Raw genomic sequence first — 69,472 nt, 5'->3', positions numbered from 1 at the left:
TGAACTAAGTGGGTATATGACGAGTGAAAGGAACATGACACGACTTACTGTAGATGCTAAAAGGTTTGGAAGTGGTTCCGAGATCAACCTATGATTTTTCAATTAATTGGAGATCATGATGTACTACTAGATGTCATTCATGATCGTTCCATAATTAATGGCTAATTATAGATGGCCAATATAATTGGGAACCTATAAGGTTACACGTACTACGAGTTTATCTAAGAGACATAAAACGAGTTTGAGAATTGGATACTCAAATCGAGAGAAATTGAGTCTGGTTGGACCAGACAAATGGCAAATATAGAATTAAAGTAACGCAACGGGAGTGCGGATGAACCACGTCTTTTGAAGACGAGTTGAACTCTCTTTGGTTTAATCATAAATCAAACTGGTTTGGTTTAATTAAAAAGGGGTTTTTGGTTTTGAACCAAATATGGTTTGGTCTTGAACCAAACTTAAGGTTATTGGTATGGATATATATATATATATATATACATGGTTGTTGTCCATCTCGTTTGGTATCGCCTAGTTGCTTCAAGCCGTCAAATACCAAGTCGAGATGTGATCCCTCTCTCGAATCGAACCGTCTCCCACCTTCGGCTAGTACTGAAGCGGAGACATGACTTGGACTTATCGAAGTCATCTTGAAGATAGTTGGGCGTGGATACAAGTAGAGGCGAGGCTCGTGCGTTCTTGGTCGATCTCCTTCCCACTCTAGAGCATCCGATAGAATCTTCTACGCATCATCCGTCAGATATACCTACCGTAAATTTACTTTCCGTAAAATTTTAATTATGTGATCATGTCTAGCATATTGTATCCTTGTATGTGTGTGGTGTGTGTGATGTAATAATTAGGAATTATTTTTATTTTTTGCTATGCATATTTATGAAACGTGTTCTAACATATATTTGCGTCGGGTTACCCAACAGTATCAACATGGTGCTAGTTTGTGCAAACCAGCACCAACGTGGTATTGGGTTGCATACGTTAGTGCTAGTTTGCACAAACCAGCACCAACGCACACAAACCAACCCCACTTTAGTGTTGCTTTGCGCAAAACCAGTACCAACACTAATTTACATCAACCAGTACCACTGTTAGTGTTGATTTTATGCAAATCAGCACCAATATGGTGTTGATTAGAATTATTTTTGGTACTAGTCTTTCAAGACCAGCACCAACGTTGTAAATACTAGCATCAATGTTAGTGTTGGCTTGAAACCAGCACTAGTTGGCGCTGGTCTTTAAATACTAGCGCCAACGTGATACTGGCTAGTGTTGGTTTCAAACCAGTTCTAGTGTTAGTTTCAAACCAGCGCTGGTACTGGTCTTTAAAAATCAGCACCAACGATGGTACTGGTTTCAAACCAACACTGGTGCTAGCCTTTAAAGACCAATACCAATGATGGTGCTTGTTTGTAGAAATCAACACCACCCTAATGTTGGTTTGTATAAATTAGCACTACATTGCATGTAGGAGAGAGAAAATAGTTGCTTGTATGTAGGAGAGAGAAAAGAATTGCATGTAAATGAGAGAGAAATTAAAAAAAAATAAAAAATAATTTTGGTCATGTAAGAACATCCATGTTAGATATCGCCTATTGTTATACATGGTAAGTTGTATAGAATATCATTCTTATATATATAGAGAGAGAGAGGTGTGCTCTACTATGGACAAAATGTCATGCACTTATACTTGCTACAGTGATCTTGTCATGCGCTTATACTTGTTACAGTGATCCAAGCACCTATATTCAAATTTTTTTTTAAAATCAACATTTCCTTAAAGATGGATATTATATCGCGTGAGTAAATAATTTTTTATCCTGAATACTATAATTCTAAAAGGAAATATGAATCCTAAAGAAAAAATTTTATTAACTTAAATTCGTTATAACTTAATCTTAAATACTATAATTCAAAGGTAAAAAATTTTATTAGCTAAAATATAATACGACTCAATTTCTAAACGATAAAATTTTTATTCTTAAATACATATAATATACGTAAAATAAAATTTTTAAAAAAATGAATGAATCTTGCTGTCTCGACCAGTGTCATGCACGGACGTACAGTATATATATATATATATATATATATATATATATATATATATATATATATATATATATATATATATATATATATATTTTGTCATCAGTCATAATTCATTCGCCTAAAAAATATATATATACTTGTTATAGATTAGAACATAATTTCTTTTCGTTTTTAGATCTTAAATAAATTAATTATTCAAGTACGTAAAAGATCTGAATTTGCTGAACTGAACCACTATCCAGCTCCCACGTGTTAATTGCGATACTAACCCAATTAAACTTTAATAAAAAAGTAAGATCGTCCCACAAAAGTTTATCATCAATTGTCAAGATAAATTTAAAAACGCTTGCGACAATAAAAACTCAATATTCCATAATTACATATTTTATTTAGAGAATTTTTTTTTATAAATATGTTATAATTAGCATCAAACTATAAATATTTAGATATAATTTAGACGTCCTTCCGCTGTATTTTAACTCTGGAATCCAATTAAACTCATAATAGATTAAAGCCGATGAATTGTTTAAGTCAATAATTATTTATATAATTAACATGTTGCTGATTGGCACAATCTATGATACAAAAAAGGCGGAATCCGCCGTCCCGACGGCCCCCTACGCCTGCCCCACGGTGATGTAGGAGGAGGCTTAATTAGGGTGAATGCTAGGTTGACAAGTGGCTGGGGTTCGAGGCTTTAAGCCGGCAGACGGGGATATTATCCCACATTGCAACCGTCGACACTCGAACCGCTGCGTCATGATACAACATCCCAGCCACTTACCAACTGATTGGCACAATCTATGCTTACATACGTTGTTGTTACCATCTTCATTTATGTCCTTTCCTATGGGGTCAGTTAGAAGGCCCGCTACGTGTGTTTAGGGATGGCAATTTTCCTTATAGGTTTGAAGTCTCGTGGAGAAAATTTGAAATACGAATAGGGATCCCCGATTTTTCGGAGATGGTGCGGATTTGGGACGGATTTGGGGTGGGTATGGGAATACTATCCTCATCCCTGAACCCGCCCCGAATATTATTATTATTAATTTTAATAAATAATAATATGATTTAAAAAAATATATTAATAATAGTGTTAATATTAATATTAAAATTTTTGAAAATATTATTAATAATAATATTATTGATATTGATATTAATATTAATATTATCATTAATAATTATTATTAAATAATAATAATAATATAAATTAAATTTAGAAATGGGACGGGGATGGGGAATCCTCGAATCCGTGGGTTCGGGTTTGGGGAATTTCCGAACCCGAAAAAATGAGAACGGGACGGGGATGAGAATGACAAATCCACCCCGTCCCGCTCCGTTGCCATCCCTACATGTGTTTACGATGGTTCCATTTTTTTAGTATGTATCTTTGGGCAAAATAATAATAATAATTTATGCTAATATTTAAGTCTTTAAGAACCTTGAGATCGTCTTTAAGTGAGTTATTAAAATCCTACCCGTCAACGATTGCACCGATTCTAAAATTTTGGAGTTACACTTATCAAGAGTTGACATCTTCTCTTCAATGATATCCAGAGCACGTGTCTCCATTCCCGCTCCAAATAATAAACCCCAAGACTCGGTCCCGTAGACTGTTTCCTCTGAATTTAAATTCCTCCTCGTTTCACTCTCTCATTCACAACGCTTCACTTTGATCTCATTTCTTCATCATACGTAAAATCTTTGGGAGAGAACAAGAAGAAGAAGACGATCGTCGTCTCTCTTTCTTGTCGCTTGCAGTATCGAGTACTTATACGCAGAATATAATGGACAATGAAGCCGCCGGTAGCGTGTCGTTGGAGGACGTCAAGAACGAGATCGTCGATCTTGTTAGATTCTGTCACCTTCATTAATTAGCTACCAGCGTTATTGATTTGATATTTTTTTCCCTCCTTTTTTCTTGATTGTTTTGATTCATTAGGAGAAATTTCCGGTGGAAGAGGTCTTCCAACAGCTGAAATGCAGCAAGGAGGGCCTCACCACCGCCGACGGTGAGCAACGGCTGAGGCTCTTCGGCCCCAACAAGCTTGAGGAAAAGAAGGTCCATTTAGATCTCTTCAATTCTTTCATTTTTAACAAAACATTCTAATTGACACAAGTTGTTCAGTTTGTAACTCTGTTTTTAAATAATAAAAACAGGAGAGCAAGCTCCTCAAGTTCCTGGGGTTCATGTGGAATCCGCTGTCGTGGGTCATGGAGATAGCCGCCATCATGGCCATTGCGTTGGCCAATGGAGGGGTAATTATATCGATCCTTCAGCACTCTGGAGATCGAGTATAAAATTGCATGCATTGGACAAGGTGGATAAATGCGTTGCTTCATGGTCTGTAAACAGGGCAAGCCACCAGATTGGCAGGACTTCATTGGAATCATCGTTCTCCTCGTCATCAACTCAACCATCAGCTTCATCGAGGAGAACAACGCCGGAAATGCTGCCGCCGCCCTCATGGCTGGCCTCGCTCCCAAGACTAAGGTGCCTAGCTATCATCTTTAACTGCCCCATTCTTTAAAAGTCAATTGAAATCCGGTGGATAAATAATGTGGGCTAGGTATTGAGGGACGGGAGATGGTCGGAGCAGGACGCTGCGATCCTTGTTCCAGGCGACATCATCAGCATCAAGCTCGGCGACATCATTCCAGCTGACGCCCGCCTCCTTGAGGGCGACCCGCTCAAGATCGACCAGTCCGCCCTCACCGGAGAGTCCCTCCCCGTAACCAAGTACCCCGGTGACGGGATCTTCTCGGGCTCGACGTGCAAGCAAGGAGAGATCGAGGCCGTCGTCATTGCCACGGGCGTCCACACCTTCTTCGGCAAAGCCGCGCACCTGGTCGACAGCACCAACAACATCGGCCACTTCCAGAAGGTGCTCACCGCAATCGGCAACTTCTGCATCTGCTCGATCGCGGTAGGCATGCTCGTAGAAGTCATCGTCATGTACCCCGTCCAGCACCGCAGATACAGGGACGGCATCGACAACCTCCTCGTGCTGCTTATCGGTGGAATTCCGATCGCAATGCCCACCGTGCTGTCCGTCACGATGGCGATCGGGTCCCACCGGCTGTCAGAGCAGGGGGCCATCACCAAGAGGATGACAGCCATCGAGGAGATGGCCGGAATGGACGTGCTTTGTAGCGACAAAACCGGCACACTGACACTCAACAAGCTCACTGTAGACAAAAACTTGATCGAGGTGAGATTCAATTGTCGTTGTCATTTTCTAATTATTATTTTTATTGTACTTACTATTTCATTTGTTTGCCATAGGTGTTCGTGAAGGACGTGGACAAGGACATGGTTGTTATTTATGCAGCAAGGGCTTCCCGAGTAGAGAACCAAGATGCCATTGATACTTGCATTGTGGGAATGTTAGCTGATCCCAAGGAGGTGAGACGTCGTTAATATTTTATCACAGAGATTAAGTGACTACAATATTCTCATGATCTCAATAGGCAAGGGAAGGGATTGAGGAACTTCATTTCCTGCCTTTCAATCCAGTGGATAAGCGCACGGCGATCACCTACATCGATTCAAAGGGCAAATGGCATCGCGCTAGCAAGGGAGCTCCTGAGCAGGTGCACGTATGGAGCTATAGATTTTCTTTATCTTTCTGAGTAGTTTTCTTTAATCGCTCTTGCACACCAGATCATTGACCTCTGCAACTTGCGAGAAGGTGCTAGGAAAAAGGTCCATGCGATGATCAGCAAGTTCGCCGAACGTGGCCTCCGTGCACTTGGTGTGGCAAGGCAGGAGGTGCCAGAGGCAAGCAAGGAGAGCACCGGCGGTCCATGGCAATTCCTGGGTTTATTGCCACTCTTCGATCCTCCGAGGCATGACAGCGCTGAGACCATCCGCCGTGCCCTCAACCTCGGGGTTAATGTAAAGATGATCACCGGAGACCAGCTCGCCATTGCCAAAGAGACTGGGCGCAGGCTCGGGATGGGCACCAACATGTACCCTTCCTCCACCCTCCTCAACGGGGAGAGCGATGAAACCAAACACCTGCCCATTGACGAGCTCATCGAGAAGGCCGACGGCTTTGCTGGAGTATTCCCCGGTAGCAATTTGGTCCTTCGATTTGTTAGATCTGTCTTTCTCTCTTTATATGTACTTGCCGATCGATTCCAGAGCACAAGTATGAAATCGTAAGGAGGCTTCAGGAGAAGAAGCACATCTGCGGCATGACCGGCGACGGCGTCAACGACGCGCCGGCTCTGAAGAAAGCCGACATCGGCATCGCGGTGGCGGATGCGACGGACGCGGCGCGGAGCGCTTCGGACATCGTCCTCACGGAGCCGGGTCTGAGCGTGATCGTGAGCGCGGTGCTGACTAGCCGCGCCATCTTCCAGCGTATGAAGAATTACACCATCTACGCTGTCTCCATCACCATCCGCATAGTGCTCGGCTTCCTGCTCATCGCTCTCATCTGGCGCTTCGACTTCTCGCCCTTCATGGTCCTCGTCATCGCCATTCTAAACGATGGCACCATCATGACCATCTCCAAGGACCGCGTCAAGCCCTCCCCGCAGCCGGACTCATGGAAGCTTCGAGAAATCTTCTCCACCGGGATCGTTCTCGGTGCTTATCTCGCCATTATGACCGTCGTCTTCTTCCGCATCGTTCGCGACACTGATTTCTTCCCTGTCAGTGCCTCTGCTTGCCCTGCAGTCAATTAATTGAATTCGAGATATATACAGCTGCGACCGATTATTTGACCAAAATCGTCATGCTCGACGCAGAAAATCTTTGGGGTGAAATCAATCAGGTACAATGATCAAGAGATAACGGCGGCCTTGTATCTCCAAGTCAGCATCATCAGTCAGGCACTCATCTTCGTAACTAGATCCATGAGTTGGTCCTTCATCGAGCGCCCCGGTCTCTTGCTGGTCTTTGCCTTCATTACTGCGCAACTTGTAAAGCTCTATCTCATCTCGATCCTAACATACGACTTAAACCATATAAAAAAATACAGAGTTTTGTAAGAATTGAACATTGTAGGTGGCCACATGCATCGCTGTGTATGCCAGATGGGGCTTTGCAAGGATCCATGGCATCGGATGGGGGTGGGCAGCTATCATTTGGCTCTACAGCTTCATTACCTACTTCCCTCTCGACATTCTCAAGTTCGTCATCCGCTATGGTCTTAGTGGTAGGGCGTGGGACAACCTTATCCAGAACAAGGTATATCATCCCTGATCATTACTGGAATTGCAATCCAAATAAAATTAAAAAGGGATTTGACTCTTGTTCCCGTATCCATAACGAAGACGGCCTTCACCTCCAAGAAGGATTACGGCAAAGGTGAGAGAGAGGCGCAATGGGCGATGGCTCAGAGGTCCTTGCATGGACTGCAACCGGAGTCCTCAGGCATCTTCGACGACAGTTACAGCTACAGGGAGATGTCGGAGATCGCCGAGCAGGCGATGAAGCGAGCCGAGGTCGCCAGGTAACTAACTGCTAATATCTAATTGAATAGGTAACAGAGATGATGCCGATGCAGAGGCTGGAAGAAGTTAATGTGTTTTGCTGTAGGCTGAGGGAGCTGCACACTCTCAAAGGTCACGTCGAGACGGTAGTGAAGCTGAAAGGGATCGATATCGAGAATATACAACAGCATTACACTGTCTGAAGAACAAGAGACAAAGGATTGGCCTCAGTAGATTGAGAGAAATGTTTTTTTTCTCTCTCTCGTTTGAATTGAAATAGCTGGAGAAAGTAGCTTAAATAAATTAAAGAGAAGTGTTTTTTTTTCTTCTCTTTTAAATTGAAATAGTCAAAAGAGAGATTAGTAGCTAAATTGAAATAGCCCGTGAAAGTAGCTCGAATAAATTAAAGAGAAGTGTTTTTTTTTCATTCTTTGTTTCTTTTAAATTGGCAGAGCTAGAGAAAGTGGCTTAAATAAATCAGAGAAGGCATGATGATAACTGTGTTGTAGAAACTTGTGATCGAATGCCCGGGCAACTATGATTCAAATTTCAACGGATATCAATACTGTTTTGGATTATCTAGTATTTCTTGCCTAAGAAGGCTGATCAGCTAATGCTGAATAAATCATCGTGATTTATTCTCTTCGTATGTGGACCATTCTAAAGGAACAGTTTAAGTAACAATTTTATCCCTCGCAGCAGATTTAGTAGCAACTATTTAACTAAATTTTTTATCTGAAATATTTTTCTCTTTCTATATTTGAAGGTTTGTAGGGTTCATACTAACTGTGTTAAAAAAAAGTTTGATGCTCTTAGCTAACAATATTGGTGTCAAATGAATATATTTAGGGGTGTTAATTTGGATAGGTTAGATAGATTTAGGTTGGATTAAAAATTAGTTATCCAAAAAAAAAACTTTCAATATGAATCTGACTCAAACCCTAATCAACCCAAAACCTTTAAACCTAAACCCGAATCTGATCCGAAAAAACCCCCTAATTTTGACTCGAACCTGAACTCGACTCAAATCCGACTTGATCAGCCCAACCCCAAAAAAACTTTTTTAATTATTTTCTTATACTTTTCACTTTTATCTAAATATTTCATCATTGTATATCTTAATTTTTAAAATAAAATTTAATTTAATTCCTAAAACCTAAATTTATGCCAACCTGGGTTAACCCAAACCCTATTCAAACCCGACCCAAAACTAAACCAACCCAAAAGCTCCAACCCAAATCCGATCAAAACTGGAACCCGAAAATCTCCCATCTGAATTTGTTTTTTAGATCCATTTGGGTTAGATTGACAGATCATGTTCATTTTTTACATCTCTGCACCTATATATCTATATACAACTTAAAACTTTATCCCTTTATAGCTTTCAAAACAAGTCGTGCAAAACCCTCAATAAATACAAAAATCAACCGTGTATCTCAAAATATGTTCAATTAGCAATCAGTAAAATAAATTTTTGTTTGAACATCAGAATCAACAGTGTGAATAAATACCTAAAGACTCGAATGTACACCCATCCACATTAATAAATCTACGACATCACAATTATACCATCATATCATCGACTCCGAAAAGAAAACTCAATAACCTAACGCGGATAATAACAAAAACTAAAAAAGAAGAATAAAAAAAACAAGGTCATCGGGTGTGCACTATCTGGTACAAGTTAGCTCATCCATCAAGACCCTCTATATCCTCATTAGCTGCACCATATGGATCTAGTCAGTCAAGATACTTAGCAAGTTCAAATATTTTATAGTAAGAAATAAACATACATTTACAAGTTTTTCAATATGTATATTTTTAAGAAAATACCTTGAACATTTAAAATTTAAACCTTACTGACATTTAGTCTCATGAACCTTCAAACTTTAATAAAAAGAACATCAAACATTAACTTTCAACATTAAAATATTTAAATAAGTTCATATCATTGCATATGACTCATGTTTCCTCAACCTCTATTCGTTTGGCCAAACTTTTATCCTACTACTAGGTTAGTAAGGTTCATCGAACCATTCTTAAGTCGGATTCCCAAATCCCTCTGCTTCAATAAGGTTCACCGGACCCTTCTTAAGCCGGATTCTCAAACCTCTTTTATTTTGGTAACGTTCACCGGACTCTTCTTAAGCTGGATTCCCAAACCCCTTTTATTTTGATAAGGTTCACCGGACCCTTCTTAAGCTGGATTCCCAAACCTTTTTTGTTTTGGTAAGATTCACCGTACTCTTCTTAAGTCAGATTCTCCTATCCATCACATTGTCATATACAATTTTCATTATTAAAACAAAACATTATTACTTTTTATGCATAGAAAGATATTGTTAAAAAAATAGAATGATTTGTTTACATGCTAAAACAAACAGTTAATTTGTGTGCATCATCATCCTACTAACAATTATGAGATTAGAATTTGAGGTGTTAATAGATGGGAAGTAAATAAAAATAGAAATGTCATAATTAGGATCCTGCCCCCGTGCCCTCCCATCGCCTTCTATGTCTTTAAGGCAGTGACAATCCCTGCCTATTTCCCACAACAAACTTAAATCCAAACATCGATAAATCTACATAAAAAACCTCACTCCCACACCTCTAAGGCAGCAGCAATTTCACAAAAATTCCAACCATAAATTATTATTAGATCAGATCATTGAGTCATTTATTTCTCCTAAAATCCTTTTTTATTATTTCTACACACGTCCTTTTTTAGGAGGTCGACATCCATTATGTGGCATAGGTGTTACATCACCTACGAAACTTAGTCGTATACCACTTCTACAAATGGCTCATAATGTTGCGTCTCTTCCAAGTCCAGGACCCTTTTTCATAACTCCTGCTCGTTGCATACCCTGATCAACTAAGTACGAATAGCATTTATTGTTGCTGCTTGAGCAGCATAGGGTGTCCCTCTTCTTGGGCCTTTTAATCTAGAAGTACCAGCAGTAGAAGTACTAGCTCGATAAATCTTCATCAAAAACCTCACCCCCACAATTCTGAGGCGGTAACAATTTTATAGGCATTTTAGAAAGCGGCAGAGCGGATGATGCCACCCAGCCAGACTCATAGTCCAGCCAGTCGGACTTAGCGCCTCCTTCAACTAGATTTGAGGAGAAGGCATGTGATCCGGTGGTAAGGACGGAGCGCCCACATCGACGGCAGTCAACGACACGTGGATGTCAAAGATCAACAGAGTCGGCCCCAAGGGCCTATCGAGCAGACAGAACATCTGACCGGTCGGCCGGATGTCCTCCTGGCCGATCGGAATATAGATTGACCACAGGTCGAGCTTCCGACGCTTAAGGTAAAGGAGCTTATGGGCCGAGCGGATAGGTCGCTCGGTCGAAGCACAGATCATTGAGGTGCGATCCCAGCCGAGCACAGGACCGAGGATCTTCTCGCTCGGTCCAATACATACACGTACCCGAGGGATAGGAGCGCCGAGCGGCAAGACTGCCTGGCCCTGGAACAGACAAGAGACGCAAAAGGACGAAAGGGACAGCTGGTAAACATCATCCTCGAGACGCCTGCCGCCGACAAGCAGCATGGTCGACTGCCGGATCGGACAGAGTATCGTACGGTGGAAGTTTCCACTATCACGTCAGGGATATGCTCGGACGATTGCGGAAGTGTGTCAGACATGTTTTTTTGACACACTCATTTGGAGGTATGTTTGGGGAAACGTGCACACATCGAGAAGCGTGTCCGTGCCTCCCCGGGGTCCTATATAAGGACCCCAAACTTCGACGGTGGTATGCATAATTCTCATCACTGTAGCCACAGTTACTCTGCCTCCTTTATTCTTCGTTGTCTGACTTAAGCATCGGAGGGTCGTTGTCGGGAACCCCTTCCCGGCTCGGCTTCTTTGCAGGTTCATTGGAGATCCACATCACCAGTCGGAGACAGCAGAGAGCGCCACACCCCCAGCATCTGTCGACTCAGCGCTCGGACAGGATCAATAGTTATCTTCACAAATTGCCTTAAAAATAGGGAACTTGGCTAAGTTCGACGTATTAGCCTTTCACAATAAAAAAAAAAAAAAAAAAAAAAAAACTAAGGCTCATATCCTTAGACAACATTCTTGGTCATTCTACCATTTGAGGAAAATGTAGAAATTAGAGGTATCCTAAGATAAGAAGGGCATACTATTACATTTTTTAGCAAGATATTCAATGTAAGTCAGCAATGTTACTCTAATAAGTTTTACATTATTATCGAATCTTTAAGGCATTATATTCATAATGCTATTACCAGATAAATTCATATTGTACCTTGACCATAAGACACTTATGTACATCTAATTACGATTGAAGTCATAAACTAAACACTCTCATTGAGTCAAATTCCTCCCGAAGTATAATATTGTTAAATAATACCAGCCGAGAAAGTATAACAAACTTGTAAACAAATTGAGTTAAAATCGTAGCTATCCTATGTAGAATGGAAACCATGGTAATAAGAATTTATGCCTTAAGAATGAGATTTAGGATAGTTTTCTAAGACATCTAAGAGATGATTATCATAATTATCGATTTGTCAATTTTGTGACTAAATGTGATTACCTAGTTAAGAGCACACATCTATATATCTCCAAACATCACTAAGAGAACACCCAGAATTTGGGATGAATTCTTGGAATTGTCCCAAAATTTGGGACGAATCCAGGATTCATCCCAGATTTAAAAAAAAATAAAAAAAAACATTCAGAAGCCTCAAATATGGACCTAGAGATGTCGGAATTTCATGAAACAAGTTTCTATGGGTTCCTAATTTTCTCATGATCTTAAAAACATCTTCATCCATAATTTTAACCTAATATATTGAGTGTGATGATTTTTTTAACATGATTATGACCTAATTCATGTTAAAAAATCACCACACTCAATATAAGGTTAAAATTCTAGATTATGGTATTTTCATGATGAGGAGAAAATTAGGAACTCATAGAAACTTGTTTCATAAAATTCCGACATCTCTAGGTCCAAATTTTAGGCTTCCGAATGTTTTTTCTATTTTTCTATTTTTTTAAAATCTGGGACGAATCTAAGATTCATCCTAGAATTTGGGACGAATTCCTGGATTCGTCCCAGATTTAAAAAAAAAAAGAAAAAAAAAAGAAAAATCATTCGGAAGCCCCAAATATAGACCTAGAGATCTCAGAATTTCATGAAATAAGTTTCTATGAGTTCCTAATTTTGTACTGATCATTAATATATCCTCATTCATAATTTTAACCTAATATATTTTGTGTGGTGATTTTTTAATCCGAATTTGACTTAATTCAGATTAAAAAATCATCACGCTCAAAATATTAGGTCAAAATTATAGTTAAGGACATTTTTACGATCAGGAGAATGATACGAATACATAGAAACTTTTATCATAAAAGTTTGATGTCTCTAGATCCATATTTAAAGCTTCCGATTATTTTTTCATTTTTTAAAAAATATTTTGAATCTGGGACGAGTCCTACATTCGTCCCAGAATTGGGGACGAATCCTAGATTCGTCCCAGAATTGGGGACGAATCCTGGATTCTTCCTAGAATTGGAGACGAATCCATGATTCGTTCCCAAAATGAGGGACGAATCCAGGATTCGTCCCTGAATTGGGACGAATCCAAGATTCGTCCCTGAATTGGGGATGAATCCATGGATTCGTCCCTTATAATTTTTCTTAATATTTTTTTAAAAATTTCAATCTAGGACGAATTCTGGATTTGTCTCAGATTTTGGGACGAATCCTAGATTCATTCCAGAATCTGGGACGAATCCAAAATTCATCCTAGAATCTGGGATAATTCTTTGACGAAAATAGTTTTCGTTGGAATTTGCGACTAAAATATTTTGTTGATTCGTCTCAGATTTTGGGACGAATCCTGGATTCATTCCAGAATCTGGGACGAATCCAGAATTCACCCAGAATCTGGGACGAATTTTGTGACAAAAATAGTTTTCATTGGAATTTGCGACTAAAATATTTTGTTGCAGATTGCGTTGCTAAAATTGGGTTGAAATTTATTTTTGTCCCCAAACTTGTTGTGATTTTGGGACGAAAAATATTTATCCCAAATTTTCGTCCCTAAATCATTATTTTTTTTGTTATGGTCGCTACCAATCTAATCTTGTCGGTCGTCGAGTTATCCCTTAGATATCGACGCAACCCCTTTAGGTAAACTCATCCCTAAGGATAAGAGTATTAAGGTCGAGGTGAAGGCTAGACCTTCTTTCCTTAAGACAATATTGTCTTGCCTAGGTGCTTACGATTTATTGGCAATCGTCTCCCAAGATATAACGACTGGCGTCTCTAAATAAGAGCACTCTAAATTTCGTGTACTGTCGAACTTTCGAAGCCTTAAAACTCTTAAGAGAGGAGAGAGAGAATAGAACTCAAGAGGAAAATTCACAACTTGAGAATTGAGTTAGAATTGAGTGGAAGGAATGAGATTTGTTTTATAGGGATGAAGGGTTACTCTCAAGAGGTGAAAAGTTTCTTCCAAGAGATGAAAGGACATGAGATGTATCTTTTCCCTTAAACCTTTTCACTTAAACCTCTTCATTAAACTTTTTCATTATAATTAATTTAATTGATTAATATGATTAATTATTTACTTAATCTATTATAAATATTAATTAATCAATTAATTAATATCATAATGATTAATCTTTTAATCAATCAATAAATTAATCAATAAAATTAATTATAATTTCGTACTCCTCAATAGTTCAACATACTTGAATTAGCGTTAATCCATGAATCCAACTCGTTTGCGAATCAAATTTCCGTCCAATCATACTGGAGCAACACTTTATTAAATATTAATTTCTCATTCATTCGAGAAATTGGTTTATGAGAGTCTACTCGTGAAATAGCCGTCTTATCCCTAATGATTACCAAATCAATTTTTCAACAAATAATAATTACAAATTAATTTTTATTTATGATATTTAATAGTATATATTACATTTGATTTTATTAATTATATAGTATAATTAGATTTTAAAAAAACTCAAAAACAAGAGGGCCCTTCCCGCACCAAAGATGATGCGGGAACACCAAAGATGGTGTTGCACTATTCCCGTACCATCTTTGGTGTGGGAGTTTAGTGTATGCGTTGAAACAATTTGATGTTATTCTTATACTATATTTGATGTATTGATGTATTGTTTGGAGTTGCTCTTAGTCGACAATATTGGTGCCAAATAAACATTTGTGACATTTGCGACTCTCACAAGTTGAGGTGTCTAAATTAATTTCAGATGTCATCATTTTCAGCATGAGAGGTCCATAATTGATAGCAAAAGATGAATATGTTTGTTTAAGCGCCCCTGTCAATCCGTCTCAGGGCCAACACGGAGGATATAAATCACGGACGGCTATTAGCCTTTGGAATAGTGACTAGCACATAAGGGAGATATTTATCTTGATTTTACCGAAATTCGAACCCCATACCTTATTGATGATAACACCTCATGTGCTAGCCACTAGACCCATCCGAGGAAACATGAGAGGTCCATAATGGATCATGGGTGGGTAGAGTATCTTTTTGACGTTATATATATAAATATATTAATATTTTAAAATTATTTTAAGTCAATCGAAGAAGTTTAATCAACAAATTTAATATTTTTTACGTGTTTAAATTTTATTTTAAATTTAAGTCATATTTTATATGAATGAATTTAGGAAAGTATTTGAAATAATTAGATTTTAATTTTTTTTCTTACCGATGGAAGGAAAATAAATAAGGAAAATATTTACTCTATTTACTTTATCAAAAAGTTAGGATGGAAAGGAAAGTTCGTCTTAGGTTTTGTTTACTTGTATGGGTAGATGAGAATGAAAAGAAATTAACTGAGGAAAGATATTCCTATAGCGGAGGAAAAAGAAAAGGAAAAGGAAAGATAGGAAATGAGAAAAAAAAATGATCTAAAGAAAATTGACCTCCTTGTGCGGTGTTGACTGGGGCGAGATGGCGCTTAGCGTGGTATTGTTCGGTAGGAAGCTCTATAGCTTCGTGCAGTGCCATTCAACGTGACGCTCGGCCTCCTCATGCGGTGCCAACCAGCACGAGCTCCGACATCCTCGCGTGGTGCTATCCGGCGTGAGGCCTGTGCTGCCGTGAGGTGCCGTCCAGCGTGACACACGGTACAGATCGATACGCCCCCCAATCGCTTCAGTTACATTTCTGTCCAATTGGGCCGATGAAAAACACCTCAAAAATTAATCCACGGATGAATTTAGTAAACCATCCGTCGAACAAATAAATAGTATGGAGGATAGTTAATCCTTCCTTCCTTACAAAATACACACTCGAAAATTCCTCGGGTTTTTTACATCCGTCCTTTTAAGTAAACAAAACATTAAAGAAAATTTCAGCTCCTACGTATTCGAGCGGAAAGCCTGGGAAGGAAATAAAAAAAGAGTATAATTACATAATCATCCTTCTATCATAATAAAATTACCATCATAATCTCTTATCTCTTTTTTTTTCTCCTCTTTTCCTCATTAGATCATCCATATCAATTTCTCTATCCAAAATACATAATTTAAGGTAAAAAAATTATTTTATTAAATTTGGATATCCACTTTTTATTACATAATATATCAACTTCTCTATTTCTTCTCTCTCCTATATAATATTTAGGGAATGAAATTCATCCCCTAAATTTAGAGAAGTACTATTCATAAATATATAATTTAGGAATCGATAGGGTAACTGATGCAAAGATTTTTTAGCTACTTTATCCAAAATTTAAAGTAAAATCTTTAAATAAGATATCTGATGTGCATACTGGGTCAGATTCGTGTCGGATTCTATATCTTCCATTCCCATACCCATCGGGTATAGGATCTCCGATCGGTATACCTATATCCATTAAATGATCGAATATCTTCTATAATTATAATTTTTCTTCTTTCTATCCAACTATTATCATTCAATAAAAATATCTTAAAATTAATAACCCCTCTCTCTCTCTATATATATATATTTATAAAATTAAAAAAATAGATTAAACATATATATAGTCTCCTCTTAATATCAAAAAAATAAAAGTAAGTTGATTTTGGAAAAAGAAAATTCTTTAATATATGTATATATATTATTTAATCGGATATTCAGATCGGGTATCGTATATTGATAGTTCCTCCATACCCTCTTTTATTCGGGTCGGATGTCGGATCCTCCATCAGGTTCAGATGAAATTACCATCCCTACTCCTCATTCTCCATCCACGTTGCATAGCCGGACCATCAGCGCAGCCGCGCCTCCTCTTTCTTCGTCAACGCTGCACAGCCGTCCCTCCAGCCCAACACAATCGCGCCTTCAGCATTCTCCAGTCCTCCAAGTTGCACAGCCGCCCCTTCATCCCTGCACAACCGCGCCTTCAGCATGGCACAACCGCGCCTGCACTCTGGACAGCCGCGCCTAAGCAGCCGCCTCAGCCATCGACCTCCTCAGCATCTTTCGACAGCCTGGTCATCATTCCTTGGAACAGGGTATTCTTCCTTTATTTTAGATAAACAATTTAATGAATTGATCTTGAACTCCTTCCTCAATTAAGGTAAATAAGTATATTAGGGAAAGGATTTCTTTCTTTTACTCTGAGGTTTCTTTTCTACTTAGATTATTTTCCTTATCCCCACCTCTAAATATTTATCAGAGAACGTTCGGTGCGGTTCAAGTAAAAAAAAAATGAGTTCAACAATTTAATTTGGGTTTATGGTGAGCAGAGGGACATTTTAGAGAATTATAACAATTAGGTATACCAAAGTAGTTAAGTAAATCAAACGTGTGGCGTTTTTTTATTTTGTAAGTATAAAAGAATAAACAGAAAACAAAAAGAAAAAGAGCACACAAAATCGACGCCTCCTCTCGTCCCGTTATCAGCAACGGTTGCCGATCGAACCTTGATTTGGGGTACTCACCAACGAGCGGCGGCGGCGGCGGCAAATGAATTAGCCAGGGAGCCAGACTACAGCGATCCGCTCAATCCCTTTCCTCCTGTAGCCCTAAACGGAGAGCAAGCAATGTCGTAGCAGAGGAATTTCATTAGGTATCATCAGCCCACCCTCTTTTTTATTTTCTGATTTCAGTTTTACTGCCTATCTTCGGGGTTTCACTTAATCTCTTGTGAAAGAAGAATCTGTGTGATTAATTTCACGGTCACAAGAGTTCTTGCTTTGTGGGTTAGTGTTATCTGCTTTCTTATATAACATCCGCTGAAATTCCTTTCCATCCGCTGAAATTCCTTCGGTTAGTGTTATATGCTTTCTTATATTTAGAGGAGGCCAAAATATTGTGGGGTTAATTTAATGAGCGTGTTGATTAGTGGAGAATTATTAGAAAATAAAGATAGATAAATCACAGGGAATATTTTACCAGATCTAGGTCACACAGTGAGAATTGTTAATCTGGTACTCATGCTAACAAAGCAACAATTCTATTATAATATAACTAGATGTTGTTGGCTTGTTGCTTATTTTTTTCTGCTTAGGTTAGCTTTTCAACATTTAAAATTTCAAGCAGTTTTAATTTTTGACCAGAACAAAATGATACGATACTATATCATCTATTTCGCTATGGTTTTTGATACTTATCTAATTATATTATTAGTAATAATAATCAACTTTTACTTTAATTAATTATCTATCTAATTATTGATTGTTAATGTATATGCATTCTTACATTTAGATTTTAAATTTTATAATTTAATTTATTTAATTGTATGGATATAAAAAATTTTAAAAGTAAAAAAATAGAATTGAATTCAAATTTGAAAATTTGAATCCAAATTTTTAAATAAAATAAAATAAAATTTTAATTTTAATTTTTCATCTTTCAATTTGAATTTGAGATAACTGTTTAATTTTCCATTAGATGATCAATTTACTGCAAACTATTACAGTTACTATCGTATAATTTTGTTAATTTGAGTGAAATAAATTTTTAAAAATTTATGTTATAGTTTAATCAAATAAATTTTGCTTGGTTGAACCTTAATTTTCTTATTACTTGCTCTTACTATTTTTTACTATCATAAAAGTTAGAAGGCTTAAAAAAAAATCTTTATTGAGATTAGATACTAACTTTCATTCAATTATTTTTAAAAATTTTTTATGTTATTTAAAATTTTGTAGATATTCATTAAACTAAATTGAACTATAATTTTAAATTTTAATGTTCTGTTTAGGTATGGTGATTAAGATGAAGTGAATTTAAATTGAGCTTGTTTTAATTATAATCTAATTTAATCATATATAATTAGATTAGTTATATATTTTAAAAAGTAAAAAATTATCTAATTAGGATTAAAATTGATGGTATTTAATTAAGTTATTTAATTTTCATTCTCTCTCTTATTCCCATTTTTTCCCCCCTAATGACTTCTTTTTTTTCTGATTTCGTTTTTTCCCAATCTTTCCCGCAGCCCGATTTCTCCCTACTCGCTGACTGTCGCAGGAGTCCAATAAAATCATAGTCCTGCCACGATTGATGGATTCCATTAAAGGAGTGAAAGAACCTGTAGAATCAGATGTGGAGTCCTTCTTCAGCAAGGCTCCACCTCTCAAAGACTGTGATAAGCTCTTCGAAAAATTAAAGGGATTCATCGACAGGGTTGTTAGATCATCAGGTGACTACTTATAATGACTGATTATACTATTTGGTTCAGGTGTGAATCTGAAGTTTCTCAGTAGTTTTCTTCTTTTTCTGTGTCACATTGATGGTTTAGAGAATGGGAAGCCTGTTAGGGTTGTTTGTGTGACTTCTGGGGGTACGACTGTCCCTCTAGAGCAGCGATGTGTACGCTACATAGATAATTTCAGTTCAGGCAACAGGGGAGCTGCATCGACTGAGTATTTTTTTTCCCTACCAAATTGTGTATAATTTTTAGCTTTCAATTGGAGATGAACATGTCATCTGATGTGTTGTAGGTACTTTGTGAAGGCTGGATATGCTGTTATCTTTCTCTATCGCTGGTAAAAGCTCCTTTTTGCTTCTTGTTTCCTCAGTAAAAGCTCCTTTTTCCTTCTTGTTTCCTCAGTAAAATATTCAATGCTCATCTATCTCTCTATGTGCGTATGTGCCTGTTTTGTCTCTTCTCATATTGTTAAATTTAAGTTGGTTGCATGTGTATTTTGTTTCCTCTTGTAGTTTCAAGTTCAATTTGGTCGATCAATTCTAGTTGGTAGATGGTGATATTAAGTTAAGTGCGTGTGTATTTTGTCTTATCTCATAGTGTTTATATCAAGTTGGTTGACTAGTTCCAGTTGTTAGATGGTGATAGTTGTAGTTTAGACGGGCAACTTCTCTAGCCTACACGAAAACCAAAATCATAGTCACATTAATAATTTCTGGTTTCAGGGGCAGTTGTCAACCATACTGCAGATATCTTCCACAGGATTCGTTTCTTGATTTTTTTGAAATTGCAGAAGATTCAACCATTAAAGGTATGTGTTTCTGTAGTATGATAATATTGCTGAGTTACTAGTTTAGGTGACCCTTTACTGCAATTTACAATTAGTTTGTTTCTTCTTTTGCAGAACTTATGAGAACACTTGTTAATTAGATTATAATCTGCAATATAATGAATTATGGTTTTGAATACGGACAATTGAGGTAGGCCTGAAATGAACCTAGTCTATGGCACTTGAAATTTATAAATTTCTGCTTTCTTAAGATCTCATAAAGGTGGTTTAAACTTTAAAATAAGTCAGACTTGACCTGATAGCTAACTTATCTGGATCATAAACTGTGATTAACATTAAATAGAAATCTGAAATGTGATAGCTAACTTTTTATTATGAGAAAATTCCATAATCTGCAAGAGCCACATTAGATGAAGATAGGAACATATTATTAGCTTATAGAAGTAATGATTACCCAGATTGCTAATTATACTATGTACTAGGTGTATTTTTTCTTATAAAATGGTGCCTAAGTGCCCAAGAGAGCAAGGTGTTGCCTAAGCACCTCAATTATGTTCAGTAGTCTTCTCCTGAAGTGCGCACTTCAGTTGAGGTATTTTCTGGGGCAAGCATCCATTCAGCTACCATATCTACATTTATATACTGGCGTCAAAAAGAAATCTAAATTTAACTATTACCACTATGAAAGACTAAATTTTAGTGATATCATATTATTATTTTGTATAGTATAATTGCTATATACATACACATACACATAATATATACATGATATTATGCATTATTTTATTCCATAAAAGATATTGGTCCAAACACTCTTCTTACAGATACTTTAAGGGGGCGTTTGGTTCTTTCCTAGGAATATGAATCGGAATGAGAATCATTGTATTGTGGAATGAGAATGGATATGAGCATGGATATCACTCTTAAAAGTAATGTTTGGTTAGTTGCATATTTTCTATCGGAATAAATCAAAATTTCCTTTTTTATCCTTAAAAGAAAATAAGAGAAAAAATTAGATGTGAGAGAAAGATGAATGTGAGAGAAAAATATGATGAAAGAGAATGATGAGAGAGAAAGTCTCATGAGAGAGAAAGTGTGATGAGAAAGAATGAAGAGAGAGAAAGTGTGTTGAGAGAAAATAAGAAAAGAGAGTGTGATAGGAGAGAGCATGATGAGAGAAGATGAGAGAGAAAATATGATGTGAGAGAAAGTATGATGGGAGAGGATGAAGAGAGAAAATGTAATGAGAAAAATGAGGAGAGAGTGTGTGATAAGAGAGAAAGTATGGTGAGAGAGAAAGTATGATGAGAGAGAAAGTGTGATGAGAAAAAAGAGAACAGTGAGTGTGATGGGAGAGATTGAAGAGAGAGAAAGTATGATGAGAGAGAAAATGTGTTGAGGAAAAAAAAATGAGGGAGTGTGACAAGAGAGATTGAGGAGAGAAAGTATGATGAGAGAAAAAGAAGGAAGAGAGTGCGATGGAAGAGATTGAGGAGAGAGAAAGTATGATGAGAGAGAAAGTGTGATAAGAAAAAAAGAGGAAAGAGAGTGTGATAGGAGAGATTAAGGAGAGAGAAAGTGTGTGATAAAATGATGAGAGAGAACAAGGAGAGAGAAGTGATATGAAAGAAAAAATAAATAAATATATTTTGATATTTGATATTAAGGGAGAAAATTTTAGTTTTAGGTCAAGGGTATTTTTGGAATAAGGGAATATTTTGATTGATGAAAATAGGGTAATGGCTCATTGAAGGGGAGGTACATGGGAATGAGTTATTACCCAATTTCAAGGATTCATTCCCTTATTTGCATTTCTATTCCTATAATCCAAACATTAACAATAACAATCAATGGTTCCCATTCCCCACTCCTATTCCCATTCCCCACTCCTATTCCCCTAAACCAAACGCCCCCTAAATGACAATGTAATCACATTTTCATGTTTCACCAACAAGTAAGTAATTTGTGTGATAATTCAAGGCAATTGAGAATTTAAATTGTCAAAGCAAGATGCAAAAAGAAATCTAAGTTCTTTTAGTTAGTAATATTTTATTTTATTTTTTATCTTAGAACTGTTAAATTATATAAAATATTATATTGTATTTAATATAATTCTTAATGTTTATTATACATAACATGATGCCTTATTTTATTTCACAAGGGATATTGGTCCAAATACTCTTCTTAAAGATATATCAAATGATTTTCTAAAATTACAACTTTTAGAGAAAATCAAAATGTTGTGTTTTATTTACCAGTAATTTGTATTGTAATTGTAGATGTTTGAGAATTTAATGGAACCTGTCGAATCAAATGGACAATTTCACATTTTGGTTTACATCTTGTGTTGAACCAAACATAATTTATCTTTTAATTTTTCTCGTGTTGATTTACTTGGGCAAGTGTCTAATACCTTACATAATACCAAACCATCATGCCCTTAATGGCCATGACTTTTATCATTGATATACATCTCAATCGATGATACTAATAGTGACTAATATTGGTCCAGACCCATGTTATCCCTAAGCACTTTCCTATTCCCAAGGGTAAGGCTATATATGGAAGTTTGGTCAATTGGCCTTGAAAAAAGTCAGTTTTGACAAAATTTGTAGAAGAGAAGAAGGGGGGCTAGGGTGGATTAGGTTGAAATGGAGGCATATAACAACTCTGGTCCAATCAATTCACTAAAACCAACACCTTACTTTGAAATAGTTCCTTCTTTTAATAACAGTAGGTCAATTTGTTTTATCTGTACAGAAAAATCCCTTTAAACCAAACAGTACTACTTTCTTTAATACTAACTTTGATATCAGAAGTATATCTTTCTGGCAATATATCACTGCAGTGAATGCATCACACAATAATGTCGTAAAGAGAAAGAGATCAATAAGCAAATACTGGAAGGGGAGCAACACTAGAAGAAGGAATGTGAATATGATGTACATGAAGAAGATGAAAGCATCCTGGTTCAGTCAGTCACCGATACTGACACTTCACTGAGATCCCATTCCTTCTTTTAGTTACGCTAGGTCAATTTGTTGTATGCTATTCACTGAACTGCAATCTGAGTTTATCAAAATATCCTTTCTTTGATGCCAACTTTAATATTGAAAGTATATCTTTCTGATGATATATCATTGCAGTGAGTGAATCACATGATGTTGTCGTAAAGAGATCAATAAGCGAATATAGAAAGGTATAAAGTTTAACCCTTTTAAGTGAATTATCCGTGATAATCTTTCATCAAATCCAGTTAGTGTAAAAATTATGGTTTTTTTATCTTTAGAGACAGTAGAAGCTAACGCAGGCTGTCTTGTCTCAGGCAGTAGAAGGAGGTATGCTGCTGAAACTTCCATTCACCACAATTTTTGAGTATCTTCAGGTTAGAGATGTCACATTGCTTTGTAGTTCCTGCAAAAGAAAGGGTTAGTTATCCAGTAAGATTGTTGCAACAGAAGAGTGTTATTTCGATGTTGTCTCCCCTATAATTGACTTTCAGTGACAAGATGCTGGCTTTGAGCAGATTTGCAAACTTTGTAGATTAATGGTGTATCTATCAATGATAGAGATGTGTTGTCAACTAGTGAGCTTGTAGTCTTATTCAATGACACCAAAAATGTAGATTTCTTATAATCATCTCATTGTTTCTTCAATCTAGTGCTAACGGAAAAGTAGTTCACAAAATTTTACCCCTTGTCTGTCTTTTTTGTTTTTTTCATTAACGGATCCGTAGACTCACCCATATGTAGATACTAGTGAATAATCTCTTTCCAGATCCTATTATTGCTAATTTATTATAGGAATACATGAAACAATTGTTTTTCGTCAACAGATTTTGCAGATGGTGGCTCTATCAATGGATTGTCTGAAGTCACTTGGGATGTTCTATCTTGCTGCTGCTGTATCAGATTTTTACGTTCCTTGGGAAAATATGGTACAAGTATAGAATTCCCTTATATATTTGAACTTTTGAATGAATAATTAGTTGTGTTCTATGTTATTTGCTTAAGTTGAAATATAACCTGATTTATACTTGATTTTGTCGGGAAGCTGAGAAGACGGACCTGCCGGAACGACGTGTCTGGAATGTTGACCGTATCTCCATGACCCAGATGGTGAGTTGTCTTCTGGGTTGACCGAGTCGTCCGAAGTCTTCTGGTCAACAGTACCTGTATCCAATGACCGGGTTGCCCCGGTCTCTGGTACCCCGGTGCTCAAGGCAATCCCACAAATATTTGAGCAACCGAATAATAGTGGAATAGTGAAATAAATACAATATGAAGACGGTGACGTACCCTGGCCTCGGGGGGCGCCCTCAGATGGGTTGGTAAGCTGATTGCGGTGCTGATTGAGTCGTCGCGACCCTGAGAGTGGATGTATGTGAGCCAGCTGAGGAGCCGGACCTGAAAGCGACGACAGGGAGTCTAGTGCAGCAAGAATCCAAGAAGACGGCACGCAGGCCTGATATGATAGCGGCTCGTAGGGCGGCACACGACATGTAGGCCGGATAATACTAGTAACGTCCAAGCATAATAACGGTACGAATCGCGAAGCACAACGGCTCGATGGCCGGAACCACATCGGCTCGTCGGTCGAACACCCTCTTGGCTCGAAGGCCGGCGTAGACAAATAGTATAAAGGCTGCGGCGACTCGGAAGGCGACAGCGTCCACTAGAGATGCGGCTGTGGTTGTGGGAGGAGGCAACAACGGCTGCCGGCGGCCACTGTGGCAGCGGGAGAAGGCAGTAGCGGCTGCCAGCGCGAGGAGGCAGCTGGCCCATGGGCTATGACATGAATGGGATGCGGCAGGTGTCGGAGTCGGGTGGCTGTCGAAGGGTGAAATCGACGAGGCCGAGACGACTATGGGGAACATGAGGGCGTACAACAGGAACCAGCTTGGCCCGCAGATGAGGGGAAAGGGGAGGCCACTACGGTTGGTGGTCTCTGCCGGCGAGGGGAGAGGAGCGAGAGAGCAGAGGAGGCAGGGGCGGCGGAATAAAGGACCTCCGCGACGTCCTAGGCCATGGTCGCCTCTGCCGACGATAATAGAGGGAGAGAAGAGAAGAAGGGGCAGCCGGCGGCCGGCGTAGCCCCAGCGAGGAGCGTGGGAGGGAGAAGAAGATGACCTCTTGTTGGCGGCGGCGGCGGAAAAACCACGAGTCCAGCCCCCCCGGAAGATGAACAGTGATGCTCTTTAACACAAAACCTACTCACACCAAAAGACCAAAACACCCATCTTCTTTCCCTTAATTCCTCTTGGGCCCCTCAACATATCCGCATCAATACTAAGTCAAGTAGTAACTAATATTGCCGTTAAAATAGGACTGAATCTTGAATCTCCATTATCTCAAGTTGTTAGCTGCTTTGAATATTTTTATGTGAAATTAATTTCTTCTATCAAAAACATCCTATGCATGCACGAGGAGAAACCGCCTAGAGTAGTGAAAGGATATGCCTCTCTTGAGTTAGACACTATAGCTTTGAAGAATTGTTCTGTACTTGTTATTATATGATATCTTTGTCACTCTTTTTCTTTTATTTGGCCCAATAATTATTTACTCAACTCTATGAAGGAAAACTCCCAGAAACTGGTTGGTGAATTGTTGTGATCTTTCCTTTTTTTTTATGTTTCCTAGATTGGTTTTTAATAGCGAGAGTATGTTTCTTCCTGAGGTAGAAAACTAACAGGGTTACCTGCTTTTTTGACTAATTTGATAAACTTAGGCTTGCATCAACTTGAACCACAATTCTAGAGACAATCAGAAAGTGTGTAACTTAAAATGTAAATGGATGACATGATTGACCGGTTACCAAGTATATTAATTTTAAAACTCTTCAATTATTGTTTTTACTGTGTAAATTAACTTTTTAAAAAGTTCAATTACTCACAGGTCATGTAAAATTATTTTTTCATAATATCAAATTAGCTTTATCATATTTTATATAGTTTCATAGTTACACAAATTACACAACTCACTTGTGATACAAAAACATGACATGGTATGACAAATTGCCAGCCCTGACTCGACTGAACTAGTAAAATAGGCTTAGCATCATTTCTTGTAATCAATTTGATTTTTTTTCAACCTAATGTTGATTGCACAGGCAAAACATAAGATCCAGTCTGCAGAAGGTCCCCTTGACATGCGACTGACTCAGGTCCCTAAAATGCTTTCTGTTATGAGGAAGGACTGGGCGCCAGCAGCATTTTGCATCTCGTTCAAGGTTAGAACTTTTGTTCACGCTTTGATCACATAATATTTGCAATTATGGTAGGGAAAATAACACGGTTAAGTTTGATTAACATAAATGAGAAGTAAGCTAGCCAGGACTAGAGGACTTTCTGCCAAAAGCTGAAGTTGAAATCTACAAAACAATATTATTGGGAGGGATTTAACCATAGTGTTTTTTTTAAAAAGAAAATGAGGAAGTTATATTGGATGTTTTGAGAGAAAGATTCACATTTATTGTATTTGTTTTAATGTTTGCCATCATCAATTGTCTTTATTTCTGTATAACAGTTGGAAACAGATCCTGATATCTTGCTTCAGAAAGCTGACACGGCGATGAGGAAGTATGGTATGCATGTGGTTGTGGCAAATGAATTGGCAACTTATAAGTCGGAAGTCACTGTTGTCACAAGATGTGGAAAAACGAAAGTTTGCAGTCGAGCAAAGGATCACGACTTGGAGATGGAACTCGTTGACATTCTTGTGGAGCAGCATTCTGACTACATCAAGAAGTTTGAGTCAGGTATCAAGTGACTAAGGCTTGAGTGGGATAATAAGGATAAGTGTCAAAGGTTTTGACGTGTGATCGTTCATATTTTTGTGGTTATTTCTAGTGTACTGGAAGAGCAGCATGCTTGTTTTTCCAGGTGCCTTGTGAGGAATATCTTCCAGGGGCAAGATTTTATAGTTCTGGTTTACGCAATCAGGCCTGAGATCCTATCTATATTGTTTACAAATAATTTTCTTCTGCACACTACGAAATTGTCTTCTGGGAATAAACACAAACAAATCAATAAGCTAACAAAAGAGAACCCCACCATGTGATGTTCGCCAACGTCTACTGCTGATCGCTTTTGAGGGATGGGATTGGATTCACAATCCTGGATTTTTTTTTTTTGGCGGGGTGTCTGAAACTGAATTTACCCATTTTTTTAAAAAAATAATTTTTAATTATTTTTTTTAAAAAAATTGAATCTGAAACTGAATTTACCGATTTTTTTTTAAAAAATAATTTTTAATTATTTTTTAAAATAAATTTTTGAATAAATCAAATTGAATTTTAAAATTTGATGAACGTATTAAATTAGAGGACCTCTTAAAAAGAGAAGATATGTGTTTTGATAAAAAAAAAACAAATAAATAAATAGATTGCGTTGCAGTTAGTTGGAAAAGTTCATATGTGCCTCTTTTAAACAAGAGAGGCCCCAAATCTGAGGCAGACCACAGGCCCGCAGATTGAGGAAGGTGAGTTTCGACTGGAATCGTAAAACCCTACCCTGCCCTACCGGCGCAACTCCATCCACCCCCCATGGCTTCCACGGCGACCAAGAAGAGGAAGGTGGACCAAGAGGACGAGCTCCTCCTGCCTCCCGATGCCCACCACCAGGCCGTTGTATACACACCCGCCCCTCCCTCCGACGACGAGGACAGCAGCGACGAGGAAGATGATGTCATGAATCTCCTCGAACCGCTCTCCAGGGAACAGCTTATCGGCCTGCTCCGCTCCGCCGCTGCCTCCGACCCAGCCACCCTCTCCGAGATCCGCCGCGTCGCCGACATCGACCCCGCCCACCGCAAGCTCTTCGTCCACGGCCTCGGCTGGGAAACCACTGGGGAGGGACTCCGCGCCGCCTTCGCCAGCTATGGAGACATTGATGACTGCCGCGTTATCTTCGACAAGGGCAACGGCCGATCCAAGGGGTATGGCTTCGTTCTCTTCCGCCACCGCAGCTCTGCTCGCCGTGCCCTCCGCCGCAGCCAAAAGCTCATCGACAATCGCATGACCTCCTGTCAGCTCGCATCCTCTGGCCCTGGCCCCTCCGCTCATCACGGTCATCAAAACAACGTGGTCGTGCAGCAACCTAAAAACCCTAATCCTGGCCTTGGTGCTGGCCATCAGGATAACTTATCTAGGAAAATCTACGTAGGGAACGTTCACCCAGATATAGACGGTGGTCGCCTCCTCAGTTTCTTCTCCCAGTACGGTGAGATTGAGGAGGGCCCGATTGGTTTTGATCGACACACTGGGAAGTCCAAAGGGTATGCTCTCTTTGTCTACAAGACGGCAGAGGGTGCCATAAGGGCCCTCGAGGAGCCAAGAAAAGATTTTGAGGGCCACCCGCTTCATTGCCAACAGGCCACTGATAGCAAGAATAAGGCGGCACCCAGCCAGAATACTGCTGCTCCGCCAAATGTGGCTTCCAGCACAGGAGTTCTCAATGGATCTGGTTATGCAAGCACCCCATCAGATATGGGGTTACAACAAGCTGCAATTTGGGGGCAAGGGCTTCTTGGCATGGCTGGTGCACAAGCCTTTGGCCAGGGGATTCAGCCTAATGCTGCAATGCTTGCGCTACTTGCAGCAGCTGGGCAAAATCCAGCATCTTTTGGAATCACACCTGCCATGCTTGCTTCCTTGAACCCTGCATTTGCAGCTGCATTTGGTGCGTCTGGTAACCAGCTATCTGTACCTTCTACAGCTGTTCCTCAGGTGACGCAGGTTCCAAACTATGGAATGGGAGGTACTTCATATCAAGGGCCTCCGGGATTTCAAGGATCTACAGGGTTTCAAGGAGCTACTGGTTTTCAAAATTCACCAAGTCTCCAAGGCCCATCAGGTTTTCATGGGATTCAACAAGTTGCTCAACAAGGTGGAAGTAGCAGTTCTTACCAGGGTGTTCCTATGTCCAGACCACCAACTGGACCAATGGGTGGATATGGTCCAATTTAGGTATATAAACATAACACTTGCAATGGACTAATAATGATTATATTCTTGGTCTAAAACACTGATTTTTCTCTTTTCGTTGATTCCTGTCCTATTTTGGCTTTTTGCTAATTGTTGTTTTCTGTCTTCTAGTTTCATTCTGAGATTGCGGATATTCATGTTCTTTAAAGATCGCATGGCTTTTCAATGTCTGTTGGCGCTGGATACCAAGAAAGTCTTCCAATGCAATGGTTGTTTGAAATATGGAACTACTTTTGATTTATCGCTGTTATGATGTATGGATTTTGGTGACTGCATTTTTTTTTTGTTTTGTTATATCTCCTTGGCTTTGACCATATGCCCTCGCTGATGGTATTTGGAATTTAACTTTTACTATTTGGCTTTGTCAATCTTCTAGATGTTCCATTTGGAGCTTGAAGAGAAACTTATAATTTCTCAGAGATGTGATGGATGTAGATATGCTATCTTTGCTGATTTGTTTTGATCATACTCTGAGATCTATTTTCTTGGTTGTCATGATTTTTGGACCTTAACATTCCTATCTTATAGATGGAACTCATTTTGAACCATATTAAATTTTGCTTGATTCTATTTTTGTGTTTAACTTAATTTGATTGATCTTTCCTCTTGATCTTCTATTTGTAGTTTTCTTTAGATGGCTATCTTGAATTTTGTGCTGATTTCTAGTGAAATTTACCTGTTGTTCCTTGCTGGTTTTTTACATTTCCAAAATCACTTGATGGTAAAAATGCAACATATTCACATTTGATCTTTGGCCATGTGCGCTGACTGGTCGCAGGTAAGAGTGTGGTTGGTGTTTGACATTCTAAGGTAGATCCCTTGCATCATCCATTATCTCGTCTTTTTCTTTTACTCTCTTCATTTTGATGCATCTTCTTGGCTTATTGTTTGTTTGCAGTTGGTTATCGCCCTTTTGGTAATGCCTTTTAGTTTTTGAGTCAACTTGCACAATAGAATTACAATTACATTGTGGACTATTAATTCTAAAAATGTATATTTTTATTATTCTTTGAATTTGGAGTTATATTATTTGTTCAATGGTTTCTTACTGCTGAATATTTTGCACAAAAGAGGTGCAAAATAAATGATATAGGTTCTATTTCCTTAAATATAATATGCTAAAGATCAATCTAGATACACTACTTATTTGTACTCCATTTTAGGTTTTGATGAACAGTGCAAGAAGTCATAACTCCTGTCAAATTATGCAACAATATTGCATAACCTTTCGTATTGCTGTATTACATGTTGAACTGATCCTCAACCATGACATCAAGAAAATTTATTAAGTTGGTTCTAGTGTTTTGCTAACTTGTATATGTTTTTTCCAAATAGTTGAAAGTTTTCTAGATGAGCTTTTCAACTTTATGTATCATATGCCATGCTAGACCAGAACATGGTTGGTTCGATTATTTCATCTTCTAAATGTGCACTGGAATTAGGGGAAGAATAAATGGGTTTAACTGCCCTTTTACTAATTTTATGCAGCAACTTTCTGTTTTTTTGTTTCTGTTTCCTCTCTTTTATTATATTTCACAGGCTGTGTTGCCGAATCCACCTAGGTTGTCAACCTACAGCCTTTCTCTACCTTGGCTCTTGGGTATTTTTGCCCTTTGGATTTGGTAGCAAAAAAACACTATACTAAAAACAACATATAATTTTTAGTAATGGATAGAAAAATACTGCAGCAAAGTTATAAGAATTTTTTGCAAGTTGTGTATTATGATTAAGTGGACCATGGACTCTGGCAGTCATCTTCATTTTATTCTATTGTAAATCTATTAGCTAGATGAGATAATAAACTATGTTTGTTTGGATGAGTCAATTGAATGTCAGAGCACCTTAAGGTGGTGGGGGGAGTGGCCGTTAGTTATGCTGGAAAATTTTCAGTAGGGGGAGATGTTGTGCCTTCATATTAATCCTATGAACTCTCTAAGTGGATTAAAAAGAAGTAAATGCTAACCTCAGGATTGATCTCTCATTCAAAGTAGAAGCTCAAGGGAAGGCCCAACACAACCCAAGATGTACTTAGGTGTGAGGTCCCTGTATATTAGCATGCCTAAGAAGGCTGTTTGGTATTTATCGTAGCAGGGTGGGAATACTATTATTACAGTTTCATACCTAACTGTTTGATGTTAAAGCAGGATTTTTCTTTATTGGTACGGGTAAACTGTCAAGATTTCCAATGTTACTACTATATTGGAAATTGTTGGATCAGTGTTCTTCTTGCAATTTGGAAACCGAGTTACCCATCTTCTAATGAACTTAAGATAGTAAATATGTGACAACTATTGACATATATTTGTGTATCTAGCTTTGTTTGAACTGTTACTAGTCAGATTAGACTAGTACCTAGATTCATAGTACTTTTTTGGTTGAGTATTAGTTACACCCGTGAAGAGGGACTAACGGTGACAAATACTACTGATTATTAAGGTTCATAGCAGGCAAGATGTGTCAAAAGTAGACATAAGCACAAAAGCGCCTTTATTCAACAAAATTTGATGGGGGTTTCAGGCGTTTGTGATGCATACAAAATTGAGATTCAAATTCTGAAGGAATTGATTGATGGCATTGATCATTTTATCAATCTTGTTTCTGGTAGAGTTATTTATATTGGTTTCTCTTTCATGCCTTGTCCATCATGATAATATCAACTCTTTACTAGCTACTGATTTAGAAACTACCACTGACTACTATTGTGGAATGGGTAAAGTATGTAATTCGTGTTTTGTGGAATGGGTAAAGTATGTTATTCGTGTTTTTTTTTTCCAAATAATTCCATGATAAACTGGCTTCTAATATCAGTCTCTTTGTTTGCTTTTGTTTCTCAAGTTCAATCTCCTGACAATCTGTTTAACTATTGCTGTGAGGCTTAGTGTTTGTTGTCTCTACATTGGATTAGCATCTGTTTCCTCTGAACGATTTCTGGAGACAGCTGGAAGGGTTTGCTATTGAGATCCCTCTAGGCGGTAATGATCTTACTAGGCATTCCCTTCAGCGGTGAAAAGAGCATAAAATAGTGAATGTATTTATAGACGTATCCTGCTTGTTTTTGTTACCTGAATTTATATCAGCAATAAGGATAGAACAGATCTGATGATAAAGCTCAAATATGTAGATACGGTGTTGTGCTAGAGGAATTTTAGTTTATTAGAGATAGGCAGATTATTGGGCCGCGACCTGTTTACTTGGAAGGAAAATCGAATAGATACATAATAAAGGATAAATTTTAAATTTTATATCCTTCTTACTGTGTACCGGACATCCTTAGAGATGATGGAATGGATGGGAAATCTTTCTCATTCAGTATTTTGGTTTCATCTAAATAGGGTGAAAATGAACTCTCTGGCTCACCATGAAATGCTCACTTGAGACTCATGTGAAATAGTAACCTCCTGCAGCAAAGGCTAATTGAGTTGAGCTGGCTTAATGTGTCATTCATCTCTTTGTGTTTTTTCAATAACCTATTTATTTGTTTATTCACCCATGATATTTGAAACAGTTTGTGTCAGCCTTAACATACGGTTTTCCTCTGTCTATCCTGAGGCGTGACACCTCGTCTCATTTCAAGGCTTTCCACTTGTTTTAATCATTTGGGTTTGAAGACGGCCATATGCTTCAAAAGAACTACAGCCAAACATACTCCTTTGCGGCCAACCCTGCACATGAAGGCATGTGCAGCGAGGCAAATATTGCAGCCACAGCAAACAAACGTGTCCAGCCGTTGGTGTTTCCACGTCATGTAAAGTATTCTATGCATGCCGACAGAGTTTGATAGTTTTGTGAAACCGGCTGGCGTTGGATTACCAGCCATCCACGTGTTAGTTAGCTGGCAGGTCGCTATATGTATCAACCACTTACTATGGTCCGTTTATTTAGTAATATTATTACAGACAGTTAAATCTTTAGGAATTTGTCTGCTTGTTTGGTACTTAAAAGTTATCTAACATAAATTCCACGTGCAGTTGTTTAGCTTGGACCTTGATGCGAGCTCACTTACTCAATTTGTGTTAGTAAAAGAACCTGCAACAGAAGTTTATGACAAGAGAAGTGTTTCTAAAATGCTATTTCAATAGATGAATAACTCTTAATAAACTTTCTAGTATCGACCATACAAATTCATCTAACATGTTTATGCTTGCAATTCCATTTTTTTTTAAACATTCAACGCATTCTCTAATTCATAGAGTTTTCCCAATAAACCTAGGTTGAGCAGCAACCGTTGGTGGTTCGCTGACTGTTAGTGGGGGAAAATCACTAGCTCCAAAGCAGACATACACGCTGTACAAAAGTTCAATGTGGTCTCTTGAGAGTTCGGCAACACCAATCTCCACAGTGAGAGCTGGCCATCCAGCCATCCTTCGCCTGTGTATCTGTTTGCCATCTAGAAAAAGGTCAGAAGAATATCAGCAGGATGAACAAAAGTTTAGTTCAAATTAATTAAACTGTGAAAATATATTATTAGGGCGATAAACAAATCGAGCCCAGATTGGAGGTGTTTAAATTTATTTGATAAAGTAATCAAGTCAAATTGAGTTTAAAATAAATCAAGTTATTAAAATGATTGCATGATTTAGTTTATTTTTTATAAGTTTAAGCTTGATTTTAGTTTTGCTGGAATTTGATTTATTTAGATATTATCGAGCTCTTAATTTAACTTTGATTTGAGTTTGATTTATTTAGATGTTATTAATTTATTTTATTTAGTATATCGATAAATTTTTTATTAATAAATATGATTCATAAATATTATATTATTTATGAATATTAATGAATTAAATATTTATTTAAATTTATTTATTTAGTTTAATGAATTATTTATGTTTATTTATTTATTTAATATGGTCTTTATCATGTCAAATATCAAACTTTTTCATTACTACCCGAACGTAGCGGTTGCTGAGAGGTGCGAGTCACTCCGTAGAAACAAAACCTTTGCAAGTTTGCAACTAGTTGGGCAGTCCCAATCAGTGCCGCCACTCAGTGTATCACTAGAAATGTGAATATCATTAAACATATGTATATTGCATGTGATCAAGAGGTAGCATTATTGGCTTTATTTAAGTATAGGTGGGAATAAAAATGATCTGATGAGTGGTGGCAATTAAACTATGTTAGTTCGTTGTTACATATAAATCGTGCCAGCTAATTTGCTCGTAGGTGACAAATATATTGATTTTACACAGAGAAAGAGGTTAAGGCGCACTGATTACGATCAGTTTTCTTAAAAATAATACAAATGCACCAAAGGTTAATTACTGAAAAACCAACTGACCTCTTCTGGTCGCATAAGGTTGGAATATCAAATTATTTAGCTTTTTTCTTTTGATTGCCGGGGCCAAGCTGTAATGGTAGAATGTTTTTTAGTTTTTTAAATATTTAAGAATAAAATTTTAATTTTAATGAATTAATAGATAAATTTTTTAGCAGTTGATTTAAAAACGTTGAATTGATGTGTCATTTGAGTGCTCTCAGATTTAATTTGATAGTCGATAGAAAATTTTTATATGACCGGATCTACATCTTAAAATTAGTTGATGTAAATTGAATATATGATATCTATTAAAAAATCAAATTATTAAATAATAATCCAAGTTAAAATTTTATTTTGTTGACCTCTTTCCGATTCAAACTTAATTTCTCCTCTCCTGGTCTGCGACGAGAGTTACTTCTTTTGCCATTGGAGTATTTAAAGGTTATATTAAATTTCAATTTTCTTTTATAAAATATAATATTAAAATATTAACACTAATAATGGTGTAAATATGTATTTTAAGTTTACATTTGGATATCTCATAAATTTGTGACTTTTATAGCGTCATAATGGGTTAAATATTTTCCTTCCAAATAAATGAAAAAAAAATTGAGGAAAAGAAAAAGACGGAAATTGTATCATAATTTATTTCAAAAGTGTTAAAAAGGAAATATGGGTAAGAAACTAAATTAAGAATAATAAAAAAAAGATCATTTTCATATAATCTTTGGCCAAAGTTGCCCCGAGCGTGTAATAAACAAATGACATATTTAATGTAGTAGTTAGATATTAATTATCAGGGAAGTGTCGACTTAAGATTTATTTCATCATACACTTAATACATATATATTTATCTTTCTCTAGTGTATAGATATATATTTATATTTATCTTTCTTTATATCTATGAGGATGACAATAAAGAGATATACTATATAAAGATAAAGATGATCCATTTTCTTTTAGTTAAAGTTTATTCATCTTTTAGAAATATCTCTTAATATTTTATAATAATCGGAATACTCACTAATATTTTGAGTGATATAACATATTTACTATACTACTTGAAATATCATTTGATTTTCACCTTTAGTTATTTGATGATGGATTATAAATTAATTGTTAATTTATTTCACTTTATATAATTTAAGAACGGATTCTAAAGAATATATCATTATTTTTTATTATAATTAAAATATCATTCGATTAGATGTTAATAATTAAAGATGAAACAATGAGAATTAAAAATACAAATAATTTTAGTATTTTTTTTAAAAGAGAAAAATCAAGGGCAAAATATTATTTTTATATAAATTAAAATGATCATGTTTCTACTTGATGAGAAACAGACTTAATAGATGCAATATTTTAAAAACATTAAATATGCAAAATAGTAAATGTATAAGAGCAACTGCAATGCCATTAACGCGTCACGCGTTAATGGCAATATATTATTAATATATATGTACATTTTTCTCAATTGGTAGCATTAACGCGTTCAAAGAATTGAACGCGTTAATGCTACAGTAGATGTACAGTGCTTCCACGTAGATATTAACAGGCTCTGTTCATGCACAGTACTTCCACGTAGATATTAACAGGCTCTATTAACAGAGCGTTGCAGATGCTCTAAGGATACATGTGTAATTTTACAAAAAAATAATGAAAAATAAAATCCATGTGCTGGCAGTGCTGCATATCATTAACCAGCTGGGTTTGACTTATTCGGCCACGATTCCTTGCACGCTGATACATTTCCCGAATTGATCACCAAACCAGAAAAGCGATGCAGCCGGAAATATTTCCAATAAAAGAATCACGTTAATCCCAGTTTAATTAATTTCACAACAAATTATACGGATTTTTAATTCTATAAGATAATTATGACCTGCGAGTTTAATTAGCGCACGGATTTTTTTTTTTTAAAAAACTCAGAATAAATTACTTTTTAATCAAATTTTGTGTCGGTGGAGGTTGGATTGGACCGCTTCTCTTCCTAGTCCAAATAATTTCTCATTAGTTGAGTAAATATAGCGAAAGAGTTTAAACATGAAATCCGGGATTTTTATCTGCTAATCCACTCGATTGTGAGCTGCGGAAGAGGGGGGCGAAGCTCCGGGCTGCTCGTCCGTCGGCTCCTCCGGTTTTCTCCGCATCCCTCAAGGTTGGTCTCCTCTGCCTTCCCCTTTTCTTTTGCGTGAATCTGGTGGGCGGGATTTCGGTGATTTCTTCGCTCGCTGGTGGAGATCTGGATTGATGGGAGGGTCGTGGGTTGCTGTGATGTCCGTTTTCCTTGAATCTCTCGGAAACGGGGGAATATTTGGGTTCCTTTGTTTTGGGATTTCTGCATTTAGCTTTGTTTGTATCGAGTGGGAGTTTACGGTGTTTAAGCTGTTGATTTAGATTTTCTAGGCAGAAATTGAGGAGTGATGGTTTGAATCTCGGGTTGTTTCTTCACAATGTTTTTAGGAGTGAAGAAAGATCAGTAGATCTGTACGACAATTTTGGATTTTATCATTTTGATTGAAAAGAAATGTACCTCAGTTGGATCTGGATCTCATATATTTAGAGCTGTGGACGGGCGGTTTGATGTGATTCCTCATGTCTGTTGTGTTAATTTCAGTGTGTGCTTTGAGTGTTGCCGACCAATTTTTTGTACTCAACATCCTTTTATTTGTTTCTTTTCTTTCTCTATTGATTTAGTTGTCAAGCTATCTCTATAGTGATGATCTCTCCTTTTGATTTTCCATGATATGTGAATTGATGCAACACTAGCTTCTGGGTATAGCAGTCGGCTAGATCTACAACGTCCTAGTAGAGGTGCATCTCAGTTGCTGTCAAGCTGGCGGCCACACTTGCGTGGAGGTATACAAACAATAATGGTGGCAGCCATGGAGCTGCGGATATGGTAGTTGCTCTGTCCTCCTTTCAATTGCACTCAGTTACTTTTTTTTTTCAATTAAAGGCGATGGATTGTTAGATCCATTTTTCTCTGGGAAGAACGACACAACTTATCTTATGTAAAATTACATGACATACTATGATGAAACCCCCAAGTTATGGTTTGAGAAGTCATCAAAATATATTGAAGTGCCAAGGGAACCTTTTCAAGTCCATAAGTATTTCACTATTTTAGAGATGTTATGGATGATAATAAGAATCTAGGAAACGACATGTCAGAAAACACATCAAACCATTGATAGTGTGAATTAAGTTGTCTGTGCCTCCTCTTTCTGTGTTGAGTTTTTGATATTTATGCATGTGTTGGTTAAGGATTCAGAGGGCTCATTAAATTTTAACACAAAGAAAATATTACTGTCACTTGTGAAAATTATTTCTTAAAAGCATAAATGCTGTGTGAGGCTGTCAAATTTTCTTCTTTATAATTCTTTTGATATAATCAATGCCGTCTATTCCATTTAACATTGTGTTTTAGCTGCTTTCATAGCCTCTAAGCATGAAAATGGTTGGCACTTTATTTCCAAAATGCTGAGACACAGTAGTATTAATTTCATATAATCATCAATACTATAAATTTTACTTTTTATCGTAGAATTCAAACTTCAGAAGTAAAACAAACTTTAAATGAGATGCACAATGGAAAAGCCGTTGGACCAGATGATATTCTGATAGAGATATGGAAGTGCTTAGGGAAACAAGGTATTGAATGACTTACAAAATTATTTAACATGATATTGAAAACGAAAAGAATGCCTGATCAATGGAGGATAAGTACTCTAGTTCCCTTATATAAGAACAAGGGAGATATATAAAATTGTGCAAACTATAGGGGTATTAAATTAATGAGTCATACTATGAAACTTTGGGAAAAAGTAATAGAAAAAAGATTAAGGAAGGAGACCACAGTGACAGAAAATCAATTTAGGTTCATGCTTGGAAGGTCGACAATAGAAGCTATACATCTCTTTAGACAATTAATTGAAAAATATCGGAAGCAAAAACAAGATCTACCCATGGTATTCATTGACTTAGAAAAAACTTATGATAGAGTCCCGAGAGAAATTATATGGAGAATTTTAGAAAAGAGAGGTGTTAGCGTAACATATATTGAACTAATTAAGGATATGTAGGCGGAGTAACTGAAGCATTTTCAATAAAGATAGGGTTACATCAAGGATCAACCCTAAGTCCCTATCTTTTTACACTAATTATGGACGAACTCACTGCGCACATTCAAGACACAGTACTGTGGTACATGTTGTTTGCAGATGATATTATTTTGGTAGATGAGACACGTGAAGGAGTAAATGTTAAGCTAGAATCTTGGAGGGAAACACTAGAAGGGAAATGTTTTAAGCTTAGTAGATTAAAGATAGAATATATGGAATTTAAATTTAGCAATATTAGAAGTAATGAAACAATTATTAAAATAGGAGAGGACGAGTTGCCCGGAACCGAGAGATTTAAATATTTAGGATCATTTTTACAAAATGATGGAGGGATTAAGAGAGATGTCTTGAATACAAGCAGGATGGGTGAAATGGAGGGAAGCGTCGGGTGTTTTATGTGACCGTAAAGTACCTCTTAAATTTAAAGGTGTAGGACCGTTGGGCCGGCTGGAAGAGAGGTTGGATATCCTGCAAACACAAAAAAACAAACCCTCCTTGAACTCTTTAAGCTAACACTTGTATATATAAGGTAAGCCGATAAATTAAAAGCATAAAGAAAAAACGAGGCACAAACTATTTACTTGGTTACAACCGATGTGGTTGTTAATCCAAGGAAGATCAAGCTTACTAAAAGTCTCCTTCGGGCGGAGAAGCCTCGTACAACAATGAAGCGCAGAAAATAGAAGCTTAACTCTAAATTAAAGCGCACAAGCGTTGGAGTTACAAGTAACGAGTTCATCGAAAGCTTCTGGACCAAGACTATATCTATAGCCTTGGTCGGGGTGCCTGGAAGGGTTCCGGGCGCCCTGGGGGGGGGATAAAACTTATCCCCCAACGATCAGATCGAGTCAAAACTCGATCCTGGTCAAAAGGCTAGTCCGAGCGCCCGGATGGGTTCCGGGCGCCCCGGTTAGCTCCGGGCGCCCCGGACCCCAAAAGTCAACTCTGGTTGACTTTTTCGTCCGGGACCTCTGCTCCGTTTCAGTCCCGCCTCGGTCCGGGTCTTCCGCTCCGGATCCGCTTGCTTGGGTGATCTCTGCCATCCGGAAAAGGGCTCACTCGAACCCAAGTTTCGGTCTTCTCGAGTAGTCTTCCGCTCCGGCTTCTCGTCCCTCGGAATCGCTGCGTGTTTCCTTCTCGTCCACTAGCGTATTCATCCGCAGTCTTCGTCCCTCGGTTGCACCCTGTGCCGACCTTCTCTCTAGCTGCGTCTCTTGCTCCTCGAGCAATCTTCCGCTCCGGCTTTCGTCCCTCGGAACCACCGCACGCTTCCTTCTCGTCAACCGGGGTACTCTTCCGCAGCACTTCGTTCCTCGGACGCACCGCGTGCCGTCCTTCTTGCTAGCTACGTCTTCCGCTCGAGTACCTGTGCTCCTAAGCTCCTGCACACTTAGATACAAGGTTAAATACAATACAGGACCTAACTTAACTTATTGATCACACCAAAACAACCTTGGGGTTCAACAATCTCCCCCTTTTTAGTGTGATCAACCCAAGTTAAGCTAGGGTCAAAAATAGATATGAAATTAAACAATTTATTGCAATAACATGCAACATGATAGAAAAAATTAAATTTCAAACATTCCAAATTTTAATTTTCAATTTTCTACCTCCCCCTAGACTTATATTTTCCCTTCTCCCCCTTTGATTACAATAAAAATGGGGTAAAAAAAAAAAGAATCTAAGGGTTGACATTTAAAAAAAAATTTGAAAATATATTTCAATGATTTTCAGGGAAATATTTCTAAGTCAACACAAATTTCTAAGTCAAGAAATAACTTTTGAAAAAAAATTTCCAAGTATAAAAAAAACTTTCTAAGCCGAAAAGTTTATGCAAGAAAATTTAAGAGAATTGATAACATTAAAAGAAATTTTCTATGCATTTATTTATATATTCTAATGCTTTTATCAGAAAATTTTAAATTTCCATTTTAATTTATCATAATTTCTTAACTTTGAAGCAAGAAACTTTGAGCATGTAGAAATTTGTGCAAATTGTAACATGTCATTTTCTATTGTATTTTGAATTCCTAATTTGCAAAGATATTTCAATAATATAAACTTGATAAAGTTTTTCGACAATACTTCTGATTTGCAAACTTCGTTCGACAAAATATTTTATAATTTGCAAAAGTATTTTGACAACATAAATTTGCAACAATATGTGGATAATAGATTTACTACTCCAAAAAACTCTTTCGATAATATCTCTAATTTGCAAACTTTGTTCGAAAAAATATTTCGTAATTTATTCGACAGAAGATTTTCTAATCTGAAAAGCTCTTTCGATAATCTTTTTAATTTGCAAATTTTGTTCGAAAAAATGTTTCGTAATTTGCAAGATTCTTTTGTCAAATCATTTTGCGATTCGAAAAACTCTTTCAATGAGATAATTTGTACTTCGGAAAAATTTTTAGATCCGGAAAAAGTTTTCGAAAAATTACTTTGTGATTCGCAAGAATCTTTCGTCAAAACATTTTGTAATTCGAAAAATTCTTTCGATGATTCACTTTTTGATTCGCAAAAATCTTCAGGTAATTTGATTAATTGAACCAGTTGTTCAGAGGTTCGAGTCCATACCTTACTTACCTCGTCGGCCGTTGGTTCTCCCTTTGTAGACTTACTTTCTTCCGAAGATTCTCCCCCTTCATTGATCTCGGGATGTACTTCGGCTGTTGGGGCTATCTCGGGAATTTCTTCTTTCTCGGATTCTGATGACGGCTCGATGTCTATTGAGGGGACGATTTCAATCGATTCTTCGTAGAGTTTTAAGAACTTTTCCCAAAGTTCTTTTGAGCTGTTGTATTCATCGATTCTTTTGAGATCTTCATTTGGTATCACGGTTAGGAGATGAAATTCTGCCCGTCCATTTGCCATCAATTCGTTACGTTGCTTTTTGTTCCAGAGACGTAGATCGAGTCTTTCTCCGTTCATGTTCTTCATAACCAGATTTTAAAATTAAAGAAATACCAAGGTCTGAGTTAAGGTATACCTCCATTTGTTTCTTCTATGAAGAAAACTCCCCCTCGAATGCTAGTGGATATTCGCTAGCTCCGGCTATTGTTTTGTTGCTTCAGACGGCGGTTAGTCCTTCTGAGGCGTCTCGGCTCTGATACCACTTGTAGGACCGTTGGGCCGGCTGGAAGAGGGGTTGAATATCCTGCAAACACAAAAAAACAAACCCTCCTCGAACTCTTTAAGCTAACACTTGTATATATAAAGTAAGCCGATAAATTAAAAGCATAAAGAAAAAACGAGGCACAAACTATTTACTTGGTTACAACCGATGTGGTTGTTAATCCAAGGAAGATCAAGCTCACTAAAAGTCTCTTTCGGGCGGAGAAGCCTCGTACAACAATGAAGCGCAGAAAACAGAAGCTTAACTCTAAACTAAAGCGCACAAGCGTTGGAATTACAAGTAACGAGTTCATTGAAAAGCTTCTGGACCAAGGTTATATTTATAGCCTTAGTCGGGGCGCCTGGAAGGGTTCCGGGCACCCTGGGGGGATAAAACTTATCCCCCAACGATCAGATCGAGTCAAAACTCGATCCTGGTCAAAAGGCTAGTCCGGGCGCCCGGAAGGGTTCCGAGCGCCCTGGAGGGGTCAGGGCGCCCCGAACCCCAAAAGTCAACTCTAGTTGACTTTTTCGTTCGGGACCTCTGCTCCGTTTCAGTCCCGCCTCGGTCCGGGTCTTCCGCTCCGGATCCGCTTACTTGGGTGATCTCTGCCATCCGGAAAAGGGCTCACCCGAACCCAAGTTCCGGTCTTCTCGAGCAGCATTCCGCTTCGGCTTCTCGTCTCTCGGAATCGCTACGTGTTTCCTTCTCGTCCACCAGCGTACTCATCCGCAGTCTTCGTCCCTCGGTCGCACCCTGTGCCGACCTTCTCGCTAGCTGCGTCTCTGGCTCCCCGAGCAATCTTCCGTTCCGGCTTTCGTCCCTCGGAACCACCGCACGCTTCCTTCTCGTCCACCGGGGTACTCTTCCGCAGCACTTCGTTCCTTGGACGCACCGCGTGCCGTCCTTCTCGCTAGCTGCGTCTTCCGCTCAAGTACCTGTGCTCCTAAGCTCCTGCACACTTAGACACAAGGTTAAATACAACACAGGACCTAACTTAACTTGTTGATCACACCACAACAACCTTGGGGTTCCAACAAAAGGTAAGTTCTATAAAACCGCAGTTAGACTGGCTATGTTATATGGAGCTGAATGTTGGGCTATGACTCGAGCACATGAGCATAAGATGAGAGTTGCAGAGATGAGGATGTTAAGGTGGATGTGTGGACATACAAAGATGGACAAAATAAGGAATGAGAGCATTAGAGAGAAAGTCGGAGTTGCATCTATTGAGGACAAACTCCGAGAGACACGTTTAAGATGGTACGGACATATACTTAACGACCAATAAATGCTCCAGTTAGGCGATGTGAAACTATGATAAACATGCATATCAAACGAGGAAGAGGACGACCAAAAAAGATTTGGTTAGCAACAATAAAACAAGATAAAATTTATTTAAATATAGATGATGATATAATAGGAGATAGGGTTCAATGGCGTAAAAGGATTCATACAGCCGACCCCACCTAGTGGGAAAAGACTTGGTTGTTGTTGTTGTTTGTATCAATACTATAAATTGAGAAGCTAATGTTGAGCTGACCACTGTCATTCTGTGTGTAGAGAATTAGAAATCATTCTCAAAAAATAAAAACATAACAAAGTTCATTTCTCTATTCTTTCCACTCCACTTGTTTTTTCTTCTCAATCATTTAATATCTAAACTTGAATTTTGTCTTGGAAGTTGGCAAGGAGGATACCTTGCATATGGGTTGATTCTTGAGACAATGTTTCTCATGCATCCCATTTAGTTACTGTCTTCTTGTCATTAATTTGTGTTTCTTCAAAAGTTCTTTGTTCCATTTTATTCCCATGCAATTAAATTGTAAACCTGAGTTTTTTGTGGTTGAGACCTTAGTATTTTGGAGCATAGCTTGAGAAGGTTCAAATTTGTGAATTGATGGGATAGGAAGCTCCCAAGCATTGATGTTTTTTTTAATGCTTTTTCTTCATGATTCACTACCTTGAAGTTGTTTTCTCATCATGCAAGGGAACTCTTAATTTAATTTCATTTTATGCATCTTATTGTTACAAATTGCTTTTAATATCACAGGAAAGAAATATGGATGCTAAAGTTCATGATTTGGAGCCACCATCATCAAACTCAGTAGTGAGAACGGGTTCAAGGTGTGATTAAAAAAGCATACATGTTAGGTCTTAGGTTGTTCAAGAATTGATGTTTTTCCCCCTAGATTGATATGAACTAATATATGCATACTGATAGTCTTAATCAAACATTTATCTGATTCAGTTGTCCAGATTCAGGAATGGTGTTAGATGACTTTTTTTTCTTTTACTATTTTACTTGGGCTCAATGTCCTTACCTCTATTTGATTATTTCATCTTTGTATTTCCTTCATATCATGCAAAATAATTCTGAATAATGTTGTACGGAATGTTCTGATTATTGTCCTAGAAGTACTGTCAACCAATGTGCACCTACAAAAGTATAGGTATGGCTTGGTTAACTATTTATCAAAATCTCAAGTTGTATTATTTCCAACTATTTGGGTTCAATTGCATTAATTTTATCCCTCAACTGAATTTTAAGTAATGTTTAGTTAACTGTTACCAATTTGATTACTGAATATGCTGTGAACCAGAGATTATCCACATATTATTCAGAAGTTTGAAAATCGTGATTTTATAATAATTTAACGACTCATTAAACATACATAACACAATTGATATGATGACATTTCATAACTCCACCAAGCCATCATATTATGATTGAAAAGAGTATTTGCAATATCTATGTCAGGGACAAGCATGAGACATTTTCATTTGAACCCATTTGCAGGATGAAAAAGTGGCAGTAGTAGTGTTATGCTATCCATCTTAGCTTTAGTTTGTTGCCTATTTTTAGAAAATGATTCTTATATAAAAGGTTTAACTTGCAGTGGTTGGTAGCTTCTTGATAAGTTTTTTTTTTTCATTTTGATGATGAGCCACAAAACGCTACTTTACTTTTTGGTGTTTAATGAAGGATTGCTGATACTTGTTAACCATGAAGTGTGACATCAGAAATATAAATATAGCGTGAATACTAGTCAAGGCCTTACTTCTTGTTAACAATGGATTTGAGAATAAATGTTTTTTTTTTTAAAAAATTCTTGGCATTTGTTTTTACAAATTGGATATAAGCCAAGACAAAGAAGTTGGCAATTTTCTTTGTTACATCATTATGACAGATGCTTATGTATGTATTTTGTCATCACAGGGATCGGAGTGGCATGGAGGACCCAGATGGAACAGTTTCAAGTGTTGCTCAGTGCATAGAGCAGTTGAGACGGAGTTCTACGACTGTTCAAGAGAAAGAGAATTCTTTAAAAGGACTACTAGACCTTATTGAAAATAATGATAATTCTTTTGGAGTTGTTGCATCACATTCCCAGGCAGTTCCAGCACTTGTTGCTCTTCTAAGGTCAGGTTCATTAGAAATCAAGGTTTTGGCAGCCTCTGTTTTGGGATCCCTTTGCAAGGAGGAAGACTTAAGGATAAAAGTATTACTTGGTGGGTGCATTCCTCCACTCCTTGCACTCCTAAAATCCAGCTCAGTCAATGGACAAACTGAAGCTGCAAAAACAATTTATGCTGTTTCCCAAGGTGGGACAAGGGACCATGTTGGATCAAAAATTTTCTCAACCGAAAGAGTTGTTCCTGTCCTATGGGATCAACTGAAAAATTTTCCTAGGAATGGAACTGTGGTCGATGGTTTGCTTACTGGAGCATTAAAGAACTTATCCAGGACAACTGAAGGATTTTGGTCATCGACTATAGAATCCGGAGGTGTGGATATACTTATAGAAGTGGTTGCTTCTGGCCAGTCAAGTACCCTTGCAAATGCCTGTCATCTTCTAGGATGCCTAATAATGGAAGAGGCATCAGTTTGTTCCCAACTCCTGGCTGCAGAATTGACGAAGAAACTCCTAAAATTTCTTGGGCCCAATAATGAATCTTCTGTGAGAGCTGAGGCTGCTGGGGCACTCAAATCTCTGTCTGCTCAGTGCAAAGAGGCCAGACACGTAATTGTCAATTTGAATGGTATCCCTGCTTTAATAAATGCTACTATAGCTCCGTCAAAAGAATTTATGCAAGGAGAATCTGCTCAAGCATTGCAGGAAAATGCAATGTGTGCATTGGCAAATATATCTGGTGGATTGTCATCTGTCATTTCCAGTCTGGGTGAGAGTCTTGAATCATGCTCTTCACCAGCACAGATAGCTGACACTCTGGGAGCTTTAGCCTCAGCCCTGATGATTTATGACTCAAATGCCGACTCTGCCATGGCATCAGACCCTTTCAGTATTGAGAAGATATTGGTAAAGCAGTTTAAATCAAAGGTGCCTTTGCTTGTTCAGGAACGCGCTATAGAAGCATTGGCTAGTTTGTATAGTAATACCATTTTGTCAAATACACTCACAAATTCTGAAGCAAAACGCCTGCTTGTTGGTTTGATAACTATGACTACAAATGATGCAAAGGATGAACTTGTGAAATCTCTCCTTGCCCTCTGCAACAAAGATTGTAGTCTATGGCATGCTTTACTAGGACGTGAAGGGGTTCAGCTGTTGATCTCTCTTCTTGGCCTTTCTTCAGAGCAACAACAAGAATGTTCAGTTGCTTTACTTTGCCTGTTATCCAATGAGAATGACGAAAGTAAATGGGCCATAACTGCTGCTGGTGGAATACCACCTCTTGTTCAGATTTTAGAAACTGGATCCTCAAAAGCAAAAGAAGATTCTGCAACTATACTTGGCAACCTTTGTAACCATAGTGAAGACATAAGAGCATGTGTTGAAAGCGCTGATGCTGTTCCTGCTCTACTATGGCTGCTAAAAAATGGAAGTGATAATGGAAAAGAAATTGCTTCGAGGACATTAAACCATCTTATCCATAAATCAGATACTAGTACTATAAGTCAATTGTCTGCTTTACTAACAAGTGATCAGCCTGAGTCCAAAGTTTATGTTCTGGAGGCGCTACGAAGTTTGCTCTCTGTGGCACCTCTTAGTGACATATTGCGTGAAGGAAGTGCAGCAAATGGTGCCATTGAGACCATGATTAAAATCTTGAGCTCCTCAAAGGAAGAAACTCGTGCTAAATCAGCATTGACACTTGCATCACTGTTTCATTGCCGCAAGGATTTGAGAGAAACTGCTGTTGCAGTGAAGAGTTTTTGGTCTCTCATGAAGCTACTTAATGTGGAGGAAGAAAAAATTTTGATGGCAGCTTCGTCTTGTCTTGCTGCTATCTTCCTTTCAATTAAGAAAAACAAGGAGATTGGTGCAATTGCTAAAGAAACATATGCCCCTTTGGTGCTTCTTGCCAATTCCTCTATTCTTGACGTTGCAGAACAGGCAACACGAGCTTTAGCTAACCTTCTTTTGGATTATGAAATCTCAGTACAAGCAGTTCCAGAGGAGATTATCTCACCTGCTACAAGGGTACTGCAGCATGGCACAATGGATGGAAAAACTCATGCTGCTGCAGCAGTTGCGCGTCTTCTCCATGTTCGTTCTATTGATAAAACTTTGGCTGATACTTTCAACCATGCTGGGACAGTTCTTGCACTTGCTTCTCTATTGGAATCTGCTACAATTGAAGATGCTGCTACATCAGAAGCTCTTGACGCATTGCTCATGTTGTCAAGATCAAAAGGATTAGCAGAACATGAACATGTAAAACCTCCTTGGGCTATCCTTGCTGAGTACCCTCATACTATAGTTCCTTTGGTGTCTTGCATAGCCAATGGCACACCTTTATTGCAAGATAAAGCTGTGGAAATCTTGTCAAGGCTCTGTCATGATCAGCATTCTGTACTGGGTGGTATAGTATGTGAAAGCTCGGGATGTGTGTCATCATTAGCAAGGCAAGTTATTGAATCAAATAACTTTAAGGTTAAAATCGGGGGAAGTGCTCTTCTTATTTGTGCTGCAAAAGAGCAAAGCCAAAAGCTGATGGAAACCTTAAGTGAACAGAGGTTGTGCTCTAATCTAATTCAGTCTCTTGTTGGCATACTGCGTTCTCCAGATTCCTTTGCCGATGAAAGAAATGGTTATAAAAATATGGATATAAGCATTTATAGGCAATCTAAAGGGCAATGGAGAAATGGTGAATCTGAATGCAGCACATCTGTCATTTCTGCTAAAATGGTTCCAATATGGTTACTCTCTATGCTTGCTTCTTGTGATAGTGGAATTAGAACAACAATAATGGAGGCTGGAGCAGTGGAAATTATTACAAATCTGATATCTCATTATCCCTTCTTAAATGTTCAGGTAAACAATACAATTATTCTATGAGAGGCTGATAACTGCTCGTAAATTTAGTATTGCAAGATAATGCTCCTTCAATATGTCGTGAATTTACATCTTTGATGTGTATTGTGCTATCTTTGACCAGGTGTCTATTCTTTTTTTTTTTAATATAATTTTTGCAGAGTGGTTCTGGAGAAGATAATACTGCATGGGCAAGTGCTTTGCTCTTGGCTTTGCTATTTCAAGACAGGGAAATTATACGTTCAGATGCTACGATGCATTCCATTCCAATTCTTGCAAGTTTATTAAGATCAGAAGATTCTGTAAACAGATACTTTGCTGCTCAAGCTTTGACAAGTCTGGTTTGTAATGGTAGCAGAGGAACACTGCTAGCAGTAGCTAATTCTGGAGCAGCCGTTGGGTTTATTTCTCTGCTTGGCTGTGCTGATAGTGATATAGCTGATCTTCTAGAATTGGCAGATGAGTTCTTCCTAGTGCAAAACCCAGATCAGATTGCATTGGAGAAATTGTTTAGAGTAGATGATGTAAGAAATGGTGCTACTTCTCGGAAAGCTATACCTTTGCTTGTAGATTTACTTAAACCAATCCCAGATCGACCAGGTGCACCCTTCTTGGCACTGGGTCTTCTTACACAGCTAGCTGTAGATTGCCCATCAAATAAGCAGTTAATGGTTGAATCTGGAATTCTAGAGGCAGTCACTAAGTACCTTTCACTTGGCCCACAAGATGCAACAGAAGAAGCTGCAACAGATTTACTTGGCATTTTGTTTAGCTCTGCAGAAGCAAGAAAACATGAATCTGCTATTGGTGCAGTTAACCAACTTGTGGCTGTCTTGCGTTTGGGAGGAAGAAATTCCAGATATAGTGCAGCTAAAGCATTGGAGAGTTTATTTCTTGCTGAACACATTAGAAATGGAGAGACAGCTCGGCAAGCTGTTCAACCCCTTGTGGAGATTCTAAGCACTGGTTCAGAGAGAGAACAACATGCTGCTATAGCTTCACTAGTAAGACTACTCTGTGATAATCCATCAAGAGCCCTTGCTGTTGCTGATGTTGAGATGAATGCAGTGGATGTACTCTGTCGTATTCTTTCTTCAAATTGTTCAATGGAACTGAAGGGTAATTCTGCTGAGTTATGTTGTGTTCTCTTTGGAAATACAAGAATACGATCTACTGTAGCAGCAGCTCGTTGTGTGGAGCCTCTGTTGTCACTATTAGTTAGTGAGTTTAGTCCTTCTCATCACTCAGTTGTTAGAGCATTAGATAAACTTTTAGATGATGACCAATTGGCAGATCTTGTAGCTGCACATGGTGCTGTTGTCCCTCTTGTTAGCCTGCTATTTGGTAAAAATTATGATCTTCATGAGACCATTGCTAGAACATTGGTGAAATTAGGGAGGGACAGACCAGGTTGTAAGTTGGAAATGGTAAATTCTGGAATCATTGAAAGCCTGCTCTCCATCCTTGATGAAGCTCCAGATTTTCTTTGTGTTGCATTAGCTGAATTACTTCGTATATTGACTAATAATTCTAGCATAGCAAAGGGTCCTTCTGCAGCAAAAGTTGTGGAGCCACTTTTCTCACTGCTAACAAGGCCTGAAATTGGTCCTGATGGACAGCATAGTGTACTTCAAGTTCTTGTAAACATTTTGGAACATCCTGAATGCCGAGCTGATTATCATTTGACACCACAACAGGCTCTGGAACCAGTTGTTGCCTTGTTGGATTCACCTACTCAAGCAGTGCAACAATTAGCTGCAGAACTCTTATCAAATCTTCTACTGAATGAACAGCTACAGAGGGATGTGGTGTCAGAGCAAGCAATTGGTCCCCTTGTTCAGCTACTTGGATCAGGTGTTCCTGTTATCCAGCAGAGGGCAATTAAAGCTCTTGTTAACATTGTGTTAGTCTGGCCAAACACAATTGCAAAAGAGGGTGGTGTCTATGAGTTGTCCAAAGTAATTTTGCAGGTTGACCCTCCATTGCCGCATGCAATATGGGAATCTGCTGCTAACATTTTGTCAAGCGTCTTGCAGTATAGTACTGAATTTTTTCTGGAAGTACCTGTGGCTGTCCTGGTGCAACTGCTTCACTCCGAAACAGAAAGTACAGTTGTTGGCGCATTAAATGCACTCCTTGTCTTAGAAAGTGATGACTCAACCAGTGCAGAAGCAATGGCTGGAAGTGGTGCTATAGAGGCACTGTTGGAACTTCTTAGGAATCATCAGTGTGAGGAAACAGCAGCAAGACTACTGGAAACATTGTTGAACAACATAAAAATCAGAGATTCAAAAGCTGCTAAATCTGCTATATCACCATTGTCAATGTACCTTCTAGATCCACAAACACAATCACAGCAGGGGAGGTTGCTTGCAGCACTTTCTTTGGGTGATCTTTTTCAAAATGAAGGTCTTGCTCGAAGTGCAGATGCTGTTTCAGCATGCCGTGCACTGGTAAATCTTCTTGAAGATCAACCAAGTGAGGAAACTAAAGTAGTGGCACTATGTGCTCTTCAGAACCTTGTGGTGTGTAGCAGATCTAATAAGAGAGCGGTTGCAGAATCTGGTGGTGTTCAAGTTGTGCTGGACCTGATAAACTCTGGCAATCCTGATACATCAGTTCAAGCAGCAATGTTTGTTAAACTTCTCTTTTCTAATCATACTATACAAGAATATGCTTCTAGTGAGACTGTGAGAGCAATTACTGGTAAGTTTTCAGCACACAAGCTACATATGCTATTTAAGAAAATTACAGACTGGAAGGATGAATATTTGTTGATTTAATCTTGTCTATGATAATTAATGTAAGGGTTCTATCACTTTTTTTCCCCCTAATTCATAGGTTTGAATTATAATTGTTTTTTTCCACTTATTTGAATGTTCTGGCACTTAGGGGAATTATTTACATATACACTCATCCAATAGAGATGCAAAGGTTGATATATTCCCAGTCATAAATTAGTAGAATGGGAGGGTATGGTGGAAATAACATAAAGATATTTGAAAGTGGTTTCTTGTGATGAATGAAATTAGAGGTGATGGAAGTGACTAGTGAGTGAAATAACATTTCTATAAATAGAAATCAAAATTATGGGAGATAACACTAGGGGCAGCAATGCTGATGTCAAACAAGTGTGAACAGATTTATTTTGTTAATTTAAAAATAAATAGTTTAGTATATATTAGCAACAAAAAACCTGTTTTCACTTCTTATCATCAATTCTGTCTTAATTGATTGTGGCATCCAATTGAACTAATTCACAGACTTGTGAGCTATTAACTTGTATGAGAATATTGGCTGGTTCTGTGTTTCGCCATTGGAAATCGACAGGCTAATTAATATATCCTCTAATTAAAATGGAAATCCCCTTGGACCACAAAACATAGTTGTTCGCATTCAAGTTAGCCACTCGTCTTTGAAGTCTGTGACTGTTCTTGCATGATGTGCTATCTGTAGTTTAATTAAACTATTTGAACTTGCTAATATCATTCAATTCTAGAATTGGTGCTTTTGGTGAAAATATAGTTTGTTGCTGGTTGTGTTTCTTATACATGCTATTGTTATCTTCAATGTTTAAATTACTTTCTTGAAACACTCGCAGCTGCTATTGAAAAGGATTTATGGGCATCGGGTAGTGTGAATGAGGAATATCTAAAATCCTTAACTGCATTGCTCAGCAATTTTCCACGTCTGAGAGCTTCTGAACCTGCTACATTGAGTATTCCCCATCTGGTAACATCCCTCAAAACTGGTTCAGAGGCAGCTCAAGAAGCAGCATTGGATTCCTTGTTTCTCCTGAGGCAGGCATGGTCTGCATGCCCCACTGAAGTTTTCAAAGCTCAATCAGTTGCTGCATCAGAAGCTATTCCATTATTGCAATTCTTGATTCAGTCTGGCCCACCTCGATTCCAGGAAAAAGCTGAACTTCTCTTGCAGTGTTTACCAGGGACATTAACAGTCACAATAAAACGTGGGAGCAATCTAAAGCAATCAGTGGGAAATCCCAGTGTCTTCTGCAAACTTACACTAGGCAACAATCCACCTAGACTAACAAAGGTAAGAATGCAAGATGCAATGACCAGTCAATTTTTATCTTTAGAAAAAGAATCTAAAAAACTTGTCAATTTTGATCTTAGTTTGCTTTGGAATTTGACATACCTTGATTTCTTTAATTACCTTGTTGCCTGTATATACTGAAAGATTCAGTTAAACTATTTATCATCAAAGGATATAGGTCTTCCTTTCTTTTCTTATCAAGAGATAAATAATAAGCATTTAGGTTTTGTAAGTTAATTTATCATAGTAAGAGCCTACATGCTGATTTTCATTGTTGAAGTATATGTTGGTATCTTTATGGACCAAAGTTTTTTGTGTCTTAATTCCCTTACGTGGATCCTTTACATTATTGAACGATTGTGAGGTTTAGATCAATTGTGTTCCATAAGATGATGATGTGTGAAAGCAACTAATTTATGATGTTGAATCACAAGATATTGCTATGAACTGAACTTTGTTATGGCTTGTTGACCCTTCTTTCCCCCATTTAATTCATGATCAGGATATTCATCCTTGAGATTAGTTTTTGTTAACCCAAAATCAATTGATTGTAGGTTTACATTTTAGAATAGGAAAATATCTGGTAGAACATAAGTTGATGATTAGCAAAATGAACATATATATATATATAAATAAAAGGGAATTGGTTCCATGAGATCTTCGGTATAGGAATTTTCTATGAACCATGCTGCCATCAATGAAGGTCCCTAAGTGAGAAATGATACATGACTTTTACATTATTCAGAAAATTTTAGAATTTGGCACTTCTAACTGTCATTTGCTATTCATCAGGTGGTGTCGACTGGACCTACACCTGAATGGGATGAGGCTTTTGCTTGGGCTTTTGACAGTCCTCCAAAAGGGCAAAAGCTTCATATTTCTTGCAAGAACAAGAGCAAACTTGGGAAGGTAGTAAGCTAACATAAAAACACGTCCAAAACCACTCTCACTTTTTTGATCACTTGTTTTAAATCATCAAGCTACTGTTATTTTTAGTTAAATGCCTGACATATTTCCCTTTAATTCAACAGAGTTCATTTGGAAAAGTGACAATCCAGATTGACCGGGTGGTTATGTTAGGAACAGTTTCTGGAGAGTATACACTACTGCCTGAGAGCAAAAGCGGCCCTCGGAACCTTGAAATTGAATTCCAGTGGTCCAATAAATAAGGAGCATCTAGGCAGTTTGCTATTATTAATGTATTTAATTTATATAGAGGTGGCTTTGCCTCTTTTTTCACCTCATTTTCCTGTCAGTGTATATAGTTTGCAGAGTTGTGTTAGTCCTCTCTGCACTAGAACATTTCCAAATCATGTTATGCCTGTATGAATTATTCTTTATTATTATTATTATTATTATTATTATTTTACCTTCAACATTTGAATGTTAAAGTTGAAAGAAAGTGTGTCGTCAGTAATAGGGTCCCCGAGTATTTCTGAATAATATAAATGCAAACAACTATTTTTTAATCAGGAATTTTTAATTGCATTTATAAAATGTGATTGTTTTGTCTTGTTACATTTCAGCATTCTTCCCTTGTCTTGTTAAGTTAATTTGGTTTGTTAATGCTAAGAATTATCTTAGTTCTGCAGGTGCCAGCAAGAAGTTAATTTGTTCCTCAAAATATTTACCAACTTGTGGCAATCTGTCAACATCGTTTGGTATGAATTTCAGTGTTCGAAACAAGAGAAAGAAACATTGTAAAACATCTGAGTATGGCGTAATACCATAGGAAGTATCTGCATGGCTTGTCTGCCCTTGTATAACTCCAAGGTTAACCAATTTTCTATGGACTATAAACCACGCTCCAAGATTAAATTGTTTAGACGCTAAACTTGGATCACAAAGCTTATCAGTATTGATTGCCATGTTTTTAACTGATTTCTTGTTGGCCTAGTTTAGTCTAATCTAGGTTTCTTCAACAGATTAATATTGTTCTCAAAAGCTGTTCTCATATTAGTAAATAAATATACATTCTACTGAACGCTAGTCATCTATTATTCAATTGGCTAGGATATAAAGATGTTGAAAGACTTGAAGATGGACATACAGCTATTTATGCTAGTGCATTAACATGTCACAGGCGATTCATTCTTCTGAAGCTTATTCAACACCTTCCTCATCAATTATGACTTCAAATGCAGAGGAAGTAAAACAGCATTCTGATGATGGGCTTCAGAGCACGCCATCAAAATTACAGAAGGTAAGCTTCTCTTTTGCTTAATTGGTTCATTTTTGGTGAGCTAATAATCCCATAAGTGAGTAAATAAAAAGGAATTAATTTATCCAATTATGGACTGATACACGATGAGATTACTATCTTGCGTTCCAATACCATATTAGCAATCTATTTTGTATTCACAGGCTGCAGCTGAGTTCATTGGCACATACATCTTAATCTTTATAGGTTGTGGATCAGCCTTTGTCGCCCTGAACCTAAGTGACATTGGTTTACTTGGCGTAGCCTTCACTTGGGGTGTAGTTATAACAGCCTTGGTCTACACATTTGGCCACATCTCCGGTGCACATTTCAATCCTGCAGTGACCATTGCTGTTGCGGTTGCTGGCAAACTCCCCTGGATTATTGTACCATCAACAATCCTAAGAATGAACTAAATCTTATTTTCTAACTGAAAATATACTTGATCGTAGCTTGTATCAATTACCTTCAGGTTCCACTCTACATGGTGGCTCAGGTGTTTGGATCAGTCCTTGCTAGCTTCACACTAAAATGGTTATTTTATGGAAATCCAGCAGAAGTCATGCTCACTCTTCCTTCCCACGGCACAAACAATCTGAAAGTTATTGCATGGGAGATCACCCTCACATTCATCTTAATGCTTGTTATCAGTGGTGCTGCTGCTGATGGCAGAGCGGTGTGGCTTTCAGTACTTTCAGGAATAGATATCTTTGTAGTGGTTAAGTTAACTCCAAAAGATAAACTTTGTTGGCTCCTTGTAACTTTTGGTTAACAGGTCAAGGAGCTCTCAGGAGTTGCAGTGGGAGCTGCAGTCTTTGTTGACGTTCTCATAGCTGGGTAAGTCAACTGCCGAACTATCATTTTTATTTTATAGAAGATCTGCGCACCCGGCCCATATGTTTTCGTTTCTTTGATCCATGTTTAATTCACCATTTTTTTTTTGCAGCAAAGTGACTGGTGCTTCCATGAACCCGGCAAGAAGCTTAGGACCTGCAATTGCAGTGCAGAAGTTCGATAGGTTCTGGCTATATGTAGTTGCACCGGTGATCGGTGCAATTGCTGGATCAACCTTGTATAGCTTCCTCAGCGTGGCAGAAAATTCTCATAATGGGAAGAGTGCAAAAAGAAATACTGAAAAGAGGATAAATTCCAATATAATCTGCTAAAATGTGTATTTAGACTAGAGGTAAACATATTGTTGATTTATGTCATTGCAGATTTCTATTTGCGAAACTACTATTATGCACATATTAGGTTACACTAATTTTCATGGAGCTCTATCAGTTCTTTTATCTGCCTTCTGGACAAACTATTTCATAATGTTGTTAGTTATGTTTCCATTCATTGCTTTACCGGATTATTTTATTTTATATTATTTTTTATGAGAATATGGTCTCGAGAAATATTCTGAAATCAGCTTATTAGGGTTAAAAGAAAATAGTTTAGGTGAGTGAGCATCTGCAAACTGTTATATTTTCAGAGTATTGAAATCAGATAGGGGTTGAAGTGAAAATAATTTTAAAATGGACTTAAAAATTACTATCTTGTGCCTTTTTTTTTTTATGAAATGCCGTTATGATGTAAATATTTAAGCCTTGAATATATATTTTCGAATGAATAATTAATCACGCATGAAATTTTTAAGTGAAATATTGTGACCCTGAGGAATTTTAAAATGATAGATATGATGTGAAATGTGAAATAAAGATGCTTTTCTATAAATTTAAAAAAAAAACTAAAGAAGACGCTCCAGAACATTCTATCCCGTTTCTCTTTTGATCTAGAAGCTACTCATCCTACCCTCTCTTTCTCTGGACTACTCCAGAACATTCTATCCTTGTTCCAGAAACAGCTACTCCACTCGCCCCTCTTCCTCTCCTGAAACCCTCGTACTCCTCCCTATTTAAACCCCACGTATCTGGTCCGTTCTCTCACCGATCAAAACGCTACTACGAATCTCTGTTGGTGATCGAGAATGGCCAGCTTCATGGCTCTCAGAAATGGTGTAGCTTCCAAACTCGTGAAGAAGCTACCAGTTAGCCGCCCCGTGCCCGCCCCCTTGGCTGCTGCTACCGCTACTCGCTTCTTCAACACTAGCGCTCTACATCAGGTCGATGGAGACGATCGTGCCTTCGAACGCCCCTCCGACTCCGGCCACCGCTCTGATTTCCCCTCCTTCCGAGGTAATCGTCGGCTCATTCCACGCTGCCCTCTTTTCTGCTTTCTTTATTTCACATTCGTCGCTTTCCATCTTATGATCTGCAGTCGGGGCTGATTAGTCTGCCTTTGATGTGTCGCAGATGTGTTTGATCCGTTCAACTCGACGCGGAGCCTCAACCAACTACTGAACCTGATGAATCAGATCCAGATGCTAGACAACGTCCCGTTCTTTTCTGCTCCGGCAGGGCAGAGGGATGCCTCTCGCGGGTTTCGCCGTGGGTGGGATGTGAGGGAGGACGAAGATGCTCTGCACCTGCGAGTGGACATGCCGGGGCTTGGGAAGGAGCATGTGAGGGTGTGGAGTGAGCAGAACACCCTGGTGATCCAGGGCGACGGAGAAAACGAAAAGGTAGGGGAAGAGGAGGCGTCCGGGCGGAAGTACAGCAGCCGCATCGTTCTGCCGCCGGAGTCTTTTAAGATGGATCAGATCAAGGCGGAGATGAAGAACGGCGTGCTCAAGGTGGTGGTGCCCAAGTTGAAGCAGGAGGAGGGGAAGGACGTTTTCCAAGTGAAGGTCGAGTGAGCTTAGTACCTCTATGCTACTGTCAGTTTTGCTTCAATAATGTAGTGCTTGTTTCTGGCTCCGTTTACTTCTATGCCTTCTAGATCTACAGTGCTTGGCTTCTAGACGCTACTAAATCACGGATGTTTGGTCTACATGCTCACCTCTGTTTCTGTCATAGTATGCAATTTTGATTGCTTTGACAAAATTTTAACAGTTGATATTACTACTAAGGTCATTTTCTAATCGATGAGTTAGAAACGATTCAGTTTTAATTCGTGTTCGACATACTTGGAGATATTGCTTTTCGAAACGGATTTGATCTTTCAATTTGATTGTAAACTGAAATCTCAAGAACCATTGGAAGTTTGCTGAATCTGCTGTTTGTGCTTTACCTCCAGTTTGCATGCGGACAAAGTAAAATCGTCTCTCATAAACCATTGCTGCTTAATTGTAAACTGAAATCTCAAGAGCCATTGGAAGCTTGCAGAATCTGGTGTTTGCTTGACTACCAGTTTTTCATGCGGACAAAGTAAAATTATCTCTCGCAAACCATTGCTGCTTAATTGTGTCTTTTTAACATCGTTCATGTGCTCGTTGCTATTGCAGTCCTCTATTACACAAACATTTTAGGTGGATCGCATAAGCAAAGCAAATTTTATGGACAGTGTGATGAAGCAAACCAGGAACTGAGAAAACCAACAAGGTCAAAGGGCCAAATAAAGAGTATCTTTTTATCTATCAGTTATAATGTTACAAAATGATATAGAATAAGCTATGATATATATTTCCACTATATTGATCACATTGCTATTGAAATCGCTACAAGAATATCAAATAATTTATTAGATGTCTATCTTTAAATTTCATTCCACTGATCAAACAATATATCAATACGAGGCCACAGTCTGCACCAACTAAGTGTAAAATCAAATTTCGGGACGTTAGCCAAGTCGGCTCAATTAAGTCATGAATTGGCTGTTGATTAGCTTATTCTGAGAATGCGAGCCTCTTAATCAAATGGCATGTAGAGAAACATTGAATGGGTTAAAGATCAGGATGTCGGTTATAACTCAGCCTGTTGAACCGGGCCTCTGCTTCTGTCTAATAATATCACAGGTAAAGCGATGGGCTTGAATGTTACCTTCCACTAAAACGTTTAAAGCTTACAATCAAACTCCTATAAATTACACGCGTAGCCTCTTTCCTTCCTCAGCTTTTCTCTTTCCCCTTGCTTCCAAGAAGAAGGATCTTTCAATTCTCTCCGGCGAGGCGATGGCGGCAACGAGGGAGCAGTACTTGTACATGGCCAAGTTGGCGGAGCAAACGCATCGGTACGAGAATATGATGGATTATATGGAGAAGGTCGCTTTGGCGGCGACGGTGGAGGAGGAGCTCACGGTGGAGGAGCGCAGCCTCCTTTCGGCGGCTTACAAGAACGTCATCGACGCCCTTCGCAAGTCCTTGGGTACCATCTCATCAATCGAGCAGAGTCAGGAGAACCAAGGCAACAGCAACCGTCTCACCGCCATCCAAAGCTTTCGCGTACGAATCGAGACCGAGTTTTCATCAACCTGCGGACGCATCCTCGACTTCATCGAGACCACCCTCATACCGAAATCTCCCAGCAATGCCTCCAAGGTTATGTACCTTAAGATGAAGGGCGATTACTACCGCTACCTGGCTGAGGTCAAGATTAATGGGCATGAACAGCACAAGGACATCGTCGAGAAAGCTTTATCTGCCTACGAGATCGCTCAGGTTCTTATCCTTCTTGTTCCAGTCCTCGATGTGCCTGATTTGACATCCGTTCGAATTCACGATTTGATTGTCTCCAACTACGAAACTACTTTTGATCTTTAATTAGCTATAGTTGTTCATTCGTGATGGAAATTATCAAATTATTCCTAATAGGGCAAGGGTATAGGGATTCTTAATGATATAATAATTGATTGGTTCTGGCAGGAAGCTGCTCGGGCAGAATTCCCACCTACACATCCACTTCGGCTTGGCGTGGCACTAAATTTCTCGGTGTTCTACTACAAGATTCTATATTCTCCAGAAAAGGCTCATAGTATAGCCAAGCAGGTAAGCAACTAAGCTCACTGGATGTACATCCTTTCTTATTTTGGTTGAGGTGATCAGCGATTTGCAATTCATGTGTCCGTGCCTTTGATTTTGTGGGGTTTCTTGACTCAATTTGACGTTGCTTCTGAGTTTGTTTCTCTATCAATGTATATTGGCATATCAGTTGGAATTGCCTTTATGGTGTAGCTCATACATTGTTAAAAATGTATGTAAATTTCGATGGCATTATCTCATCTAATTGTTCCGAAACATATAATTTGGTTCTGGAGCAACATTAATTTCTTTAACTGAGTGAAAATAATTAGACGTAATCGTTTTGATCAACTCTCCTCAAACCATGATTGTTTTGTTTTTTCCAGATTTAAACTATTTTTTTTTTTTTGTCCTCGTATCTCCTATTTCTCTGTGAAATTTTCCATTATTTCTTAATGTTGTCCTTTTGTATTTTCCTTTTTCAAGAGCAATAGCTGGCTTCTTTGTACTTGATTTCCAAACAAAATGCAATAGCTTGGCTATTGCCATATTGAACTTAGCGCTACCTTGTCATAAGAGATTATGGTGCATGTATTGCATACCACATCCAAGATGACATGGATTGTCCCTCTTATCTCACCCTTGTCAAACTATAGGCCGGTTAATTGCACTTTTTCTGGAACAGCAAACCATATCTTTTTTTTTCTTCATCTTACTGAATTCAAGAATTTAAAGTTGCAGTTCTTAATTAGCATCCAGCTATTTATCATTTTCAGCCAGCTTTTCATTTCTCTGTTGATTTTTTCTCCATTTTTACACTTTGTTAGACTTGGTGTTTTATTTTGAACTTTCTAAATATGGGCCCTCCTTGTCTATTACCAGGCCTATGATGAAGCAGATTTAGAGCAGGATACACTTCAAGATGATTCGTTCAAGGAGAGCGCTGAGATTATGAAGCGTCTGCATGGAAACCTCGACATATGGACATCAGACATGGAGGTAATATCTTAGTTTAAGCTAACATTTTAGTTTAAAGGGAAAATTTTTCCTATATTCCTTTGTCCTTTTAGTTATATGCCATTGCAACGTATTCCAATTACATGTAGCTTAGCATTTTATGTTCTTGACTTTTGTTGTTAACTATGTGGAATGTGTATCATTATAAAATATACATGAACTTGAGCTTATTGGTTCAGTGGTAACAATGTCTCTTAATGCAAAAGATTAATGCCCTTATACTCATTATATATTAAACTGATATTTAGAATTTCAATTACTCCTATACATTTGTGTAAACAAATATGAGCAAACTTATTTTGCTGAAAAATCTAGCAACTAGGCTATATTTGATGATATTTGTAGAAAGTTTTGATACCATCGTTAGTAGTATGTTTTTACTTATTGGATCTAGTTGTTTGTTGTAGCTGTCAATGATGACTGATACAAAAAAACCACCACCTTTGTTGAATTGTTTGCAGGAGGGGGAGACTGAACAAGATCAGTGAAAAGATCAAACCTGATGCTGGAGTAGTACATTGATTTTAAAAATTAGCTGTTTGATTCATTGAATACTGTTTTTTTTTTTTTTTTTTTTTTTAAATGGAAACAAACTGAGATGAAGAGATCGCAGAGAATTCGGCAGTTTTAAAATCAGTATATGAAGTGGGGTTATGAACTCACCTCCTCGTGTTAAAGCTTTTTTTACCTTCAGCTTGTTTTCTCTTCCTGCATTTGTAAGTTTGTAGTGCACTTGTTTTCCTTCGTTAAATCTTTTTACCTTCAACATGAGTCAGTCTAGAACTGGTTTTTCACCTTCAAATTTATGTCTTTACTTCAACAGCTTACCAAGTAACGCACCCTTCTCGAGTCATCTTCCCCTCCGCCAGTCAGTTCGATAGAATCACCCGTCCTGATTACCTTGATAGCTCTCCAAGCTTCCTTTGCAAAATGATAATAAGAAAACAAGTGTTTCAATCCTTATGTCCTCAATACTTTTAATCAGACAGAATATCTATCATCTCATTACTGATTCAATCAGAAACCAAATTAAATCTACCAACAAGATAAACAATGATAAATTAAGGTGGTTACATCTCAAAAATTCTTCATAACCCCAAAAGATCAGATATCTTACTCAAAGATTGACGCTAACTGGTCCAGAAGGCAAAGCACTGATAGGGTTTGAGCTCGTCAATATGTTAATCATAATAGACTTCCCAACTAAATGGATGCACTTATTATTCCACGCCTTCACTTTAGGCGTCTCCTTATAGAGAAACAAGTTATGAGAAGTAGGGTCCTTGTAATGGGATGGCTTTGAAGCCTACTATCTTAATGCACCAAATGTTAGAATCTTATCTCATTTCATAAACACTTAGTGCAATGGAATCTTAATTCATAAAAACTTTATTTATCATTACAAGATAGGTCAAAGTGCTCGAAACCTAACACCAACAATCGTAACTAAAGTCTCTCTGATTGCATTGGGATAGAACCACAATTGAGGACAAAGTTTGAGTTTTTGGTTGTGAGCAAGCAAGTAAAGTAAACAAAAATTAATTGACAACTCTATTTATAGAGGGAAATGAGCACGCAAAGGAAAATAAAAATGACTAGGTAGATAGTCCAAGGGTAGTAACAATGGAAAATATGAAGTATAATTTGTATCACATTCCTTAAAATGACTTCATTGAACATTCAAAGTAGGAATAACTAATGTGTTAAAATTACTCATTTTTTTTAATCACCACTTATAACCATAGGGTAAGTTTGGTGAACATAAAGGATTCAAACAAATTATACTAAAATTGGAGGGTCAAAATTGTACAACACTATAACTATAACTATGATGATGACTTTATATATATATATACATCAGTTCAGAGAAATTGAGAGATCATTATACAATAAATAAAAAAAATTAAAGATATTAATGAAAAAAAATAAAGAGAATCCAAGGATGAAGAATGAGGGAATGTGAGTTAGAAAATGAGAATGAAAAAAAAATGCATGGATGAGGAATGAGATCGAGGGAGAGATTTTTAAAGGAAAATTTTAGCATGTTTTAGTATTAATCTAGTAATTTAAAACTAAAGTTACACTTTGAGTCATTGCTTCCCACCTAAATGTATATGGGTTCTAGGACTCGGTTAAAAACAAATAGATTTAATCAAAATTAAATAAATCAGAATTTTTTGAACCGACCAAACATTCTAACAAAAATTAGATAAATAAAATTGATAAATTATCGATTAACTTAGTTTTCGACCGAATTAATAGAACTGATCAAATTTTTATTCGATAGATAAAATTTAATGGCCAAATTTTTATTCAGTTGTTAATTAATGATCGAACTTTTATTCGGTCGCTAATTAACTATCAAAGTCAGTCATTAATTAATGACTGAATTTTTTTCGGTCGCTAATTAATGACTTAAACTTTATTCGATCGTTAATTAGCGAACAACTTTTAAATGGGTCACTAATTAATTATCAAAATTTTATTGGATCACTAATTAACAACTAATTAAAATTTTGATAAATAACCAAATAAAAGTTTAATCATTAAATTTTATGTCTTCCCTTATGATAGAAACAAAAGGGGTGACACCCCATTGCTAAGGGACCCCATCTTCTCTCCTCTCATCTTTCATCGACAACATCTTGCTATGGCTAGGATCAGTATTCGGTTAAAATCTAATTGAATTGATTTTTTTCGAACTAGTCGAATCGATCAAATTTTTAATAATAATTGAACAAATTAAATCTATAAAATATTGGTTAATTTGATCAAAAATCGAATTAATCGAATTTTTCTAATTATGCTTTAAAAATTTGGTTCGATTTAATAAAAATTAGATTTTGATTTAAAAATTTAATTTGATCTAAAAATTTGTTTTATTCGATTTAATCGAATAAAAAATTTTAAAACTGAAACAGAATCGAACTAGTTGATTTTCTTTTAGAAAATGAACCAATTTTTAAAATTTATTCAATTCAATTGATTTGTTTCATTTATCCGAACTTTTGCTCACCCTGTTAAGATTGAACACAACACACTCTAAAGTCCGAACACCATGTTGTGATCTTATGTTACTCTCTCGAGGAGGAGCCCTAATGAGGACCCGACGGTCCACGTTTATAGTGTTGGACACGCCTTCTGTATATAATGTGATCTTGGGAAGTCTGGCATTAAATGAGTTTCATGTGGTTGTCTCCAACTTTTGCCAGAAGATTAAGTTCCCAATAGATGATTTAGTCGGCAAAGTAAGAGGAGATCAACTAGTAGCACGTAAATGTTATGTTGATATCATCAAAACTGAAACACACAAGGCTCTTAAGCTCTAGCAAGCAAGGGTGAATGCGATACATGATACACTCCTAGACCCACTTCAGGAGGGAAAAAAAGAAGTTTAGATCTGCTAGATTGATTGGAAGCCACCACTTGGATAGCAGTCGACCTGCCCGTGCCCCCAGAACTTAAAAAGGAACTGGTCACATGTTTGATATGCAATAATGATGTATTTACTTGGACACTATAAGAAAAAACAGGTATATCACCAATTGTGATAGAACATAGACTTCATGTCCTCCCAGACGCCCGACCGGTCAAGCAAAAGAAAAGGGACTTCAGTGCCGATTAAAATAAGATCATCTGAGTAGAAGTCAACAAGCTGTTAGAAGTAGGTCACATTCAGGAGGTGTAGTTCCCGGCTTGGCTAGCCAATATGATGTTGGTATCCAAGCCCGAAAATAAATGACATATCTGCATTGATTTCTGAGACTTGGACAAGGCGTGCCCCAAGGATTATTATCCTTTACCCCGCATCATCAAATGGTGAATTCAACCTCCGGATGGAAGTTAATATGCATGCTAGACGCTTATTAAGGTTATCACCAAGTGTCGATCTCTATAGAGGATCAGGAAAAGCTTAATTTCATCACTATCGACAGAATTTATTGTTATAATGTTATGTCGTTTGGATAAAAAAAAATACAAGGACCATTTATCGACGACTCATGAACAAAGTCTTCCGAGATCATATCACAATAAACATTAAGGTACATGTTGATGATATCTTAATTAAATCTGGTCGATCAACAGATCTGGTGGCAGATATTGTGTAACACCCCAAATTTCATGATTTGGAGTCCTAAAAGACCTTATTAAAATCTAGAAATGCTTTAAAAAAATTCTAGAGATTTTAAGAAATTTTTAGAGTATTTTTATGAAATTTTTGGAGTTCGTTTGATATTTTTACCAAGAGGAAAAGGTAGAAAAAAAAAAGGGAAAAGAATATGTTGAAGTCGGGTTTTGAACCCAAGAGCTCGGACCCGAGCAAAACCGGATCAACCAACTGGGCTAGCAATTGTTGCTTGATTAAATAAAGGAAGAATCTTATTTAATGAGCAGAAGTAAATAACAAGAATTAATAGATAAAAATTGGTTATAGGCAGGATTCGAACCCACAAGCCAAACTTTAACCCACGCACGCGCTGACCAAGTGTGCTAGCAATCGGTTCTGTTTAGAATAGGAAACAAAATTAGTTAAGCAATAACCGAACTTAAGAATAACCCTAGGTTATAAAAAGAGGTTAAGTTAAGAGAGGATTTATTTCTCTCGATCCCTCTCCCCTTCTCTCGAGTTCGACGGCGCGGCTTTTCTCAGCGAAGACGCAGCGAGCAATCCGGTGTCTCCGGCGGCCGGCCAAGGTTCTCCGAAGGGTTTCTCCACCTTAAGCTCTTCTCGTTGAGGAGGAGTCGTGAGCATGAAGTAGGGCCGAGATCTCAAGCCTTCCGCGAACCCTAGAGCCTCCCTCTTTTTGGTTGTGAGTTCAAGGAGCAAGGTAAGTCGCTACTCACCTGCAGTAGGATAGTTCCGGATTTCGATTCGTTTTGGTGTTCTCTTCCTTTTGTTTCGAATTTTTTTGTGAAGAATGTGGTTTAGGGCTTACTGCCGTGAGTTGTTAAGGAGGAGGGAAAGGGGATTTTGTTTGGATGTTTTCTTGTTTTCCTTGAATTCGCAGCATGTAGAACAAGTATGGTTTTGAGGTTACAATAGCAATTTTCATTAGATTTGTTGGTTGTGACTTGATGAGAATGCCCGGGTTGAAGGGAAGCTTGCAATCTTGTGTTTTTCTTTGGTTGCCGTAGCACATAGCAGGAGGAACAATTACCACAGTGCAGTTTTGATTTGTTATCAATTCATTGGTATGTTGTTAGCCATTTTATCACTTATTACCTAACCGCAGCTTTAGTTTTCTTTTAAGTTGTGTAGATTAGCAATGAAAAGATTGTGTTCAGTGCTGGCTTTATAGATTCAGTGCAATGTGGATTAGATTGCTATTAGACCCCTTTCATCCATGCTCAGTACTGGTTTGGTTAGTGTGAATGGCTTTAAGGAATAAGTATAGTATGTAGATTAATTGTTAGCATTGCAGTTTATCTTGTTTAGCAGTGTAGATTCGTTGTTTCTTATCTTGAAGCATGCTTAAAGAATTTAGATTTGCTTCCCTTTGTTTTAATTCTGACATAGCATGCTTAAGGAATTCAGATGTGGTTTCCTTTATTTAATTCTGTTGTAGCATACTTAAATGTATTTCAGTTTTGGCATGAGGTTTATGTCTCTAGTTCTAGTTTGTTTTCCTTAGAAGTTTCGAAGCTTATCCATGCTTAACTCAACTTGTAAAACTAGTAAATACCATATGCATAAGAGTATGTTTGATTTCTGTTTAAGAGTTAATTATCATGAGGTTTTAAGTGTTGTACTATGTTATTTTTAGGCACTTCAATTTAGTATGACATGCAGATTTTATTAAGTTATAATACTGAATTTTATTAAGCATTTTTGTTGAGCTTAAGTGTAGATTTCTTTTGTATTCTATACATGATTATGTGTTACATAGTTAGTTTCATTCATAGATGCATATGAAAGATACCATAACAGTATTTTGGGATAAAGAAAAGTGTAAGAAAGATAAAGAAAAGTTTAAGAAAGATAAAGAAAAGAAAAGAAAAGGCCGAGGCCTTAAGTAGATCCCAAAGCCGAGACTTTAGGGATTTTTGGCACACAAGGTGCCTATTAAAATGCCAAGGCATTTAAAGAAGAAGTAATTAAGATTATAAGTATTTTACTTTTAAGAAGAGGCTAGTACCCGACATCCAAGAGCTTGTCGTTAAACAAATCCAGGTGTCCAATTCCGAGGTCTTGGCCCTGGTAGACCGAGGTCTACTCTTTTAGGATTGGTGGCTCGCTACCCCAACCTATTAGGGAACGCGCATAAGATGGTACTATGCCTGGGCCCAAGAAGAAGTTGATTATTATTTTGAAGTATTATAAGTATAAGTTTTTGAAGGTTTTACATAAGTATAAAGTATTAAAGAATAAGTCTTTAAACAAGTGGAATAAGATTCAGAAGGTGTTTAGAATTCAGTAAGTTTAGCTTTCTTTATGCTAGCATGATTGTATAGCTTTGCTTTACATGCTTAGTCTTTTAGTATGTTTCTTTTACTAGTAGATGAGCATGAGTAGATTTCCTTTTGAGCATTCAGTTTTAGATTTCAGTATCTCCTCATGCATATCGAGATTTTGTGAGTTAGATAGCGCTTACTAAGCAAATTTTGCTTATAGACTACACTTCCTCTTACTGCAGATACAGGAGGGAAAAGATATAGAAAGGAAGGCGACAAGGTGGCGCGGATGGTGTGTGATGCCAGGACTATGGAAGCCTTGGGACTTAGTTTAGGAATTTATTAAGATTGCCATTTATAAAGAATGTATTAAATGAGTCATTTAGTCTTCCGCTGTTAGTTAATTATATGTGTATCTTGTTTCCGCTATTCATTACTTGCATGATTTGATTTCATTAAACTGCGTGGTGATGTTATTCATTTTTGTGTTTGATATGTGTTCCAGCCGCCTGTGGCTGTGTATATTATGTTATGTATGTCAGTTTAAGGTCACCGGTACAAGGGAGACTCTGCCGAAATTTTTCGGTAGGGTTTCCATGTGATTTTTAATCATACCGGTTAAGTAGAGTTAGTAGTTAAGTAACGGTCATCCTTAGAGAGTAGTAGTAGTAAGAAGGGTGGTCGTTACATATTGATGAGACATGAAACACATTACGGACATACATACTCATGTTAAACCCCAATGAATGCTTATTTGGAGCCAAAGAGATCATTTCTTGGCTATGTGGTGACCGAGCGAGGGATCGAGTCCAATCCGAGCAAAGTACAAGCCCTTCGTAATATGGTCCCGTCATGCAATTTGAAGGAAGTGTAATGGCTAATCAAATGAGTCACTACGTTGTCCTGGTTTATTTCAAGATCATCTGATCGGAGCCTTCTGATTTTTAAGATACTTCATTGAGTCACCAAATTTTAATAGGATGTAGAGTGTGACAGGGCCCTGGAGGAACTTAAAAAATATTTATAAAATCTGCCTATCCTTGCTAAGCATGTGGCGGAAGAACTATTGTGGGTGTACTTATCTACTATTGAAGGGGTTGTCGTCGGATATGTCCTAGTGAGACAAGAGAATAATGAGCAATAGGTAGTGTACCTTTTAAGTCATTTATTAATGATGTTGAGTGCTGTTACACTCAATGTTATCAAAATCGTGAGTTGACTCGTAAAATTGTATAAAATCACGAGTTTACTTATAAAAATTGAGTGAAATCATGATAAAATCGTGTATTAAAGTAAAATCATATCAAAATTGTAAAATCAGATCAAAATTGTAAAATCACATTTAAACTTGTAAAAACATGATTTTTGAGATAATTTTATTGATTTTGTGTCGTTAATAAAAGGGAACCATTTTGGACAAAATGATATCGTTTTGGGACGATTTTAGATTTGCACTTGTCTATGAATGATTTATATTAATTTGTTATCTTGTGTTTTATTTATCTTTAGACTTAAGCTTTAGACTTGAATTTATGTTTATGTTGTGTTTTCATGGCAAGTATTTGGTTGTTTAAAAGTTTAAAATTATAAGTAGTTTATGATTATATGAATTAAAATGTTCTATATATAGATTTATGTTATAATTTGGATTAAAATATTTAATAATCAATTAAAATATATATATCAGGTTTATTTTAAAATTGATTTAAAGTATGATGTAAAATATTACAATTTTATGATTTGATTTTAAGATATGATTTTATGACTACTCTAAAGATTTTATCTAAACTCTCGATTTTGACAACAATGGCTACACTGCTCTCGAGAAGTTATCATTGAGGCTAATTTTGGTAGCCCGAAGGGGTGTGACCTTATTTTCTCTCTCATTCTATCATCATGCTAACCAATAGCACACTCATTTGGGTGCTTATTAACTCGGAGGTCTCGGGGAGGTTAATCAAGTAGACCACGGAGTTAAGTAAATATGATATACAATATCAACTCCGGACGACCATTAAGGCTCAAGCCCTGGCAGATTTTGTAATTGAAATACAACACCTATAACCCAAAGAAACTTGGAGAATTTATGTGGATGAATCATCCACTCGACATGATAGTGGTGTGGGAATTCTCATGATATCACCCTGGGAAGACCGAGCACAGTTATCCATTTGGATTGACTATCGGGTCACTAATAAGGAAGAGAATATGAGATTTTGATAGATAGACTGTAAGCCACCAAGCATATAGGAGGATCTCACGTTGTGATACACTCGAATTCTCAGTTGGTAGCTCAAACGACTATGCATCGAGTGCCCCCAGCATGACAAATCTTATCGTCACGCAAATAGCTACACATCGGGCGAGGGATAAAATTTTATCCTACTCCGAGCGCCCAGACCCGCTCTAGGTGTCCGGACCCTTGTAAATTTGATCCACAATGCCGAAGAAGTCGAGGTGCCCCGGATGGCACCAAACTGGTCCGAGCACTAGGAGTAGCTCTGGGTGCCCGGACTCCTGGCGCTCAGAATGGCTCTGGGCCCTTGGACCAGAGTCAACTCAAAGTTGACTTTCTGTCTAGGCTCCCGCTCTGGCTCCTCTTGCTTAAGTGATTTTGGCCATCCGAAATAAGGCTCGCTCGAATCCATTTTTTTGTGTTCTTGAGCAGTCTTCCACTCCGACTTCTCTTCCCTTGGAAACTCCGTGCACTTCCTTCTCGTCTACCAGCATACTCTTCCGTAGCACCTCGTCCCTCCGATGTACCGAGCCTATTCACTCTCTCTCGTGCCGTTCTTCTTGCTAGTTGCATCTTTCGCTCGACTTCCTATGCTCCTAAGTTTTTGCACACTTAGACACAATGCATTAAAAGAGAACATGACCTAACTTGACTTGGCCTAATTTGATTTGGTTGATCACATCAAAACTACCACGGGGTACTTACATGTTCTACAGGAGGTTCATCAAGGTTCCTGCAAGAACCATGTTGGAGGTCGATTTCTCATTCAAAAAATCTTATTAGCCGGATATTTTTTTGACCCACGCTACAGGCTGACTCAACAAAACTTGTGGCTACCTACTTATCATGTCAAAAATACCAGAATATTCCACACTATCCTACAGAACTTTTGAAGACCTTAATCGTTTCTTGCCATTTCGACTAATTAGTGATGGATATCGTAGGGTCATTCCCAATGACGCCAATGCCGAAGAGATTTATACTAGTCACCGTAGACTATTTCTCTAAGTGGTAAAGGAGAAAGCCTTAGTGAAAATTACATAGAAGATGGTCATCAAGTTACATCA

At 37.7% G+C, this 69,472-nt stretch overlaps 7 protein-coding genes across 11 annotated transcripts; all 7 read left to right on the top strand.

Moving 5' to 3' along the window:
- The first annotated feature begins 3,851 nt into the window (after positions 1–3,851).
- LOC122054171 (plasma membrane ATPase 4-like) lies at positions 3,852–7,712 on the top strand. 3 transcript variants are annotated; one of them, XM_042615982.1, is made up of 13 exons: positions 3,852–3,914; positions 4,007–4,126; positions 4,225–4,323; positions 4,421–4,558; positions 4,635–5,276; positions 5,351–5,470; positions 5,536–5,658; positions 5,729–6,140; positions 6,212–6,726; positions 6,823–6,996; positions 7,082–7,264; positions 7,351–7,529; positions 7,616–7,712. In XM_042615982.1, exons 1-13 carry the CDS (start codon positions 3,852–3,854, stop codon positions 7,710–7,712), a joined length of 2,865 nt encoding a protein of 954 aa, XP_042471916.1. The 3 variants fall into 3 exon arrangements, with proteins under 3 accessions (XP_042471916.1, XP_042471917.1, XP_042471918.1); XM_042615983.1 differs by lacking the exons at positions 3,852–3,914; positions 4,007–4,126 and having other exon boundaries at positions 4,240–4,323; positions 4,427–4,558; XM_042615984.1 differs by lacking the exons at positions 3,852–3,914; positions 4,007–4,126 and having other exon boundaries at positions 4,240–4,359; positions 4,427–4,558.
- Positions 7,713–17,231: 9,519 nt separating this feature from the next.
- LOC122052950 (phosphopantothenate--cysteine ligase 2-like) lies at positions 17,232–26,912 on the top strand. Its single transcript, XM_042614723.1, has 10 exons — positions 17,232–17,581; positions 18,956–19,159; positions 19,259–19,382; positions 19,461–19,505; positions 19,891–19,976; positions 23,102–23,154; positions 23,281–23,340; positions 23,791–23,892; positions 26,064–26,183; positions 26,480–26,912. Exons 2-10 carry the CDS (start codon positions 19,021–19,023, stop codon positions 26,720–26,722), a joined length of 972 nt encoding a protein of 323 aa, XP_042470657.1. The 5' UTR covers positions 17,232–17,581; positions 18,956–19,020; the 3' UTR covers positions 26,723–26,912.
- A 468-nt stretch (positions 26,913–27,380) lies between these two features.
- LOC122052949 (UBP1-associated protein 2B-like) lies at positions 27,381–29,403 on the top strand. The gene is made up of 2 exons (XM_042614722.1): positions 27,381–28,919; positions 29,049–29,403. Exon 1 carries the CDS (start codon positions 27,498–27,500, stop codon positions 28,917–28,919), a length of 1,422 nt encoding a protein of 473 aa, XP_042470656.1. The 5' UTR covers positions 27,381–27,497; the 3' UTR covers positions 29,049–29,403.
- A 6,749-nt stretch (positions 29,404–36,152) lies between these two features.
- Positions 36,153–53,152, top strand: LOC122052947 (protein CELLULOSE SYNTHASE INTERACTIVE 1-like). Of its 2 annotated transcripts, none has more exons than XM_042614720.1 (8): positions 36,153–36,355; positions 36,983–37,099; positions 43,493–43,566; positions 44,660–47,720; positions 47,882–50,426; positions 51,322–51,776; positions 52,569–52,685; positions 52,808–53,152. In XM_042614720.1, exons 2-8 carry the CDS (start codon positions 37,097–37,099, stop codon positions 52,943–52,945), a joined length of 6,393 nt encoding a protein of 2,130 aa, XP_042470654.1. In that variant the 5' UTR covers positions 36,153–36,355; positions 36,983–37,096; the 3' UTR covers positions 52,946–53,152. The 2 variants fall into 2 exon arrangements, with proteins under 2 accessions (XP_042470654.1, XP_042470652.1); XM_042614718.1 differs by having other exon boundaries at positions 36,967–37,099.
- A 115-nt stretch (positions 53,153–53,267) lies between these two features.
- On the top strand, positions 53,268–55,417 carry LOC122052948 (nodulin-26-like). The gene is made up of 6 exons (XM_042614721.1): positions 53,268–53,549; positions 53,860–53,979; positions 54,141–54,362; positions 54,449–54,652; positions 54,752–54,813; positions 54,923–55,417. Exons 1-6 carry the CDS (start codon positions 53,520–53,522, stop codon positions 55,140–55,142), a joined length of 858 nt encoding a protein of 285 aa, XP_042470655.1. The 5' UTR covers positions 53,268–53,519; the 3' UTR covers positions 55,143–55,417.
- A 373-nt stretch (positions 55,418–55,790) lies between these two features.
- On the top strand, positions 55,791–57,487 carry LOC122052946 (small heat shock protein, chloroplastic-like). Its single transcript, XM_042614717.1, has 4 exons — positions 55,791–56,159; positions 56,277–56,710; positions 57,100–57,230; positions 57,308–57,487. Exons 1-4 carry the CDS (start codon positions 55,952–55,954, stop codon positions 57,342–57,344), a joined length of 810 nt encoding a protein of 269 aa, XP_042470651.1. The 5' UTR covers positions 55,791–55,951; the 3' UTR covers positions 57,345–57,487.
- On the top strand, positions 57,283–60,529 carry LOC122052944 (14-3-3-like protein GF14 omega). Of its 2 annotated transcripts, none has more exons than XM_042614715.1 (5): positions 57,283–57,404; positions 57,606–58,459; positions 58,664–58,786; positions 59,642–59,758; positions 60,238–60,529. In XM_042614715.1, the coding sequence occupies exons 2-5, from the start codon at positions 57,836–57,838 to the stop codon at positions 60,262–60,264; spliced, it is 891 nt and encodes a 296-aa protein (XP_042470649.1). In that variant the 5' UTR covers positions 57,283–57,404; positions 57,606–57,835; the 3' UTR covers positions 60,265–60,529. The 2 variants fall into 2 exon arrangements, with proteins under 2 accessions (XP_042470649.1, XP_042470650.1); XM_042614716.1 differs by lacking the exon at positions 57,283–57,404 and having other exon boundaries at positions 57,676–57,817; positions 57,915–58,459; positions 60,238–60,528.
- The last annotated feature ends 8,943 nt before the right edge of the window (positions 60,530–69,472 follow it).

This window comes from Zingiber officinale, chromosome 3A, assembly GCF_018446385.1.
Source record: "Zingiber officinale cultivar Zhangliang chromosome 3A, Zo_v1.1, whole genome shotgun sequence".
Classification (NCBI taxonomy): domain Eukaryota; kingdom Viridiplantae; phylum Streptophyta; class Magnoliopsida; order Zingiberales; family Zingiberaceae; genus Zingiber; species Zingiber officinale.
Note: the sequence above shows the minus strand (reverse complement) of the source record. Positions and strands in the feature narration are given on the sequence as shown.

What these genes read in the sequence shown, in the direction of transcription:
- LOC122054171 (XM_042615982.1), top strand. Translation starts at nt 3,852, where the DNA reads ATGGACAATGAAGCCGCCGGTAGCGTGTCGTTGGAGGACGTCAAGAAC. An exon ending in TTGCGTTGGCCAATGGAGGG is followed by an intron (nt 4,324 to 4,420) that starts GTAATTATATCG and finishes GTCTGTAAACAG; the next exon opens with GGCAAGCCACCAGATTGGCA. An exon ending in TAGACAAAAACTTGATCGAG is followed by an intron (nt 5,277 to 5,350) that starts GTGAGATTCAAT and finishes TGTTTGCCATAG; the next exon opens with GTGTTCGTGAAGGACGTGGA.
- LOC122052949 (XM_042614722.1), top strand. Translation starts at nt 27,498, where the DNA reads ATGGCTTCCACGGCGACCAAGAAGAGGAAGGTGGACCAAGAGGACGAG.
- LOC122052946 (XM_042614717.1), top strand. Translation starts at nt 55,952, where the DNA reads ATGGCCAGCTTCATGGCTCTCAGAAATGGTGTAGCTTCCAAACTCGTG. An exon ending in TGATTTCCCCTCCTTCCGAG is followed by an intron (nt 56,160 to 56,276) that starts GTAATCGTCGGC and finishes GATGTGTCGCAG; the next exon opens with ATGTGTTTGATCCGTTCAAC. An exon ending in AGGACGTTTTCCAAGTGAAG is followed by an intron (nt 56,711 to 57,099) that starts GTCGAGTGAGCT and finishes CTTTACCTCCAG; the next exon opens with TTTGCATGCGGACAAAGTAA.
- LOC122052948 (XM_042614721.1), top strand. Translation starts at nt 53,520, where the DNA reads ATGGCTTGTCTGCCCTTGTATAACTCCAAG. An exon ending in CTGCTGCTGATGGCAGAGCG is followed by an intron (nt 54,653 to 54,751) that starts GTGTGGCTTTCA and finishes TTTGGTTAACAG; the next exon opens with GTCAAGGAGCTCTCAGGAGT. An exon ending in GTTGACGTTCTCATAGCTGG is followed by an intron (nt 54,814 to 54,922) that starts GTAAGTCAACTG and finishes TTTTTTTTGCAG; the next exon opens with CAAAGTGACTGGTGCTTCCA.
- LOC122052947 (XM_042614720.1), top strand. An exon ending in ATCCCTTCTTAAATGTTCAG is followed by an intron (nt 47,721 to 47,881) that starts GTAAACAATACA and finishes TAATTTTTGCAG; the next exon opens with AGTGGTTCTGGAGAAGATAA. An exon ending in GACTGTGAGAGCAATTACTG is followed by an intron (nt 50,427 to 51,321) that starts GTAAGTTTTCAG and finishes AAACACTCGCAG; the next exon opens with CTGCTATTGAAAAGGATTTA.
- LOC122052950 (XM_042614723.1), top strand. Translation starts at nt 19,021, where the DNA reads ATGGATTCCATTAAAGGAGTGAAAGAACCTGTAGAATCAGATGTGGAG. An exon ending in AGAAGATTCAACCATTAAAG is followed by an intron (nt 19,977 to 23,101) that starts GTATGTGTTTCT and finishes ATATCATTGCAG; the next exon opens with TGAGTGAATCACATGATGTT. An exon ending in CAATTTTTGAGTATCTTCAG is followed by an intron (nt 23,341 to 23,790) that starts GTTAGAGATGTC and finishes TTTCGTCAACAG; the next exon opens with ATTTTGCAGATGGTGGCTCT.
- LOC122052944 (XM_042614715.1), top strand. Translation starts at nt 57,836, where the DNA reads ATGTTACCTTCCACTAAAACGTTTAAAGCTTACAATCAAACTCCTATA. An exon ending in CTGCCTACGAGATCGCTCAG is followed by an intron (nt 58,460 to 58,663) that starts GTTCTTATCCTT and finishes TGGTTCTGGCAG; the next exon opens with GAAGCTGCTCGGGCAGAATT. An exon ending in CTCATAGTATAGCCAAGCAG is followed by an intron (nt 58,787 to 59,641) that starts GTAAGCAACTAA and finishes GTCTATTACCAG; the next exon opens with GCCTATGATGAAGCAGATTT.